The sequence below is a fragment of the Myotis myotis genome, unplaced genomic scaffold (assembly GCF_014108235.1).
Source record: "Myotis myotis isolate mMyoMyo1 unplaced genomic scaffold, mMyoMyo1.p scaffold_m19_p_6, whole genome shotgun sequence".
Classification (NCBI taxonomy): Eukaryota; Metazoa; Chordata; class Mammalia; order Chiroptera; family Vespertilionidae; genus Myotis; species Myotis myotis.
The window spans coordinates 60,607,570-60,679,658 of NW_023416368.1; the positions used below are offsets into that span (position 1 = coordinate 60,607,570).

General features: G+C 41.0%; 1 protein-coding gene across 1 annotated transcript; it reads right to left on the minus strand.

Annotated features, from left to right (window-relative positions):
- Positions 1-9,731: 9,731 nt before the first annotated feature.
- Positions 9,732-38,258, minus strand: SMIM31 (small integral membrane protein 31). The gene is made up of 3 exons (XM_036314015.1): positions 38,092-38,258; positions 10,765-10,921; positions 9,732-9,821 (listed from the first exon to the last, which is right to left on the minus strand). Exons 2-3 carry the CDS (start codon positions 10,909-10,911, stop codon positions 9,732-9,734), a joined length of 237 nt encoding a protein of 78 aa, XP_036169908.1. The 5' UTR covers positions 10,912-10,921; positions 38,092-38,258.
- Between the last annotated feature and the right edge of the window lie 33,831 nt (positions 38,259-72,089).

Sequence of the window (72,089 nt, forward strand, 5' to 3'; positions counted from 1 at the left end):
TATAAAGTATTAAAGTATATCACCAGTAGTGAGGCTAAGTATTATTTTATGAAGCTTCCATTTCAGTTGTGCACATGTAGGTAAGTGTGTGGGGGGGGATCTGGAAATGATTTGCAGCCAAAAAAATGTATAGAACCACCGAGTGAAGAGTTTTTGATGAGATTCTTTAGAAGTGAACATGTCTTTCTTTTTTCCATAGCAGAAATAGTTGTATTCAACTAGCAACTATATGCTTTTTATTATATACATATCAGATTATTATATATAGGGACTAGACTGTGTTTTGTGAAAGACAACCCCCCCCCCAAAGTAATAATGTTGATTATGTTCAGGTTTCTACAATGGGGAGAGCACTGCAGATCAGAGGTGAATCTCAGTGGGGTGGTTTTACCCGAGACTTCTGTAGGGAGAAGTAGAAAAGTTACAGGTGGGGTGCTGTACCGTTGGAATTATTTTGTGATCAAGGAAAATCTCAGTTATCTGTGCAGGAAAAGTTTATCTCTGTGTCTAGCTAGTTTCAGGAGGACTAATAGTTCTAATCTCAGCTAAATCACTTGTGAGACAAAGAACAGGGAGTTGGAGGGTCTGTGTCAATTCTTGTCAGCAGGTTCAAGAAGTGTCCCTGTCACAGGTAAACAAAGGAGTCACGGAGAGAATTAAGGAAGTCAGGAGAAAGAGTGGGCTCGAATCTTATCTATGCCAAATGGGGAAAGGTGATTCTTTCGCTAAGGCATTTCCCAGGACACATGAGTGAGGGGATTTAAAAAATAATCTAGCTGTCTTTCAGAAGTAGAAAGCTCAGGTCAACTACAATGTTGTCAGTTTTCTCTTCTGGGTTGACTTTAAAGAAAGCATAGAACCGAATTTCTGACCCACATGTTACAAGTGTTTATACTAAGAGTTTGCATCCAGCTAATTTCTTGGATAATAACTGATGGCAGTTCCATTTTTAGTTTTTTGAGGAAACTCCATACTGTTCTCCACAGTGGCTGCACCAGTCTGCATTCCCACCAGCAGTGCACGAGTGTTCCTTTTTCTCTACATCCTCTCCAGCACTTGTCATTTGTTGATTTGCTGATGACAGCCATTCTGACAGGTGTGAGATGGTACCTCATTGTCGTTTTGATTTGCATCTCTCGGATGATTAGTGGCTTTGAGCATGTTTTTATATGTCTTTTGGCCTTTCTGAATGTCCTCTTTTGAAAAGTATCTATTGAGGTCCTTTGCCCATTTTATTGGGTTGTTTGTCTTCCTTTTGTTAAGTTGTGTGAGTTCCCAGGTGGCTAACATTGTTGAGCATATAATTCTGTAACAGGTAACTTCTTTTTAATCTGAGAATAGTTGGTACTGGAAAAGATCATTTAAAGTGAATCTACTTTCAGAGCAAAATTTAATAGAAGACAGTGGGGAAAAAAAAGTTTTAATGGACCTTTATCTTGAAAAATAAAACTTAAAATGTAGTGATTATTTAGCAACATGCATTTTGTAAATATAAGCTAATTTTAGAATGATGAATGGATGAGATGATGATTTTTCTGACACACTTGTATCATAGCTCCATAAAATATTTTTCTCTTTATTTGTGATTTTCATAGCACAATTTTATATAGGATATCCTTTGCAAAAGTATTCAAGGCTTTATCAATTATCTGAAATGTCTTGCAATCCTTTGATATTCACCTTATTTTTTGAAGTGCCTGTGTTTCCTTCTCTTCTTCATTTTATAGGGGGGTCTAGTTCTATTCAATGTTTATTTGTCAGTGACCTTGCCTGAGCGATTCCAGCAGTCCTTCCCTTCCCTTACATCTGTTGTATGTGATGTCACCTGGTAGTTGATTTGTATTGAATGTATTGTATTGCTGAATATTTAAAACAAAGACATTGGCCCAGTGTGTGGATTACTTGAGTGCAAATTTCCTTGGTTCTGTCATCCATATTTTCCTTTACTTTATGATGACCCTTATTGTTCTATCTAAATTTCTAATTATGAAAACTTCAAAAGAGAAAACTCCAATAACAGCCATCCCTCTGCATTTTAAATGTTTTATTTCATGTAATAATCACTTCAACTCTATGAGGCAGAGGCTATTATTATCCCTTGTACACAAGTGAAAAACAGGAAGCTTTGAGAATTTGTGCAGTTTGCCCTAAGTCAGTTATTAAATGGCACAGCCAGGACGGGAACACAGGAATGTTTAATTACATAGTCTGTACTCAATGGTATGCTAGCCTTCTCCTCACCAAGCCCACCCATTTTAAAATTTTTCCTACCTTAATTTTTTTTCTTTGCCTGGATTTCCTTATCTATTTACTAGAAATTTACTGTTGTTTTTTTAATATAAAAATATTTTAAAATTACAGTTTACATTCAATATTATTTTGTATTAGTTTCAGGTATACAGCAGAAGGGTTAGATAACCTTATACTTGACAAAGTGTTCCCCCTGATATTTCCAGTATCCACTTGCACCATACATAGTTAGTACAATATTATTGACTACTAGAGGCCCGGTGCACAAAAATCTGTGCACGGGGGGGGGGGGGGGGGAGATCCCTCAGCCTGTCCTGTGCCCTCTCGCAGTCTGGGACCCCTCGGGGGATGACCACCTGCTGATTTGGGCCTGCTCCCCAGGAGATTGGGCCTAAGCTGGCAATCTGACATCCCTCTGGCAGCCCGGGAGCCCTTGGGGGATGTCTATTTGCCAGTGGAGAGCAGGCCTAAGCTGCAGTCAGACATCCTTAGCGCTGCTGAGGTGGCAGGAGAGGTTCCCACCACCACTGCTGTAGTGGCAGCCATCAGGCTGGCTTGTGGCTGAGCAGAGCTCCCCCTGTGCGAGCGCACTGACCACCATGGGGGAGCTCCTGCATTGAGCATCTGCCCCCTGGTGGTCAGTGTGTGTCATAGTGACCAGTCATTCCCAGTCATTCTGCTGTTAGGGTCAGTTTGCATATTACCCTTTTATTATATAAAAGGGTCTGGTGCATGCGTGGGGGCCGGCTGGTTTGCCCTTCAGGGTGGGGGTCCCCACTGGGATGCTACTGGGGTGCCTGGCCAGACTGGGTGAGGGGCTGATGGCTGTTTGCAGGCTGGCCACACCACCTTTAGGGTGGGGGGGTCCCCACTGGGATGCCTGGCCAATCTGGGTGAAGGGCTGAGGGCCATTTTCAGGCTGGCCAAGCGTCCCCAGCGACAGAAGCTCCCAGTCTATCCTTTCTTTTTTTTTCTTTTTTTTTTCTGGGATTTATTTACCTTCTATAATTGAAACTTTGTAGCCTGGAGTGGAGCTCAGAGCCGGCCAGGGCTTGGCTTCCTCCATAGCCAGGGGCAACCCAAGGCTTCAGCTCCTTGGCCACGGCTGGCTGAAAGCAGGTATCTGAGGTTTATTTACCTTCTATAATTGAAACTTTGTTGCTTTGAGTGTAGCTTAGAGTAGGCCATGGCAGGCGGGGAACCTTGGCTTCCTCCATCACTAGAGCAAGCAAGCCTCCTGCTCGTTCCAGCTCCATGGCTGTCGGCCGCCATCTCTGTTTTCAGTTAATTTGCATATCATGCTGATTAACCATACCATAGCGAAGGTATGGTCAATTATCATGTTTGTATATTATTAGGTAAGATATTCCCTATGCTCTACTTTACATCCTGGGACTATTTTGTAACTACCAATCTGTACTTCTTAGTCCCTTCACCTTTTTCACCTAGTCCCCCAACCGCCCTCCCCTATGGAAACTGTCAGTCTGTTCTCTGTATCTATGAGTCTGTTCCTGTTTGGAAATTGTTATATCTTGTTATAAGTTTTTAACCAATTTAAGTGCTTTCTAAAAATAAAGAGGTAAGAAGCAACTAAGATGGCGGCATAGGTAAACACCGGGAAATTGTCGCCTCACACAACAATTGAAAATTACCGCAAAGGACTGAGCAAACATCATCCAGAACAACAGGAAGACTGGCTGAGTGTAAATTCTACAACTAGAAGGAAAGAAAAGCACGCTGAGAGCCAGAGGCGCTGCGGAGGTGAAGTGCAGAGGTACGGCGGCTCGCGCGCGCGAGGAAAGGGGGTGGCACCTGAGGATGCGGCTGTCTTTTTGAATCACAAGCTCCTGACTGCTCTGAACTCCGGTTCCGGGAAGTCTCTGGGGACCCAGGGCTCATACGGGGAGAGGCTGGTCTGTCCGGCAGCGGGCGAACATGAGGGCGGCTTTCCCTCAGAGGTGCTTGCAGCCGTTACCAGGACACTGAGACGCGCGACTCCGGGCGGAGAATCGGCCATAGCTGCTTTCTCCGCCCTTTGACTCCCTGAGACCCCGCCCCACCCAGGCTGCGGCAGAGGCTTTTGCATGTGAATGTACCTAACTGCAGCCGAACCAGGCAGACCCTGAACTTCCAAGAGAAGGCCCAAGGCCCCGCAGCGGCTTGCATTGCTTCACAGCTGAGCCTCTTTGTGGCTCCTGCTGTGTGGCCTCAGGCAGAGGCTGAATTAGCACCTCCTTAGATCCAGGAGCCACTGTACCCAGTGGTCAGAGGGGGTCCATCCAGACTGCAACTCCTCAGATCCATAAGGGACACACTCAGGGAGCAGACTCAGTGAGCACCAAAGCCCCACTGAAGCAAGTCTTGCCCCAGAAGGGTGTCTTCAGCACAGAAGTTCTCCCACTTTAGACACAGCTGATTCTCACAGCCAATTGGCCTGGAGGTCAATTCCTCCCAGTGATTCTACAACAACCAAGGCACCAAGAGTGCACCAAGAGTGTCCACCCCAGGTAACTGGGGAGGCTGAGCTACTGGGCCCTACAGGACACCTGGCGCACAGGGCCACTCTATCAACACAGGGAAGCTGCCAAAATGCGGAGGCAAAGAAACAGGTCACAAATGGCAGAAATGGAGGAAAGCAAACGATTGGATATAGAGTTCAAGGCCACGTTTATAAGGTTTTTCAAGAATTTTATGGAAACCGCCGATAAATTTAATGAATCCCTCAATAAGTATAGTGAGACCATGGAGGACATGAAAAAGGACCAACTAGAAATTAAGCATACACTGACTGAAATAAAGAATAATTTACAGAGATCCAGCAGCAGACAAGAGGATCCCAAGAATCAAGTCAAAGATTTGAAATACAAAGAAACAAAAAATACCCAACCGAAAAAGAAAAAAGAAAAGAGATTCCAAAAATATGAAGATAGTGTAAGGAACCTCTGGGACAACTTCAAGCGTACCAACATCAGAATTATAGGGGTACCAGAAGGAGAGAGAGGGCAAGATATTGAAAACCTTTTTGAAGAAATAATGACAGAAAACTTCCCCTACCTGATGAAAGAAATGGACTTACAAGTCCAGGAAGCGCAGAGAACCCCAAACAAAAGGAATCCAAGGAGGACCACACCAAGACACATCATAATTAAAATGCCAAGAGCAAAAGATAAAGAGAGAATCTTAAAAGCAGCAAGAGAAAGACAGTCAGTTACCTACAAGGGAGTACCCATACGACTGTCAGCTGATTTCTCAACAGAAACCATGCAGGCCAGAAGAGACTGGCAAGAAATATTCAAAGTGATGAATAGCAAGAACCTACAACCAAGATTACTTTATCCAGCAAAGCTATCATTCAGAATAGAAGGTCAGATAAAGAGCTTCACGGATAAGAAAAAGCTAAAGGAGTTCATCACCACCAAACCAGCATTATATGAAATGCTGAAAGGTATTCTTTAAGAAGAGGAAGAAGAAAAAGGAACTCTTACCATTTGCCACAGCATGGATGGAACTAGAGAGCGGATAAATACCACATGATCTCACTCATTTGTGGAATATAATGAACAACATAAGCTGATGAACAAGGACTGATCCAGAGACGGAGAGGCATTGATTGGACTGTCGGGACTTGGAGGGAAGGTAGGGGAGGGTGGGGGTAAGGGGGAAAGATCAACCAAAGGACTTATATGCAAGCATATAGGCCTAATCAATGGACATGGACAACGGGGGGGTGAGGGCATGAGCGGGAGTGGGGGGGTGGGGGGTAGAGGGTAATGTGGGGACAAGGACACATATGTAATATCTTAATCAATAAAAAATATATTAAAAAAAATAAAGAGGTATATATGCTATTTTTTTCAAAGCAAGTATCTTTTTCAAGATAATGTAGAGAGAAAGTGTGCTTAAAATGATGAAAATAAATTGAATGTAGTGATTATTTAGTAACATGTAATTTGTAACATAAACAGATGCTGGAATCCTATAAACTAGAGTTCAATTTCCTGAATGATCACCTGAGGTTAAGGTTTAAAGCTTCAATGTCCTCACTTGTAAAATAGTGAGGTTATTATTACTGATCTCAGAGGGTTATTTTAAGATTAAACATAGTAATACATTTAAAATGCTCAGCATCTTGCCTTTTAATTGGAAGGCTCCTTATAAACATTCCCAATCGTTTTTGTGCTGGTAGGAGATGAGACAGGTAATCCAGTAAACAGTTATCTGGACTGAGAAAAAGCAGCTTCATTCTAAGTTCCACAGCTGTTATGTAACTTTCATTTTTTTCTCAATTTTTAAGTCATCAAGATGAGACAACCATTAATTTAATTTAATTTAATTTATTTTTATTGATTTATTTTATGGAAGAGGGAGAGAGAGGTAGAAACATCCACGATGAGAGAGAATCATGGATCAGCTGCCTCCTACAAGTCCCCCACTGGGGATTGAGCCCACAACCTGGGCATGTGCCCTTGACCGGAATCAAACCCGGGACCCTTCAGTCTGCAGGCTGACGCTCTAGCCACTGAGCCAAACCGGCTAGGGCTATCTTTTTTTTCAGGTTGAGTTAATTCTTAAAACTTCTTTGGAAAGGCATCATCTACATTAATTTTATCAAGTACAAATATTTTATTATTTTGAAGACAGACAAGGCAGCATTGAAGTAGGTACTTATGAATGTCAAAAGAAAACAATAATGATCCTGGATGATTATTGGGTGCTTGTGCGATGGTAGGACATGTTAGGGTGACTAGAAAATCCACAGGGATGCTTTTGATCATGGCGTTAGGGGAAGCTTCCTTGAACAGTCAAGAATTTCTTTTGGGCTACATGATTCTACAATGACTAAATTCTTATTTAGAAACACACTTACTAATAGCTATATTTTAAGTTTCAACTTTAAGTTTTAAAACATATTTTAAGGTCCTGAACAAAAGCAACATTGTTAAGTATGTCTGAAAGGTCAAAGGTAGATGGTCTATGTAAATTCAGTTAGAGGTCATATAGACAGACATCTCCTTCCAGTGGGAAAATTGTTAAGTTGACAGTCTTTTTGGTGTTGTTGTTTTTTGTTAATCCTCACTCAAGGATATTTTTCCTTTTATTTTAGAGAGAGTGGAAGGGAGGAGGGGAGAGACAGAGACAGAATAACACTGATGTGAGAGAGACACATCGATTGGTTGCAACCAAGGTATGTGCCCTTGATTGGAATCAAACCGGGGACCCTTTAGTCTGCAGGCCGATGCTCTATCCACTGAACCAAATCAGCTAGGGCAAATTGAGTCTTTGACAGTCTTTGAAAGTCTTCTCTGGAAACTCCTTATGGTAACAGGAATAAAAATGTGGGTTTTGGTCAATTTCTCAACAGATAAATTTTCCTGAAATATCTCAGGGTTTTGTCATAATTTACAGCCTCTTTTTTTGTTGTTGTTGTTAATTTTCACCTGAGGATATTTTTTCTATTGATTTTCAGAGAGAGAGTGGAAAGGGCGGTGGATGGGGGTGGGGGTGGGGGGGTGGGTAGCGGGGGGGGGGGGGAGGGAGAAACATCAATGTGAGAGAAACATTGATTGGTTGCCTCCCGAACTTGCAACCCAGGTATGTGCCCTTGGTCTGGGACCCTTCAGTATGCAGGCTAATGTTCTAGCCATTTAGCCCTAACCATTGAGCATGCTGTCCAGCAAACTTACAGCCTTTAAATATATATATATATATATATATATATATATATATATATATTGATTTCAGAAAGGAAGGAAGAGGGAGATAGAGATAGAGATCAAAACATCAATGATAAGAATCATTGGTTGGCTGCCTCCTGCATGACCCCTACTGGGGATAGAGCCCACACTCCAGGCTTGTGCTCTGACTGGGAATTGAACCATGACCTCCTGGTTTACAGGTCAGTGCTCAACCACTGAGCCATGCCTATCGGTCTACAGCCTCTTTTAATGAAGAAAGTTGTCTTAACTATTCCCTTGTAAAAAGGCATAGAGTAAGAGAATTGAAATGTCAATAACAAATTAGAAAGTAGATTTATAAACTATTAAGATTGCAGAAATCTTGCAACACTAAAATATTCTGACTTTTGAAAAATGACTATCAACTTTTCTAAATATCTAAAATATTTTCTTGAATGTAAGCTCACCCACTCCTGACATTTGTAGGACTCAAGGCAAGAGTAAAGTGGAGGCCCATGGCCCCTTTTCTTCCTGCCTCTGTCTCTGTCCTGCACCATGTAGAGCCTGTTTACAAGCACAAGGACATGCAGCCATATATCCAAGGTCCCTCCTCACTTGCTGCACACAGATGACCTTGGCCACCCTTGTGACTTGACTCATCTTCTGGAGCATGGTCAGCATTGTCATCACCTGCAAGCTTGTGAGAAAGGCAGAACTCAAGTCCCATTCAGACCTACTGAATAATAGTCTCTGGGCAATTTATATGCAAATTAGAGTTTCATAAAATCTCTAGGCAATTCATATGCACATTAGAGTTTGAGAACCTCTGCCCTAAAGTGAGCGGTTGCAGACAGAGGCCTCCTCATATCTCTTGACCGCTGAAGATATTGAGAAGACACTGGCCAATAAACAGTTCTGTTCAACTTCTTGTGCATTTCAAATGATAGCTGATTTATATATATATAATATTTTCTTTATGCTGTTTTCTTATTTGGAGCCCCTCCCACCCCACCTACCCTACTCTGTCAATGTCCAATTGCACAAGATGGCCATATCTTCTGGGAAGACCTCCTCAGTCTTCCCATTGTGACTCCATTGTTCTTATTAAAAACCTCTGGTAGACCATTTATTGAATTCTGGTTATTCAACTGAATCTCCCACTAGAGCCAGGGGTGGGCAAACTTTTTGACTCGAGGGACACAATGGGTTCTTAAACTGGACCGGAGGGCCGGAACAAAAGCATGGATAGAGTGTCTGTGTGAACTAATACATGTTAACACTGCTGCTGGTGAAGGAGCGGAGGGGAGAGCAAGAGAACCCTCTGCTCTTTCGGCTCCGCGGGCCGGATAGAACAGCCCAACGGGCTGGATCCGGCCCGCGGGCCGTAGTTTGCCCACGGCTGCTACTAGACTGTTGGTAGAAACTGATTTCCTGAGGTAGAAACTGATCCCTGTTCACCTTTTGATCTTCCATTACGTGTAGCTTCAGCCCATTGCATTTATAATGAACATGTCTGAAATTAAATCTGCATCTTTTAAGTTTATTTTTATTTTTTATCCTCTCCTGAGGATATGTTTATGGATTTTAGAGAGAGAGGAAAGAGGAGAAAGAGAAGCATCAATCAGTTGCCTCCTGTACGTGCCCTGATGGGGAATGGAACCTGCAACCTTTTGTTGTATGGGGCAATGCTCCAACCAACTGAGCCATCTGTCCAGGGCTTAAGTTTATTTTAGTGGCTCCTGCAATTCTCTGCTTGTGCTGAGAAAGTAAATTAAAGTAAGTCTGCTATTTTAATGAAGGTAGATTTTACTCCTGTCTTATCACATTTGGGAAAGTGTACACCTTTTGTATTCTCATGTAAAAATTACTATGGCTTTTTCTGTAACTGTTGTATATCTATAAGACAGAGAATAAAATTTTATCTCACAGAGAGCACTTCTATTAGAGCCAAAAATTGATGGAGGGGTATCACAATTGTAGAAAACACAATTTTATTTTTGTGATTTTCTACAAATATGTGTAATTTCCTTGGCATATACCATACTGTACACACATATAAATAATTTGGCCTCAAAAATGACCAGTTATCATCAATTTTGTATGTAGCTTGGTAGGCCCTAACCTACAGTGAAATACCTAGAACTACCATTTAAATTATCTACTCTTTTGCTAACAATTGTTATTATTGGCAATGAGCAAACATGGTGTTAAGTTTTTAAAATACTTCTATATATTTTTTAAATGTTTGGGTTTGACAAGAAATCTTTAGAAAAAAACTTTTAATTATTTTCCTCTCCATGTATAGTTCAATGAAAACACCCCCCCTCCATATGTACTAGAATGGAATTTGTTTCTTGTTAATTTGCATTTAGCCTATAAAAAATATCCTTTAAAAATTTTTAAGGCATTGGGCTTTTGGCACATATTATGTTTCTAATTAGGAACAGGGATGGGAGGATGGGGGAAAATAAAATTAGATAAACACACACATGTGTGGATATGTAGTTATGCATATATAAACATATGCATGTATTTATTACATATGCATAAAATGCATTATACATATAAGAATTAGATTCAGGTACAAAAGATCTGCCAAATTCTGGGATTAGAAGTCATGTGAATGATTTTTTTTTCATTTCCAAACCTTTCTAAATAAGTTGTGGTAAAATAAGTGCCATAGTAGATGTTTCAGGCTATTTAATAAGCAAACATTTTCTCTCTCCACATGTACACACATATCACCCTAAAACAAACTCATTCTCACATACGGAACGAATTCAATCCATGCAAACGACACAAAAAGATGACTGGGAGGAGAAAGGAAATAGAGACTAACCATGAAGAGCTCTCTCTTTTTACCTTCATTCCTCTCGTCCGGATTAGTGTAGATGGAAGCCGCAGTAAATAATGAAAAGATAACAAAGGCCAATAAAATGAATGCCATTTCCAGGTTGGTGAATGGAAGCTCCATGGACCACCACATACTTCTTCACCTTCAATAGAAACCAAACACGGTTTAGCACACTCTAGCCAGAGAGAGCTTGTTCAGCAATTATTTATTTTAGAATCAAACACATATAAAATTTACTAAAACGTGTTAAAATACTTCTGTGCACCTGGAACAAATCACCCGGGACTGGTAAAAATGGGTTGTGCTCTCATTTCTTGAAATTTGGCACAACTATTGGTATAACTGAACTTTCACTTTTACTGTGTAGATTGGAAGAGAGCATGGAATTCTTCATGTTTACACGCATCTGTGAGTTTTTTTTGGACACAACACTGGGAGTAAAGATAGGGTATATTTCATTTTATGAAGGAAGAAGTAGTAATGTTGATATCTGACATGTCTATACTCACGTTCAGAATAAAATCTCTTTGGTTCATATGCCTGATGTTACCTGGCATCTGCTAGTCAAGTGAGATGTGTGCAATTGAAGCATTTTTTTTTTTTTTAGTGTAAAAACCATAGGCCTCAAAGCAGCTGTATTAAACCTAACCCAAATAAAAATAAATGTGTTCATAATTTAACCATGGAAACTTCCAGTTTCAGACCGAGAAAGTGGAGCTCATGTATTTTGGAAAGAAAACAGTAGCTCCATTGGAGGAAATTATAGCGTCATCCAGTTGGAAGTCAGCCCTCTTTCTGTCTTTCAGTGTTTACTACACAGATGCCAAATATCTAAGCCGCTGCAGACACCTGTGGGGATGCTATAATTTTAAGAATTCCTAGAGAAAGAGATTTCACATCCTTTCATTGCAACTCATCTTCTTATTTTAGGGAAGTCATTTATTGGGGTCTTTCACGTAAGGGTTCAGGTTTAGAAATAGTGAGCATATAGTACAAAAAATTCCGTATACCATCTCTCCATCCCCCCCATTTCACCTGTTATTAACAGCTTGCATTAGTGTGGTACATTAGTTACAATTAATGAACCAATATTGATACATTATTATTATTAACTGAAATCTATAATTTACATTAAGGTTCACTCTGTGTTATATAGTTCTATGGGTTTTGACAAATGCATGTCGACCACCATTACAGTATCATACAGAATAGTTTATCTTGTGCTTCCTGTATTATTCATTCCTCTCCTCTCTCTTCCTCAGCCCCTGGAAATCTCTTTACTGTCTCTAGTTTTGCCTTTTCCAATTGTCATATAGTTGAAATCACACAGAATGTAGACTTTTCAGATTGTTTTCTTTCACTTAACAATAAGCATTTAAGGCACTCCATTTCTTTTTATGGCTTCATAACTCATTTCCTTTATTTTTATTTATTTATTTATTTATTTTACCACAGAATAACATTCCATCATATGGATGTACTACAGTTTGTTTATCCATTCACCCATTGAAAGACAGCTTGGTTGCTACCAGCATTTGGTGATTATGAATAAAGCTGCTATAAACATTCTAGTGCAGGTTTTGTGTGCACATGATTTTTAAAAAATATATATTTTTATTGATTCTAGGGAGGAAGAGAGGGAGAGTAGAGATAGGAACATAAATAATGACAGAGAACCATTGATTGGCTGCCTCCTGCACACCCCATACTGGGGATTGAACCATGACCTCCTGGTTCATAGGTCAGCGCTCAACCACTGAGCCACACTGGCCAGGCTGTGTGCACATGATTTTTCAATCTAGGATCATGTTTGATGGATCATATGGTAATACTGTGTTTGGCTTTATAGGAAACTGCCAACCCGTCTTTCAAAGTAGTTGTACTATTTTGCATTTCTACTAGCAATGAATGAGCATTCCTATTGCTCTGCATCATTGCATCAACTTGGTACTGTCAATTTTTGGATTTTAGTCATTCTAATAGGTGTGTAGTATGTTTCCATTTGCAATTCCTTAATAATATATGATGTTGAACATCTTTTCATATACTTATTTGACACTACATATCTTCTTTGTCTTTGATGCAGATCTTTTGCCCATTTTAAAATTAGGTTGTTTGTTTTCTTATTGCTGAATTTTAAGAGTTCTTTGTATATTTTGGATTCAAGTGCCGCGCCATAAAATGTTTCCCAAACAGTTCTTAACAGTGTCTTTTGCAGAGTAGTTTTTAATTCTAATAAAGCCCAACTCTTTTTTGGATCATGCTTAATTGTATTAAAAAAACCTCATTGCTAAACCCAAGATCATGTAGGTTTTCTTCTGTTGTCTTTTAAGTTTTAGAGTTTTGCATTTTATAGATCTACAATTCATTTTGAGTTAATTTTTGTCAAAGGTATAAGTCTGTTTAGTTTCTCCTCTTCTCTCCCTTCTCTTCCTCCCTTCCCCCCTCCTCCTCTTCTTTTCTCTTGCTCCTCCTCCCCCTTCTTCTTCAAATATGGATATCCAGTTGCTCAAGTACCATTTGTTGAAAAGATTATCCTTTCTCTATTGTAACCTCTTTGCTCCCTTGCTAAAGATTAATGACTATCTCGGTGTGTCTATCTCTGGGCTCTCTATTCTGATATTTCTAGAAACTTATTTGTGGAGACTGTTTTATGACAATTTAAGCACTGTCCTGTTGTTCTCAAATCTGCTTATATATTAATTATTTTAAGATAGGAGACGAGCTATCTCAACAAACTGAAGACAGCTCTTACTCTTGTGTTATCAGTCTTCACCCGGAGAGCCTCTGTGCATGTCCTCTGCCATGATGGGTAAAACCAGCCCTCAGCTCCTCCCACCCTCCCACTCCCACCCCCGTTCTCTCCCCCCCCCCCCCCGCCCCCGCCCCCAGTTCAATACTGAGCCAAATAGTGATGCTAGTTTAGGAAGGAAAGAAGGCTTCAGGGGGAAATATGAACCTTCAGTTTGGCACTAAAGAAACCCCAGATTTTGTTAGACAAGAGAGGCAAAGTAAATCTAAAGAGAAAAGATGAATTGAGTCAACACATGCTCTTTGAGTGTGGCATTATGCTAAATTGTTTGTGGTGAAGTGAGGTGATGGGAGGAGAGGGAAGCAGGAGCAGGACAGAGGTGACATGTAATGAGCACTTAAAACGGACCAGGCACTATTTCAGGAGCTGCACAGCTTCATCTCCTTGAATCCTCCTAATCACTCTGTATGGAAGATACTATTATTATTTTTTTTAATATATTTTATTGATTTTTTACAGAGAGGAAGGGAGAGAGAGATAGAGAATTAGAAACATCAATGAGAGAGAAATATCGATCAGCTGCCTCCTGCACATCTCCTACTGGGGATGTGCCTGCAACCCAGGTACATGCCCTTGACCTTCCGGGTCAAGGGACCTTTCGGTCTGCAGGCCGACGCTCTAGCCACTGAGCCAAACCGGTTTCGGCGGAAGATACTGTTATTATCTCCATTTCAGAAATGAGGGCACTGAGCACAGAAATATAAAGTAACTTATCTTAAACTATAAGATAGTATATGGCAGAGATAGAATATCACCCCGGGCAGCCTGGTTCCAGAATCCTCTCCCTTAATCCATATACTCTACTTGCATTCATCCAAACAACTAAGCAAGCAAACCAAAAACTCACCTTCATAGTTAGAATCCGGTTTGGCAAAGCATTTTGTGGATTAACTGGAAAGGAGTTTTTATGGTAGGTACCGTGATAAGATAATATCAGCTAAGCAAACACAATTGACAGATTTCAGTGCCAAGGTGAGAGCTTAGACTTTTTTCAAATGGTATTCAAAGGTGACTGTAAGGTCTTTGATAGAACAATGACATGATGGAGCAGTATTCTGAGAATATTAATTGCATTTCTATGTAATTAAAAAAAGAATGATAATCAGAAAAAAACTCAAAATAAGATTTTCAGCTCTGTATTAGGTTCCACAATAGTAATAGAGTGGGAAGGATGAAGCTAAGAGCCACCTTGAAGGAAGGGCAGGAGGATCTTGGGAGTTTGCTGGTTATATGGGGTTCAGAGGTCAACCCAACACTAGTAAAAATGTAGTACAAGGAGGAAGAAGGGAGATGAAGGTCACTAGAAAAATCCACAGAATCTTGTGTGAATTGGCAGTAGAGAATATTAATTCCTCAAACTTTCTCATGGTTAGTAGGGATGCATACACTCATACATTCTGCACTCCTCCAATATTTGCAATTCGATTGCTCATGCTTTTGCTTTTCCAGAGAATATGAAGACTACTAAGTCAGTTAAAACAGCTCAGAGAACAACAACAAAAATAATTCTCATTGTTAATATTCTTTTTTCTCATGAAAAAAGTATAGCAAAGCAAAATAAAAACAGAAAAGAAATGGTGCCATCTAGTGGTGACTTAGTGCTATGGGTGGGAGAAAGAAATTATTTACTCAAGCTTTTTAATGATGTTTCATTATATGTATATTAGAGGCCCGGTGCATGAAATTCATGCACGGTGCGGTCTCTAGACCTGGTTGGTGACTGAAGCACGAGTGTCTGATGTGGAAGGGCAGGTCCCAGCTGACCTCTGGGCCCTGGGCAGCACCTGGGCCCCTGGGGCCCCCATGTGCCTCCCTCCGCCTGAGTCACGGTGTCCGAGTCCCCACATGGAGATATGGTGAACGTGGCCAGAGTGGTGCAGCGTGGGCCTCTGGGATGCCCAGCAGCACTGCACGGAAGCCAGGTGGGCAGCACACTCTCTCCTGACCAGCCTTGCAGACTGGCTCCTGTGCCAACCCATGGGGAGCCTGACCACCCCTGTGGTCCTGGCTGCTGCAGCCTGGCTAACCCAGCAGAGGCCATGGGGGTGCAGGGCGGGCTCCTCATGGGTGCCCAGCACCTGAGTGTGGGGGGCTTCCCTGGAATGCGAGCCCTGGCATCCCTGGGGAGGGTAGCAGAGGGAGTGAGAGCAAGCTTGGCGGACACCCTGCATTTTCACCACACCTCCATCCCTGTCACTCTCACCCCCAGGTAGCCGGCAAGAGGTCGCAGCATGTTGCCGACACCTGCCATGTTCCGTGCCGCCCCCTGGTGGTCAGTGCACATCTTAGCGAGTGGTCAAACTCCTGGTCTCCTGGTCAAACGACCATCTGAGGGGATGATTTACATATTAGGCTTTTATTATATAGGATTAGAGGCCTGGTGCATGGATTCGTGCACCAACAGGGTCCCTCGGCCTGGCCTGCACCCTCTCGCAATCCGGGACCCCTTGGGGCATGTCAGAGGGCCAGTTTCGGCCCTATCCCCACAGGCCAGGCTGAGGGACCCCACCTGTGCATGAATCCATGCACTGGGCCTCTAGTGTGCATATAAGATCTTTGGTTAATCTCTTCCAGCCCTCCCCCACTTCCCTCTGAGATTCATTAGTCTGGTCCATGTTTCCATGCCTGTGCGTTGAGCATCTGCCCCCCTGGTGGTCAGTGCATGTCATAAGTACTGGTCGAATGGTCAAACATCAGATGGTCACTTAGGCTTTTATATATATAGATGGTATCTTGTATGGTATCACACACCTATGCCAAATAGTTTCCCATATTCTTCAGTTTTGTTCCATTCAAGAATATTCAATGACTTTAAGGTAACTGTTTCTAGAAGAAAGCATTCAGTAATGTTTTCTGTACATATAGATCATATGCAGTGAGCTATTTCTATCTTAACATCTTTATGCTGTTATTCTATGCATAAAAAAGACAGAAACTGAAAGCTAGGTAAAAAGATGTAGTACAATAATATACATTTGCCAGATATCTATAGCTATTCAGTGTGAAATCTAATTATCTCCTTGTTTAGTGCTCAGGGTTCAGAGCCCTTAACCAGGAACTCTCTACCATCCTGCCCTGAATTCCAGAAAAGGCAGTTCCATGGTCATCTTCTGGGTCTTAAAACCAGTCAAGAGTTTATTGTTACCTTTAGATGATCTTACCCGCACTCCCTTTACTCTTGAGTATTCTATGGGAGCATCTGGAAAACAATTGGTTGTACAGCCTGCATTTCTTCCTGGATTGCATATCTATACTCTGATTGTTGGGGGCAGAAATAGAATAGTGAGGACTAGCTATAAGTATAAGAAATATTAATCATGACCCTAACCGGTTTGGCTCAGTGGATAGAGCATCGGCCTGCGGACTGAAGGGTCACAGGTTCGATTCCGGTCAAGGGCATGTACCTGGGTTGCAGGCACATCCCCAGTGGGGAGTGTGCAGGAGGCAGCCGATCGATGTTTCTCTCTCATCGATGTTTCTGACTCTCTATCCTTCTCCCTTCCTCTCTGTAAAAAAACAATAAAATATATTTACATTTTTGTTTTTTAAATAGAAATATTAATCATGTTTCGTTACCTGTGATTGTTTTGTTCTGGTTAGAGAAAGCACATTCTAACCTGGCTGAGAGCTGTATGCCCCGGGACATAGGAGTTAATCTAGGAATGCAGTCAGTCCACTCTCCTTTTCCAAGAACTGTCTATAATCACGGAAAGATTAACAACCTCCTTGCTGACACAATCTAGTCCCAGAGGCACTGACCCTTTGCCCACCCTTTGTGACCCCCAACCCCTATTTCCTGTAATCTGGTTCAGGAGGCCCCAACCTCTGCAAACCCCCCCATCCCACATTGCCTGTAACCTGTAACCACTACACCTTGCCTACTTTCCCATGCCTGTAATTCTTACTTTCCCATGAATCTTTGTTCTTCTACCCAATATAAGCAGCTGGCTCATGGGCAGGGAAGAGCAGAGTTTTGTGGATGACCTGTTGCTCTGCCGTACTGCCGGCATTATTGGAATAAATGCTCGTGTGTAATTCAACACTGTCTCTGATTAATTGGCTCAAGTAGTGGCAGGCAGCCTGGACCCATCGGTTGTCCAGGTTCATAGTCTGGTGACCCGGATGGGACCACATGCACGTTAGTCTTCTGAGGTCCATACTGGGGATCACGCTTGCTGCCTGGACTGGAGGTTCCTGGGGCTGAGGCTTGGACTCTTTTATTTGCAGCACTGTCAGTCCTTTCCTGTTTTGAGTCCCAGCTGCAGCCCCAGCAATTCCATTGTCTCACCCAAGACCCAAGTTGAATCTTGTATTCTGTAACTATGTAACGAGGGGCATCTGTTGTCTGTTGCCCTCCCAACCCCCGATCTGGTGTGCACCTGATCAGCTCCTGGTTGCAAGAGGCCTCTCACAATCCTTGCCTGGTCTCCACACTCAAGCCTGATCAGTTTAGGGTTGAGACAGAGCCCCGCATGGTGCAGGACTTCTGTCTGGCATTCTGTCTGGCTGTGCACGGTAAGCCACAAATAGTTGTCTGTCTGTTGTGCACACTTGTAAATATTGTATATGAGAGAGTCTCTCTTGATGGCTGTTTTGTGTCTCTTTGTTGTTTGGATTAATTTGTTTACAGATGGGGGGCATGTACCACTTTACAGATGGGGCATATACTTGTGTCAGGCTGAGCCCGTGGCAGGGATTTTTGGAACTTCCCAGCAGCTGCTGAGAGCTCTTAATATTGGGGATGCTCCCTGCTCTGTCTCTCAAGGCATCAGCTGACCGAAATGCTTAGGAAGTGAGAGTTCTTGCCTGTCTGTAATGTAACTTTGGTTACAGATGTTCTTTGCTTGCTTTCTTATCTTTTGGGGACTTAGTTGGCTCTTTGCCGTTTTATGAAAACAGGGAATCCTCTGTCTCTGAGGTTGGGCTTTGTGCCATTCAGACCCAAGGTCATTTGTTGTGCTGGGTTAGTGTGAGATAAGATTCTAAGGCTAATGTCCCAGAGTACTCATTTTGGGAGTACTCATCTGTTTACTTTAGGGGTTGTTTTTGTTTGTGTTTTGAAATAGGATAAGATCTCTCTCTTCTTAAAAAAATATATTTTATTGATTTTTTTACAGAGAGGAAGGGAGAGGGATAGACAGTTAGAAACATTGATGAGAGAGAAACATCGATCAGCTGCCTCCTGCACACCCCCCACTGGGGATGTGCCCGAACCCGGGACCCGTCAGTCCGAAGGCCAACGCTCTAGCCACTGAGCCAAACTGGTCAGGGCAGTAAGGTCTCTTCTTAATGCAAGATTTCATGTTGTTACAGCTATTCAGAAAGAAAAATATGGGAAATAAACCTCCTCCCCCTCCTCCAAGGCCTGGGAGTTGGTGCATTCCTAGGAATAAGCTGTGGGGTGAGGCCTGATATTGCCCTTCCCCCGCCCCCCACGCCTTTCCTCCAGCCCCTAAAAGTGGTCAGGACCATGTTATCCCTGTTCCAAATTTGCCAAGAAAATGCATTGGGAAACAAGAATTGGCTTTAAAATCTCATAAAGCTGTTAAGATTTAATAGATAGATAGATCTAAAATGAAGGATTTTTGATAAAGCTTTCCAGTAATACTTATGTATACCTAAACATAGTCCCAAAGTCTTTGGTAATGTAGGTAACTTAAAACTTTGGCATCTTGCTGAGTTAAAAAATACAAATTATTTAATATCTAGATATTTTGAAATAACAGAATACTGAAATCTGATTTTGCTTACTTTTGGTTTCTTATTACAGAGAATCTAGAGGTGGACTTGAATCTTTTAATGAATATGTCTTTTATTTTATTTGAAATTTATCATAAAAATATGAATGCATTGCTAACCTGAGGAATGTAAATTACTTGTCACGTAAAAATTAATGATGATTTCCTCTTTCATCGATGTTTCTATCTCTCTATCCCTCTCCCTTCTTCTCTCTCTAAAAATCAATAAAATATATTTTTAAAAAAGAACTCTATATCTGGATTTATAGAAATACTGGCAAGGAAAATCAGGAGAAACAAAAAATGGTTATAGGACTGAATGAACTGAAAATAATTATATAGTTTTTGTAACTTTTGTTGAAAGTATTGCTGATTTTTAATCTTTTTTGTTTTTCAGACATAATGAAACTTGTTTCTTTTCCTTTTTTTTTTAAATATATTTTTATTGATTACAGAGAGGAAGGGGGAGGTAGAGACAGATAGAAACTTCAATGCTGAGAATCACTGATTGGCTGCCTCCTGCACGCCCCACCCTGAGGATTGAGCCCACAACCCGGGCATGTGCCCTGACTGGGAATTGAACCATGACCTCCTGGTTCATAGGTCGATGCTCAACTACTGAGCCATGACAGCCAGGCTTGTTTCTTTTCTTAAAGTAATTTGCAAATTATATACTTTTCTCCCTGACTCATCCCTCTAGAACTTAGTAATACTTAATGAGTGAGGCATGGCAATATGTTTCTTTGTATGAATTCCATAAGAACAGTTTTCAATCGTGGTTTTATTAACCAAGACTTTGGCTGGAATGTCATGTTCGAGAGAGACATGCCTGGACCCTGGATATCACCAAAAAGCTTTAAGGAATAAAAACTGACTTTGAAGGCAATACGAGCACCTTGGAGAAATAGCCTGCCTGGGACCTTGCTTGGTCAGTGGCTCATTGCAGTCTTTCCAGGTAAGGGACAAAGGTTGCTTTCCCGAGAAATGGCAAGGAAGGAGCCTCAAGACATTTTGGGAACCCCAGGAATTTGAAATGACCAGGTACTGCAGGCAGATTTGATGGCAGCCAAATGACTCAGCTTCTTTGCTCTGAGGGGCTCATTAAAGCCCAATCATGGGATTATAGCAAAGCAGACTTAAAATATTTATATATTTTTATTGATTTCAGAGAGGAAGGGAGAGGGAGAGAGAGGTTGAAACACCATGATGAGAGACAATCATTGATCAGCTGCCTCCTGCACACCTCCTACTGGGGATTGAGCCCACAATCCAGGCATGTGCCCTTGAATGAATCGAACTCAGGACCCTTCAGCCTGCAGGCCAACACTCTTCCCACTGGGCTAAACTGCCTAGGGCAAAACAGATTTTTTAAAAAATCTTAGCCTGGCCAGGATGGCTCAGTGGTTGAGCATCAACCTCTGAACCAAGAGGTCACGGTTTGATTCCCCCAGCCTGCATTGCTTGTAACCATTATACCTTGCCTACTTTCCCATGCCTGTAATTCTTACTTTCCTGTGTAATCTTTGTCTTTCTGCCCAGTATAAGCAGCTAGCTTATGGGGAGGGGAGAGCAGAGTTTTGTGGATGACCTGCTGCTCTCCCGTACTGTTGGCATTGGAATAAATGCTCATATGTGATTCAACCCTGTCTCCGTTTAATTGGCTCAACTAGTGACCGGCAGCCTGGACCCCTTGGTTGTTCAGTTTCCTGATCTCTGGACACTTTTGCCCATCTCAGTTTACTAGACATTTAAAGGAATCACATGTTCCCTGTAGTTTAGCCCAGGGTAGGACTACCCATAATTATTATTTAGTAGCAGACTGTAGATAACTCATATTCATTTTTACATAATAAAAATAAATCTTACCCCTTTTATTATATTGTATATCACATCTAAGCTTATCTAAACTTATTTAAGTTGCAGTCATTTACTGATAACTGAAGGCATGGCCAACTTGATTTGTCATTATTATTTAGATAGTCCCCAGAAACCGATTAAACTCTTATTATCTTCTCCATTTGGAGAGTAAAGTGAGTCATTAGACTAATCTTACCCAACCATCCTGCACTCCTGCAGTCCTTCAAAATGATCTTTATAAATTGTGGGGAGCTGATATAGGGTTAAGCCTCGGACTGACCTGCTGGCAAAGTCACAAACAAGTCCCAGCTTAGAGGGCACAGTCCTCTTAGCATAATTAGGCTTGACCTTATGAGGCTCTCTAGATCTTATCTGGGAAGCTAATGGGCTGAGGGAAGTGGCCAAAACAAGTGAAACTCACAGGACTGTGTAACTATGGAAACCACTACCTTGTTTACCTCTCACTATAAAATAAAGGCTCAGCTTGCCTTTGGATCTTTTTCTGTGGCCTCAGCCAGGCACAGGAAGATCCACGGAGACTAAGGAAAGCTAGAGAGTTCTGAAGCTGTCTCTGTGTAAAACATTCTTCCCCGACTCCGTCCACAACTTTGGGAACCCCTGGACCACTGGGGCTGGACCCCAGCATTTGGCGCCTGAACAGGATTCCCCTAGGTAAACCCCTCCCCCCCACATTGAGAACTCCCACACTTGGGACGGATAGGACTCCACCAAGGTGCTGAAGACCCCCCTATAGAGGATAAGTAGGGTAAGAAGGTGGATAGTACAGAACTTAGATTGAGAAGCTGTGCCATACTGAGTCTAAAGTAAAAAGACTCTGTATTGATCTTTTAACATATGCTTGCTAGCAGAGGAGTTAAGGTTACTCCCAGTCAGACAGAATGTTTTATACAAGAAGTATGTCCATGCTTTTCTGAGGAAGGAAAGGTGCTGGAAAGGTAAATGTAGAGGCATGGGAGAAGGTAGGCCCAAGGAGCCTTATCCTTAACCCCACTGCAGCCTTTCCACCCCAGGAAAGTGCAGGATTGGCAAGCTCTCCCTGGGGTGATAGATCAGGACTCAGGTAATAGCAGAAAGCGCCAATCCTACTCTTAAAATGGATACAAGAGAGCATTTGGGGTTTTTCCTTTTAATGCCTGCTTTGGATTGAGTAAGTGGATTTTACTTAGTTTTAACACATCAAAGTTAGCTCTTGACACAAAAGGAAGAACTAACAGTTTAGCTTGAAGTTGGGGTTTTGTTTTGAGGTGCTGAGGCTCGGGGGTGGAGCCAATTCACGGTAGAAATGTGAAGCTGCGGCTTTTCGGTTGAAGTGGGAAGTTGTGAATACAGAGGAGTATGTATGTTTATATATGGTCATAATTCCATCAATGTAAACCTTTTCTATAAAAACAAAAAAGGGGGAGAAGAATGTTATATGTTAAATTTTTAAAAAAAATACAATGCAGAGGGTTGTACAGCAGCCAAAAGGCATCGGGCCTCCTGTGCAATAGCCCCTGCCGACTCAGCCTGGTAGAAGGATACACAAACCAGACAAGAGTTTTACCAGATCTAGTAATGATGTGGGGAAGAGGTTGTGTTTTGTATCTTTCCAGAAGGAGCAGCCTCTGCCTCCTTCCTGGGGACCGCCACCCCTGGGAGGCCGAGTTAGCACACCTGACCAGTGCCTGTCTGCAGCAGATGTGGAGCCCTGAGCTGGAACCACTTGTCCATTGGAAGGATCACATGTGCCTCCTATTTGTCTGTCCTTATGTCCCAGCTTTGCCCCACATCTCCTTCCTTTTTCTTTTTTTCTTAATCTGACTACTTGTTTCCTGGTTCTTTGGCCTTTCTCCTTCTCTCCTGAACACAGTCTTTTCTAGAATCTCCCAGGAAGGGCACCTCCCTTTTCTGCCGTGACTGGGAGTGTCTGGTATATGCCCCATATGTGGAGTTGTCTTGTGCCAAGAGCCTAACATCCTGGGCTGAGAAAGCCCTGTCCCAAGACTCTCCTTTTTCCTATATTGGCCCCTCTTGCCCTTGTGTCAAGAGGGACCCTCTTCTCACAATCCATTTGCCCACAGCTGTTGCCTGAGTTCTCTGTTCTTGCTGAGGTCATGGTGGCTGGTACCATGGATCTGTCTCTTGCCCAATGGTGTGAGCTGGGCCCTCCCTGGAGAAGAAACCTGGGTTCCCCAAGATATGTGACCAGAGCCAGGGCCCCACCAGCAGGCGAGGGGAACCCAGGGCAGGTGCTGGGCGTGGAGGCCACAGGGGCATAGGCTAACAAGGAGATAGAACTGAACCTAACATCACCCTGCTTGGCCCCGGAGGATGGCTGGTTAGCCAAAGACGGGTAAGATTCCTCAGGGAGGAACGACCTAAGACAGGCACAGTCACAGAGGGGCCAGCAGGAAAGAACTTGGGGTCAACAGAAGTGGGGTACAGATCCTCACCCCCCCAACTATGCAGGGGCTTGAACACTCGTCCCTTCTGAGGGAGATCTCCTGCCCCCATGGCTGCTTCTCGCTTCCCATGCCTAGCTCAGTTCGGGACCCAGGTAAAGACAGAGACTGGCTGACAGCAGCTGCCCTCTCACTACAACAGGACTTGTTTCCCATTTCCACCTTGGACCACAGGGAAAGGGGCAGCTGAAGGAAAGGGCTGTGTCAGGATGCTGCCTTCTTCCCTTTCTTCTTCCTCTTTTTTTCTAAACACTTCCATGCCTTGTAGTTCTTTTGCTTTCTCTTCTTTTTCTCTACTACCCTTCATCTCCGCCTCCTCCTCCTCCTCCTCCCCAGTATCATCCATATCAGCTGACCCAGAGGGCACAGCTTACTCATCCCCGGACACCGACACCACCATCACACGCGGCCCTGATGGACTCTTTGATTCAGCCGTACAATGCGCTGACACTTCAGGAAGCCCGTCGCCAGTGACGCCACCCGCTAGCCAGATCAACAAGGACAACCAAACCACCGACTTGGGGTCAGCTGAAGAAGTTAACAACTGAGGCCCAGCAGACGGTAGAAAAGCAAGAAGTGGAAGCTACTCTCCCAGTCAGGTCGGAGGACTCTGAGTGAATCGGCAAAAGAAACTTTCATTTGGTAGAAAAATGTTACTGTGGTTTGATTTCTCACTTATTGCTGTTTTGCATTGCCATTGTTTTATTATTCTTACTAGTTTTAAAAATGTTATGTTTAAGTTTTAAAATGTTTTGGGTTTTGCATTGGCATTGTTTTGTTATTGTTTTAATAGCCAGAGTTTTGTTCTTGATGCTTAAGTTTGATGCTTAAGTTTTACTGTCATTATGGTAGCTTAAAAACTCCCATTATAGTAGCTTAAAAAATAAAAGAAGGGTGAGATGTGGGGAGCTGATATAGGGTTAAGCCTCGGACTGACCTGTTGGCAAAGTCACAAACAATTCCCAGCTTAGAGGGCACAGTCCTCTTAGCATAATTAGGCTTGACCTTATGAGGCTCTCTAGATCTTATCTGGGAAGCAAATGGGCTGAGGGAAGTGCAGGAAGTGGCCAAAACAAGTGAAACTCACAAGGACTGTGTAACTATGGAAACCACTACCTTGTTTACCTCTCACTATAAAATAAAGGCTCAGCTTGCCTTTGGATCTTTCTCTGTGGCCTCAGCCAGGCACAGGAAGATCCACGGAGACTAAGGAAAGTTAGAGAGTTCTGAACACTGTCTCTGTGTAAAACATTCTTCGCCGACTCCGTCCACACCTTTGGGAACCCCTGGACCGCTGGGGCTGGACCCCGGCAATAAATGTAAGTCAGATCATGTTACTCATCTGCTTACCTCAAAAATGGCTTCCCTTGCAATAAATCCCTAACTCCCACCTGCTCCAAATCCTCTCTGGTGATGCTCCTGTGATGCTCTCTAGGCTCCAGCACAGTGACCTTGTTTGTGTCCCTGGTCCTACCTACCTAGCTCATGCGGGCTGGGCCTGGATCTCCCTCTGCATTTTCCTTTATCTAGTCTCTGTGCATCCTTCCCTCTTCCGTTCAACAACCACTTTTCTGTAGAGGTCTTTCTTTCTTTATTCTTCTTTCTTTCTTTCTTCTTTCTTTCTTTCTTTCTTTCTTTCTTTCTTTCTTCTTTCTTTCTTCCTTCCTTCCTTCCTTCCTTCCTTCCTTCCTTCCTTCCTTCCTTCCTTCCTTCTTCTTTCTTTTTTCTTCAAATTTTATATATTGCATGTAAGTGGGCTAAAAATAAAGGCCAACATATAATTTCTGAAGGTTGAATTCAAGGGTAATTGATATGACAAATATCACACCTAAGCTTTCCATCCTGGGAAACGGCTGAGGTTTTTGGGGTCCATGGCCTGTTGTATGAGCAAATTCACTTGTCCACCCACTCTGAGCGCAGTTCCTTCCTCCACTCCTTTTAGTTTCTCCTTCAGTCTCATCAAGGCACGTTCAGCTACTTTGTTGAAACTCTGGTCAATTTCACTGAGGTTTGGTTTGCATTCTTGGTCATCTGCACTGGGAGTGGAGTGAAGCTCAGTTTCATCTCCCAGCCTCTGCTGTAAATATAAAGCTTTCAGAGGATTCATGGTCCAGGCAGAGGATCATACAAGAGGACTTTGTAGAGGCCTTTTCTTGAGCTCCAGTCTAGGTTTCGAGCACTCTTCATTACCCTGTTTTATTTTCATCGCCGTTCTTATCCATTGCATTGTTTATTGTTGTTGATTTTTCTCTTCCCATGAAATAAAGCTCTGTGAAAGAAGGCCCCTCTATTGTTTACCTCTGGATCTGCAGAGTTATAAGAAATGACTGGTAGGCAGTCATTTTTCCATAGATACTCATGGAACGAATGTAAGTGAATGAATGAGCAGGCGAAAGCAGCGCATAAACAAGCAAGTTGACCCAGAGATCCAAATTTCATAGCTGTGGACAGAAAATCTGGGTGGAAGGTATATTCAGAAATCTTAGTAATATCAAGCGCTCTAGGGAGAGCAACTAAGATGGCGGCATAGGTAAACACCGGGAAATTATTACCTCACACAACAATTGAAAATTACCCCAAAGGACTGAGCAAACATCATCCAGAACAACAGGAAGGCTGGCTGAGTGTAAATTCCACAACTAGAAGGAAAGAAAAGCACGCTGAGAGCCAGAGGCGCTGCGGAGGTGAAGTGCAGAGGTACGGTGGCGCACGCGCGCGCGAGGAAAGGGGGTGGCGCCTGAGGACGCGGCTGTCTTTTTGAATCACAAACTCCCGATGGCTCTGAACTCCGGTTCCGGGAAGTCTCTGGGGACCCAGGTCTCATACGGGGAGAAGCTGGTCTGTCCGGCAGCGAGCGAACTTGAGGGCGGCTTTCCCTCAGAGGTGCTTGCAGCCGTTACCGGAACACTGAGACGCACGACTCCGGGCGGAGAATCGGCCATGGCCGCTTTCTCCGCCCTCTGACTCCCTGAGACCCCGCCCCACCCAGGCTGCGGCAGAGGCTTTTGCATGTGAATGTACCTAACTGCAGCCGAACCAGGCAGACCTGGAACTTCCAAGAGAAGGCCCAAGGCCCCGCAGCGGCTTGCATTGCTTCACAGCTGAGCCTCTTCGTGGCTCCTGCTGTGTGGCCTCAGGCAGAGGCTGAATTAGCACCTCCTTAGATCCAGGAGCCACTGTACCCAGTGGTCAGAGGGGGTCCATCCAGACTGCAACTCCTCAGATCCATAAGGGACGCACTCAGGGAGCAGACTCAGTGAGCACCAAAGCCCCACTGAAGCAAGTCTTGCCCCAGAAGGGTGTCTTCAGCACAGAAGTTCTCCCACTTTAGACACAGCTGATTCTCTCAGCCAATTGGCCTGGAGGTCAATTCCTCCCAGTGATTCTACAACAACCAAGGCACCAAGAGTGTCCACCCCAGGTAACTGGGGAGGCTGAGCTACTGGGCCCTACAGGACACCTGGCGCACAGGGCCACTCTGTCAACACAGGGAAGCTGCCAAAATGCGGAGACAAAGAAACAGGTCACAAATGGCAGAAATGGAGGAAAGCAAACGATTGGATATAGAGTTTAAGGCCACGGTTATAAGGTTTTTCAAGAATTTTATGGAAACCGCCGATAAATTTAATGAATCCCTCAATAAGTATAGTGAGACCATGGAGGACATGAAAAAGGACCAACTAGAAATTAAGCATACACTGACTGAAATAAAGAATAATTTACAGAGATCCAGCAGCAGAAAAGAGGATCCCAAGAATCAAGTCAAAGATTTGAAATACAAAGAAACAAAAAATACCCAACCGAAAAAGAAAAAAGAAAAGAGATTCCAAAAATATGAAGATAGTGTAAGGAACCTCTGGGACAACTTCAAGCGTACCAACATCAGAATTATAGGGGTACCAGAAGGAGAGAGAGGGCAAGATATTGAAAACCTTTTTGAAGAAATAATGACAGAAAACTTCCCCTACCTGATGAAAGAAATGGACTTACAAGTCCAGGAAGCGCAGAGAACCCCAAACAAAAGGAATCCAAGGAGGACCACACCAAGACACATCATAATTAAAATGCCAAGAGCAAAAGATAAAGAGAGAATCTTAAAAGCAGCAAGAGAAAGACAGTCAGTTACCTACAAGGGAGTACCCATACGACTGTCAGCTGATTTCTCAACAGAAACCATGCAGGCCAGAAGAGACTGGCAAGAAATATTCAAAGTGATGAATAGCAAGAACCTGCAACCAAGATTACTTTATCCAGCAAAGCTATCATTCAGAATAGAAGGTCAGATAAAGAGCTTCACGGATAAGAAAAAGCTAAAGGAGTTCATCACCACCAAACCAGCATTATATGAAATGCTGAAAGGTATTCTTTAAGAAGAGGAAGAAGAAAAAGGAACTCTTACCATTTGCCACAGCAGGGATGGAACTTGAGAGCGGATAAATACCACAGGATCTCACTCATTTGTGGAATATAATGAACAACATAAGCTGATGAACAAGGACTGATCCAGAGACGGAGAGGCATTGATTGGACTGTCGGGACTTGGAGGGAAGGTAGGGGAGGGTGGGGGTAAGGGGGAAAGATCAACCAAAGGACTTATATGCAAGCATATAGGCCTAACCAATGGACATGGACAACGGGGGGGTGAGGGCATGAGCGGGGGTGGGGGGGTGGGGGGTAGAGGGTAACGTGGGGACAAGGACACATATGTAATATCTTAATCAATAAAAAATATATTAAAAAAAAAATATCAAGCGCTCTATTACTTGAGCAAATCCTACCCAGAGGACATGAAGTACACTTTGAAAATTGTCTTAAGGCTTCAATAAACTAGGCAGCCTGCTGGGGATTGATGGTTTTGTTTGCTGCTCTTATTGCCCAAATGGGGGAGATGTGTTTCTTCTCATTTGTTGCTTTATTTTTCTCTCTGGTGGCTACTTGCCATGCTCACAGCTCTTACTGTGTCCCATCCATTTATTTCATGGATGCTGGAATAAACCCTTGAGTGCTGTTATGATTGCTTGGGGACTGTGTGGGATATGTGCCTTGGTTTTAAATCTCCTTCCCAGTGCCAATGCTGTGAGTATGCACCGAGGGGAGGGTGGAAAGGACCGGGTTAAATGATTGCCTTAATCCAAAGAAAAATCTGCCCGAATCAATACAGAGGGCTCATTAACACTAAGTAAAATTTTTGGGAACAAAGAAATTTTTTAGTATTGTGTTTTTTTAAAAAATTTATATATACATATTTTTTGATTTCAGAAAGGAAGGGAGAAGGAGAGAGAGATAGAAACATCAATGATGAGAGAGAATCACTGATTGGCTGCCTCCTGCACGCCCCTTACTGGGATCGAGCTGGCAACCCGGGCATGTGCCCTGACCGGGAATCAAACTGTGACCCCCTGGTTCATAGGTTGATACTCAACCACTGATCCACGCCAGCTGGGCTTTTTAGTATTTTGAATTCTTACAGCCAAGTTGATCAGAAAGTTAGAGACTGAAAATAATTCTATGAGACCCCGGAGTTCCTCCGCTTGTTTTCGGAGGCCTTAGGAGAAAGTCTAGAAGCTATATCATTTACAGATACAGTGGGGCCTTGACTTACAAGTTTAATTCATTCTGAGACCGAGCTCGTTAAGGAACTCGTTAAGGAGCTCGTTAACTCAAATTACTCTGTCAACTCAATGCAAAAAATTGGCCAAGAGACAGCTGGTATCTCAAAAAACTCGTTAGTCGGGACACTCGTAAGTCAAGGCCCCACTGTATTTGCATGGTCTCACTTAAAAGCACAGGGCTGGCCACTAGGCCAATACACATGCCATTCCTCTGGCCTGCTGGATGTGTCTGCCTGCTCTTTTCTGAGACAACATATCTCTGTCTCCTTTAAAAAAAATTTGAACAGGACTTAGCAGCTGAATGAAATGATAACCTCATCTGAGTAGTTTGAAACCAGTCTCACCTTTTTCTCTTGTGTTTGAAGGAGTGTAGAGGGTTATACATACGTTCCTGTCACGGTGTAATTATCACCTACAAAACAAGGCCTTGAACTGTAATCCTTCACATATTTTAAAAGGACGTTCTGTCTAAATGTGTTCCTGAATTATCTTTTCACTTTGTAGACTTGTTATGGATTGTATGCTTGTGTCCCGCCAGAATTCATGTATTGAAATCCTAACCCGAAATGTATTTGCAGGTGGAGCCTTTGAGAGGTGATTAGGTCATGAGGGTGGAGACCCTGCAGAGCTCTCTTAGCCCTTCTGCCGGGTGAGAACAGGGTGAGAGGATGGCTATCTAAGAAACAGGAAGCAGGACCTCACTGGACATCAAATCTGCCAGCATCTTGATCTTGGACTGCCCAGTCTCTAGAACTGTGAGTGATGAACATTTTTTTAAGCCACCCAGTCCGTGGTATTTTTATTGTAACAGCCCAAAGGGACTAAAACAGTCGTGGAGGCAGAAACTTGGTTTTCTTGGTTGCACTTGCTAAATATTCATGCCTCCAGATAAATATTCATCCTCTAAGCAAAACAATCAGAATCCCTATGTGACGGCAAAAGAATAGATCTCCAGTCTTTTTAACTCAGGGCCATCTGAGCTCTATTTTTGCCCAAGTCGAGCATGAATACAGGTATCTTTAGAGATTCCTCTTTGCTTGTTCAAAGTGTTTCACTCTTGTAGGCAATACAGATCATGTAAATCCACTCACAACTGAGTGGCTCCCTGCTTTTCAACTGATAGAATTTAGATAAGTTGCGCACTACATATAAGCAAATGTTTCATATCTTGTTTTATGGCAGTATTGTGGGCTCTGATTAGGTGCTGTTAAATATTTTGGTTAAATTAGACATTAATTTAGTCATTTTAGTTGCATTAAATTTTGTTAAAATAGAAGAAGCTTTTATTTAAGAAACTTTTATTATACCTATACTGCATCCACCCCCTTGAATTCCAGATTGATGTTTGGTATATCTTCAGGCTTTGGGCTCCCTAAAACTTTGCAGGGGCGATCCTGGTTTTGCCCATGCTTCTTGTTATTTTAAGACAGACATATGTATAGTCACCTCCCAAACATAAGCTTCACATGACATAGTTTCTATTTAAAGTGAAGTATGGTTTCCCATTTTGTGATCACTAGGCTGTGCAGAAAGTGTGCTTTGTGACTGTTGAGGGTGGGAGAGATGGGGTGGCTCTCCACATGTTCCCCTCCTTCTTGTTGAGCTTGGCCAAGCTTGCCAGGCCCCTGGAAGTGGGAAGCAATGCAAGCATTAGATACTTCATTAAACTGAGTCTTTTGTCCAGGGTGGAGGTTACCTGTTGCTTGTCAGGCATAGCTGTGATGATGGGCCACAGGACTGCTGAATAAAGAGTCTTACTGACCCCATTCTTTGCAACTACAGACTCTATTGTATGCTTGAGTAATTGATGTTGGCTTCTTTATTGTGAGTTAATACTGTGATTTCTAGATGGCTAGGTTCCCAAGGGCAGAAATTGTACCTATCTGTGCAACTACATTTTATTTATTTTTTTAAAAATATATTTTATTGATTTTTAACAGAGAGGAAGGGAGAGAGATAGAGAGTTAGAAACATCGATGAGAGAGAAACATCGATCAGCTGCCTCCTGCACATCTCCCACTGGGGATATGCTCGCAACCCAGGTACATGCCCTTGACCGGAATCGAACCTGGGACCTTTCAGTCCGCAGGCCGACGCTCTATCCACTGAACCAAACCAGTTTCGGCTGTGCAACTACATTTTAAAAATTACAAGAAAAGCCCTGCTAAGGTTCAAGAACAGTTTACAAACAGATTTTTTTTGTGGTAACAATGGTGGCTTAATAATAGACACAGAATGGTTATGTGAAGAATAGAAGTCAATTCAAGAAAACTATTCAATTTGTTATATGGAATTCTTAAGATGAAATTTTTAGTTTACTTTTTTGTGTTCATAATAATCACAGGAATATTTCTCTGATGAAGTTATACCCTGACCTGGGGCTCAATCACTAGTAAATCCTATGATTTTTTTTTTTTTTTTTTTTAATGAAGAGTTGGGCCTTGGCTAGTTTGGCTCAGTGGATAGAATGTTCAGGCCTATAGACTGAAGGGTCTTGGGTTCAATTCTGGTCAAGGGCACATGCCTGGATTGCGGGCTTGATCCCCAGTAGGGGGCGTGCTGGAGGCAGCTGATCAATGATTCTCTCTCATCATTGATGTTTCATTCTTTCTCTCCCTCTCCCTTCCTCTCTGAAATCAATAAAAATATATTAAACAAAATAAAATGAAGAGTTGGTGCTCAAATACTATAAATGAAAATATGATAGGTCTCAAAATGGGCAGAAAAATAACCAGGGCACTTTCATGCTTTGGCTTAGAATAGTAATAAAAACTCATCATAGATGGGCAAATGAGTTTTGAAAAAATGTAACAGTATTTCTGAGCTACAAGGAACTTTAGAGATTTCATTGGACAATGATCTCATGCATCTTTGAATTTTTTATACCTTTTCTCAAATTTATGTTCAAAAGTGAATCCTTGCTTTATTTCATCTCTTTCCTTCTGGCTGCTTAGTACAAAATCCTTGGTCATACTCAACCCTTCTCTTTCTTTCTCACTTTATATGCTCTGTCATCAAGAAATCCTGTTGGCTTTATCTTCAAAATATATTCAGAATCCCACCCTGAGATTGCAGCTACCCTGATTTGAGGTACTCTTAGCTCTTACAAGACTTAATGAAATAGCCTCCTAAATGATCTCTCAGCTTCTTCCTTGATTTTCTTAAGTCTAATCTTACAAAAGTATGGAAACAATTTGTTATACTCTATCACCTATCTGCTCAAAATTCTATCATAACTCCCCACTCCACTCTGAGTAAAAGCTACCATCTTTAAATGATCTGCTTCCTGTTGCATTGCAAAACCTCTCTCCTCCTGTTTCCCTCTCACTCCATTCCAGGTGCCAGGTGCGCTGGCCGCCTGGCTATTGCTCTGTCATTCCAGGCATGCTTCCATTTTGGGCCTTTGTACTGACTGTTCTCTTTGCCTGAAAAGCTCTTCCTTTACATAGCTGAATGCTTCCCTCCTTCAAGTCTTTGCTAAAGTGTGTTACCTTCTCAATATGGTAGACTCCTACCGCCCTATTTATATTTGAACCTCACCAATCTCCTTTTGCAAAGCATTTACCACCTTCTATTTATTTATTTATTATTATTATTTTTGGTTTAGTATAATAATAGAATTTAAACATCACAAGGGCAAGGATATTTGCTTGTTTCATTTACTGAGCCTAGAACAGTGCCTGAAGTAGTACCTGGCACATGGTAGTTGCTTAATTAATATTTATCAATATCAAATTGATGAATGAATAAATGGAGGTCTGATGGGTTTGATATAGATTTGGCTGTTGAAATGATTCCTCATCAGTGGGATATCTTTGATTAAATGATTATAAAAATGCATTTGATAGACAGTATTGTAGAATGGAAAGAGCTTTACCTTTAGAGTCATAGTTGATTCTAGTCCCTACCACTTATATAGTTTCTGCATTTTTATGTAAGAATAATATTTGCCTCTCAGGGTTGTTGTGATGATTAAATGAATTAATATATAAAATACGTGTAATATAGAAATTGGCCAACCCAAACCAGGGATTGAGCCTGCAACCTAGGCATGTGCCCTGACCGGGAATTGAACCATGACCTCCTGGTTCGTAGGTTGAAGCTCAACCACTGAGCCATGCTGGCCGGGCTATTTTATCAAACCTTTAAGGAACAAAATAACGCCAATCTTACATAAAATATTTCAGAAAATAGAGACAGAGGAAATAATTTCCAAATGTTTTATGAGGCCTGCATTCCTTGTAATACACAAAACTGACAGACATTAAAAAACAGCAACAAAAGAAAATTGCATTACATTCCTAATGAATATCAACACAAAAATTCTGCCCTAACCGGTTTGGCTCAGTGGATAGAGCATCGGCCTGCGGACTGAAGGGTCCCAGGTTCGATTCCGGTCAAGGACATGTACCTTGGTTGCGGGCACATACCCAGTAGGGAGTGTGCAGGAGGCAGCTGATCGATGTTTCTCTCTCATCGATGTTTCTAACTCTCTATCTCTCTCCCTTCCTCTCTGTAAGAAGTCAATAAAATATATTAAAAAAAAATTCTAACAAAATAATAGCAAATAAATTCCAGTGGTATGCATCAAAGGATAATATAATGACTAAGTAGTGTTTATTCCAAGTTATCCTAACGTTGGTTTAACACAGTGATGGCGAACCTATGACATGCGTGTCAGAGGTGACACGCGAACTCAATTTTTGGTTGATTTTTCTTTGTTAAATGGCATTTAAATATATAAAATAAATATAAAAAATATAAGTCTTTGTTTTACTATGGTTGAAAATATCAAAAAATTTCTATATGTGACACGGCACCAAAGTTAAGTTAGGGTTTTTCAAAATGCTGACATGCCGAGCTCAAAAAGTTCGCCATCACTGGTTTAACACTTGATAGTTAATCAATGTAATTTCCTATATTAACAAAATAAAAAAAGAAAAACTATGTAATTATTTAAACATGCATATGAAAAAGCATTTGACAAAATTGACCACCATTCGTACAAAACAAACAAACAAACAAACAAATAAATAAATAAATAAATACCTCCTGCAAAAAAGCATAAAAAACTGGTGGTTTCTAACCAGTGCAAAAAGGTCAGAAATAAAAATGAAAAAACCCTAAGATCATAATAAAAGAAGTAAAACTATAATTGCAAATGGCATCATAGTTTAGGTAGAAAAATCCTAAGGATTCTATAAGTCAATTATTAGAATTTGTCAAGATCTCAGAATACCAGATCAATATATAAAAATCAATTGTATTTCTATTAATTAAAAAATTATAAAATGAAATATAAAAATTCCATTTAAAACAGAATTTAAAACCATAGGAACAAGTGAACAAAAGCTGTACAAGAGTCCTATGTTTAAAACTACAAAACACTTTCAAGAGAAATCAAATAAGATCTAAATAAATTCATAGATGGACTATGTTTATGTATCAGAAGACTCAATAGTGTTAAGCTTATTCCTAAATGAATCTATAAATTCAAGGTAATCATAGTTACGATCTTACTGCTCTTTTTTTTTAGAAATTGACAAGCTAATTCTAAATTGTCTATGGAAATGCAAAGGAGGTAGCACAACCAAACACCTGAAAAAGAAGAGAAAAGTAGGAGGACTCACAGTATCTGACTTTATTTATTTATTTTTAAATTATTATTTTTTAATTTTTTCTTTATTTTATTTTTCTTCATCACTATTTATCCTCCCTATACCCTCTTCCACTCCCAACCCCAACCCCACCCACAGTCACCACACTGTTTTCCATGTCTGTGAGCTCTTTCTCTCTTTTCTTTTCTCAGATGTTCCACTCCCTTCAATCTCTTCTTCCCCACCAGAGCTGTCTGCCTGCTCTCTATCTATGAGTCTGTCTGTATTTTGCTTATTAGTTCAGTTTGCTTACTAAATACCACAGGTGAGTGAAATCATATGGTCCATAGTACTTGACTTTAAGACTTACTATAAACCTACAGTAATCAAAATAGAATGACATTTACATAAAAAGAGACAAATAGATTAATGGAACTGAATAAAGAGTCCAAAATTAAGATCCTTCCTTTATGGTCATTTAATTTTCTATAAAATCTTCAAAGAAATTCAGTGGAGAAAGAAAAAAAATGTAATGCTGGTTGTTCTAGATAGCAATATGCAAAGAAAGGGAAGGGCGGGGGGAAGGAAAAACCTCTACTTCACACCATAAGAAAAAATAAATTCAACATGGTCTTTGAACTGAAGGTAAAAACTAACATGATAAGGCTTCTGGAAAAAAACCATAGGAGGGTATCTTTGTACCTTGGGGATAAAAAAATATATATTTTAGATAGCACACAAATTAATAACCATAAAAATAGGCAATTAGATTCATCAAAATTGAAAACTAGTGCTCATCAAACTATACATTTAAAAAATTAAAATAATTTTTTTATTGATTTTAGAGAGAGAAACATCGATTTGTTGTTACACTTATTTCTATATTATTGGTTGATTCTTGCATATGCCCTGACCAGAGATTGAACCTGCAACCTTGGCATATGGGGACCATGTTCTAACCAACTGAGCTACCTGAACAGGGCTCAAGCTATACTTTTTAAAAAAATGGGCAAGCAACGAAGTGGGAGAAAATATTTGTGAAATATTTTCCTTTGACAAAGGACTTGTAGCTGCAATATATACTTATAAGAACTCCTTCAAGTCAATAATAAAAAGATAAACAATCCAATTTTTAAAAAAGTGGGCAAATATTTGAATAGACATTTAACAAAGAACAACATATAAATGACCAATAAGCACATGGGAAAGTGTTCAGCAATATTAGTCATCAGATAAATGCATATAAAACCGCAATGAGATAGCATTACTCAACCACCAGAAAGGCAAAAATTTAAAGGGCTTACAACCACAACATTGGCAAAGATGTGGAGGAACTGAAATTCTCATACAGTGTTGGTGAGGGTGATGAAATGATATAATCACTTTTGAAAAGGCTCTGTCAGCGTCGAAATAGAACTATACTGCATTATGACCCAGCAATTCTACTCCTAGGTATTTATACAAGAGGCTGGAAACATGTTCAGAGAAAGATTTGTATAAGAATGTTCATAGCAGGCCCTAACCGGTTTGGCTCAGTGGATAGAGCATCGGCCTGCGGACTAAAGGGCCCCAGATTCGATTCTGGTCAAGGGCATGTACCTTGGTTGTGGGCACATCCCCAGTGAGAGGTGTGCAGGAGGCAGCTGATCAATGTTTCTATCTCTCTATCCCTCTCCCTTCCTCTCTGTAAAAAATCAGTAAAATATATTTTTAAAAAAATGTTCATAGCAGGTTTATTCATATTAGCCAAAAACCTAATAAAGCTCAGGTGTCCATCAATAAAAGAATGGATAAACTGTGGTATATTCATACAATGTAATAGTATTGAAATACTACTCACCAATAAAAAAAGAATGAGTTATTGATACACACAAAAACATGAATGGCCATCGTGCAGGTATGAAAGAGAAGAAGGGGTTTGCCTCTGGGAGTGGGAGCAGGGACTGACTGGGCAGGGGAATGAGGAAACATTCCAGATCTGGAATAATGATGTTGTATATCATGACAGGGGCTTGGATTACACAGATGTATGTATTTATCAAAACTCATCAGATGGTACAGTAAAGATTGTGCATTTCATTGAACATGAAATTTACCTCAAGGAAATGTTAAACAAGTATTAAACTCTAGTTAGTGACATGCATCCGTAAATGTTAGGTAAAGTAGACTGAGGTCTGCAACTTAAAAACACATCCGAAAAGTAAAGAAGATGAATAGGTGGATGGGTAGATGAATGAATATCGGATAGCATGTGAAGAAGCCAGTGTAGCAAAATGATAATTATAGAATCACATGGGAGGTATCTGAGTGTTCATGGTATAATTATTTTAATTTTTATTTATGTTTTAAAATTTTCATAATAAAGTGTTGGGAACGAAAGTCTTTGTTGCTACAGTTCTAGGTAAAATGACTCTTGGTCAGGCTTCTATATTTAAAAAAACAGCATTTTGTGTATGTGCTTATAAAGGTTAATTATAATATTGCATCCCAGAGAATTTTTATTTTTAATTGTTGATAATGTAATTACTGCTCTGTCTCAACAGAGCGGTGCCCCATGAGATTGTGTGAATTTTCTGTACCTTGTTACAAGATACAATAGGCTACCCAGTAGCATCAGTTTGCTCCAGTGTGAATTTTTGAGGCATATCCCATAACATTGTACCTCAGATTGCCTAGTTGAATATCTAGAACAAAATAATGTTGGTCACAGGTTTATATCACCAGAGGGATGTTAAAAAGGGCTTTAGAAATATTCAGGAGGAAATGTCATCATTTATCTGTTGTTAGTCTTAAGTTAAAAATAAATAATTATTTAACTATGTCCCTCAGAAATATTTCCCTTGAATTTATTTCTTGCTTTTACCAAATTTGGTGCCATATTTTCAACAATAAGAGGGTATGAGTAAGGTCTTGTGATTTAATTTAATTTGCTTAATGCTACCTTGGAATTAAATGAAAATATATCTTCTCACTTGGAAAAAAAAAAGCACAAAGAAAGGAGTCACAGAAAGGAGAAGAAAAATCTGAGGGAGTGATTTACAAAGTAGAGGTTTCCTGGCCTTCCCCCTCTTCTCGCCATATTTCTCTTGCATTAAAAAATATCCCGGGAAATTTTTTGTAAGTGAAATTTCATATCTATGGCAATGAAATACACACTATCAGTCCATCTGAATTAATAAAAACCAAGTTTAACTTAGTGGCAAAGAAGATGTGAAGATTTCATACAAAACTTACCGAGCACTCCTGTCCCTGAGAGTGGCTAGGAAGAAACCCATGAGCCCGATGCAAACAGCCTTTAGTGTCTGGGGTCAGGACAGGACAGCCCGCCTTGGTTAATAAGCATTTCACTGCGCCCTCCCAGGCTGTGGAAGCGTAGGCACCTCCTGATGCCACTTCATTAGTCAAGGTTTATCCAAGAAGAGTGTGTACCTCTGAAGAATCAAGAAGGAAACAGGAAGCAGTGTGAGTGAAGTTCAGTTATTTACTTTTTCTATCACACACCCTTTTGTAAATACCTCTAATATATACAGCTCTGAGCAAGCAAAGACTGTCCCTGGGTTAGTACACACTTGAGATCCAACAGGTGGTTGGTTTATAGGAGTGACGTATCTGAACACAGGTCAATTTCTATAGCATTCTTTTAACAGTGAGCCAGGTTGAACTAACGAGAGTTTGGTAAACAATTAACTTTCCAACCATTGTTTATCTTGGAACTTTATAGCTAGTTGTCAGGTTGTCTGAGTTTTAATTGCTGTATTTTAAGTTGGCCCTTTTGTTTTTTATTTCACCAGGAGATCTCATTCCTTTGCTTTCTCTTTTTCATTATATTTTTTATCTTAAAAGCATTAATTAATTGAAGAACTAAGGAGTAAGAGCAACACTTCTGGGAAAGACTTTAGCAGTATATACATGTTTCTAAACCGAGGCTTTTGAATGGAAGGAGTTATAAGGGGTCACTAAATTCACGTCTACCACACAGAATTTACAAGTTGAAAAATCTTGCTCATATGTGCTCTCCAGGAAGTGCACAAAGATGCTGTGGTAAATTATTGACAAATAAGCATTTGGGTCCTGGACGGGTAGCTCAGTTAGTTAGAGCGCCAAGGTTGCAGGCTTGATCTCCAGTCAGGGCGCATACATGAAGCAACCAATGAATGCATAAATAAGTAAAACAACAAATTGCGCTCTCTCTCTCTCTTTCTCTCTCTCTCTCTCTCTCTCTCTCTCTCTCTCTCTCTCTCTCTCTCCCCCCCGCCCCCCCGCCATCCCAGATGTGTTGATTACAGTACCAAGTGCTGGCTGTGTAAATGGTATATTGTCTCTGAAAAAAAAAAATATTAAGAGAAACATTTTAGATTTGAAGAGAGGAAACCAAGAGAGCATCAAATTTTGATCCTGGGTGAGAGATACAGGGAAGTCTACTGCAGTGCTATTCAGTAAAAATATGAGAGGCACATATGTAATTTAAATTTTCTAATAGCCACATATAAGAAAGCAAAATAAAATGGTAAAAATTAAATTTAATATTATGTGTTACTTTATCCATTATGTGCAAAATATCATTTCAATCTATAAGTCCATTGTGTATTTCACAGTGAACTCGGACTAGCCATGTTTCAAATGCTCAATAGTCACACGTGGCTGGTAGCTATTGTACTGGACAACATAGACTGAATTTAAGAGATAATAGCATATTTAAAAAATAGTTTAAGGAATCAACAGGGCATCTATGGGAAACTATGAAGCTAATTTTGGAGAGTAGAAAAAAAATGCAAGTAAGTGCCAAGCACCGTATTCCAAAGCGTGTTTTCAGAACATCAGGTGCTCAAAATGCTTATTTTCCATTTTTATTTATTGATGAGAGAGAGAGAGAGAGAGAGAGAGAGAGAGAGAGAGAGAGAGAGAGAAACATCAATGAGAGACAGTCATCAATGGGCTGCCTCCTGCACCCCCTCTGCATGCCAGGGCATGTGCCCTGACCGGGAATTGAACCCATGACCTCTGGGAGCATAGGACGATGCTCAACCACTTGAGCCACACCAGCTGGGTGGAGTCACATTTTTATATATATTATTATTTAATGGGGCAATAGATTTTTCATTAAAAATTTCCTCTTCCATTTGATGCCTGTTTACTTCTTTTTCTTCATTCTTCTTTCCTATCTTCTTCCCCCTTTTACCTCTCTGCCCATACAAGGGCTCATATTTGGTAACCAGCATCACTGCTGCTCCTGTGTTACTGGTGGCTTTCATCCCAAACTGAAGGAAGGTGGTACATCATTTTAGTTATGGTGTCGGTTGACTTGGAGGTAGGGTTTAAAAGACTGGCATGTGTGGGCTAGTCAGGATATTAAGTGAAAAATCATGTCCCATCTCATTTAGCCTTAAGTTAAAAAGTTGAAGTTTAAAAAATGCACGCACAGCCCTAGCTGATTTGGCTCAGTGGATAGAGCATTGGCCTGCGGACTGAAGGATCTCAGGTTTGATTCCAGTCATGGGCACATGCCTGGGTTGTGGGCTCGATCCCCAGTGTGGGGCATACAGGAGGCAGCTGATCAATGATTCTCTCTCATCATTGATGTTTCTATCTCTTTCTCCCTCTCCCTTCCTCTCTGAAATCAATAACAATATATTTTTAAAAATGCACACACACACACACACAGACAGCATATTATTATGTAGATTTTTAAAAGTGCCCTAGTTTATGCAGATTTTAAAATTTAGAATGTAGAAAGTGTATGAGCTCTCCCCAAACATCAGAAATACCACACTGTCTGAAAGAGCAAGAGAGGTTGAGATAGGAATACTTGAAGTCTCATTGCTCATGTTCCACAGGATTCTAATGCCAACCTCACTAGTACCTCAGCGACAGAAATCCCCAGCAAATTGGGAGCAGAAGGGATCTTCTTCAATCTGATAATGGGCACGTATAAAAGCCCAGAGCTAACATTACACTGAAAGGTGAAATGTTGAATGCTTTTCTCCTAAGGCAATTCAGCCAAATCTTTTCAACCTTATGCTGAGGTTGTAGCCAGTCTGATAGGTATGCCCTTCATAACACTTTCAAATAGATGTTACTTTTCTTCTTTTGCTTGAGGGATACACTACTTCTGACGCGTTCCATCACTGTAGAGTTCTGTTAGAAAAGGTCAACTTATATGAAATCAAATTGTGTTTCCTTGAAACTTCTACCAACAGAACTTATTTTCATGCTTTTATGTACATAGATCATTTGCAATTGGGATATTTGAGGACGGTTACACCATTCCATGAGAGACTTCAGTTTGGCAGCTCTTTTATAGGCTTTTGCTTTATATTAGGAACATAAATCCTCTGAAAATCCTGGTTGTTTTTATTTAAATCATTTGTAGTTTGTCAAGTGTTCATCTAGGAAATGTGGTGTCCAGAGTGTATACAACATCTACAGGGGTTCTGCTCTGGACACAATAGGCCAGGAATGTTGCCTCTTTATTCTAAATAATTCCCCCCGTTAAAGAAAAGTTTTGTTCTTACTATGAACCCATATGTTCATTCTATTTTAAACCTGCTGCAGATAAACCAGACCTTTCTATACCTAGCTAGTAAAGATGTTTTGTTTTTAAAAATAAGTGTAGGTCCTTACATTTCTTTTCGCTAAATTCCATGTTGTTAGTTCTCATACAATGTAATTCTGTCATATAATGTATATACTGTCTCTCACAGCTTTGTGTCTTTCACAAATTTGATAAGCATATTTTTTTCTCTATCCAAGTTATGGGTCAAACTGTTGAAAAGCATGGGCTGGAAATGGCACTTGAAATCTGCGATATGATTTAAATCTAGTGATCAGTATTCTTTGGTTATATTGTTCGACCAACTAATAGTCCTCATATGGACATTACCATCCACTTAAACTTCTCTCCTGAATTACAGAGCATTATGAGACACTGTCAAGGACTTGCTGATGGCTAGTTAAGCTATTTTGTTGGTTAGTCTAATCAGCGGTTCTCAACCTGTGGGTTGCGACCCTTTGGGGGTCGAACGACCCTTTCACAGGGGTAGCCTAAGACCATCGGAAAACACATATATAATTACATATTGTTTTTGTGAGTAATCACGATGCTTTAATTATGTTCAATTTGTAACAATGAAAATACATCTTGCATATCAGATATTTACATTATGATTCTTAACAATAGCAAAATCACAGTTATGAAGTAGCAACGAAAATAATTTTGTGGTTGGAGGTCACCACATGAGGAGCTGTATTAAAGGGTCGTGGCATTAGGAAGGTTGAGAACCACTGGTCTAGATTAACTTCAGGAAGTAAGGTTGGTTCAGGACCAATTGTTCTTCCTTAATGCGCTGTGGTCTTAGTGATCCCAGCTTTCCATTCTAGGGGTTTATACATTTCTTTTTAATTGTGAGCTCGCTTCTGGATAGGATCCTTCTTGCCCCTGATGAGGGAACTTGGAAATCTCGGGCCTTTTAAACTGTGGTGGGGATGTACCATGGGGAGAAAAATTATGCTTATTTTTGGAGTATTATTTCTGTAGTTTGGTTTTTCTCAGTGTGTTTAAGTCAGATTCTGGACTTAGACCCTATAGAGATTAGTTGGTTCTGTGTCCCTCTGAGTTTCAAGGAAGATTCTACTTCAACATATGGTACAGATAAGAGGTAAAAAACAGAAGAGGGCTTGTAACCTTAGGATTTGTAAGTGACAAAGAGCACATTTTCCTTAGATATGAACTTTGTTTTTAATTTACATTTCATATTAAGGCTTAAAATTCAAAAGGTCCAAAAGGGTTCATAGAGAAAGTTCTTGCTCTCATTCCTATTTTCAGCTATTTACTGATCCTTACTAAAGACAACCAACTTCACCGTGTGTGTGTGTGTGATCTCAGAGATATTTTATGCATATGCATTCAGATATTTAAAAAGACTTTGCTTTATTTTTAGTACAAATGGTACATTACATATTTTTCTGTATTTTGATTTTTCTATTTAATATATCTTGAAAGTTATTCTAAGAATATGAAATCTTTAAATAAATTGTGAGGGCATATTCTTTTAAATGTCATGTTAAAAATAAGTTCTTTCCATGCTATAGTTGCTTGTTTTTATTGTAATATTAAATATTATTAAATATTACATTATTTTAAAGTTAAAATATTTAGAAGTTAACATAGACCACTAGATGGTGCTGTCATCACAGAGAAATGAAATACAGTATAAACGTATTTTAAAAATAATTTCCACACCATAAGGAACAAACTGAACTACTACAGAACTATATACAGTAAAAAAGATTAACTGGGAAATTTATATGCTTATATGCATAGCTCATGGACACAGACAACAGTGTGGTGAAGGCCTGGGAGGGGTGAGTGAGGGTATGGGGGGTCAATGGGGAAAAAAGGGGTGGGACATCTGTAATACTTTCAGCAATAAAGATAAATTAAAAAAAGTATAAACTAAGCTTCTAGGTACTGTTCCCCAAAGACAGTCACAGATAACATAGAGATTTTTCTCTCGTTCCAATTATTTTATCTATATCTATTTCTACATCTACATATATATCTATATCTATGTGTATATATATTCTTTCTTTTTTTAAACATTAGTCATGTACACTGGACCACACTGTATATCTAAACTGTGATTTGTCTTCTTCTTTTTAAAAAAATAAATTTTATTGATTTTTTACAGAGAGGAAGGGAGAGGGATAGAAACATCGATGAGAGAGAAACATCTATCAGCTGCCTCCTGCACACCCCCTACCAGGGATGTGCCCTTGACCGGAATCGAACCAGGGACCTTTCAGTCCACAGGCCGATGCTCTATCCACTGAGCCAAACCGGCTATGGCTATATATATTCTTTTATAAAAAAATCTCATACTGCACATTGCTGTTTTGGAAGTTGCTTTTTAAAAACCTAATAATATGTAATGGAGTTCTTACATGTCAGTATATATAGATTAATTTTGTTCTTCAACAAAATTAGTAGGGTGGTTTTAAATGATCAGAACATTATAAAATATTATAATTATTTATATTTTATTATCTTTGTGTAAATATTGTAATTATTTAATGTTATATTTATTTGTTGTATTTAATTCCACCTCTAACAACAGACACTTAGCTTGCATCTGAATTTTGTTTATACAAGGAATGCTGCACAAACTCACCTTGGACATTTACCCTGGTGCAATGGCTGTAAAAGTCTATATTGACATTTTCTCTCAGAATTTTAAAGGCATAGTCTCCTATGAATGAAAGCTTCTAGCAATGCAATTCTTATTCCTGATTCCATTTAAACCCTTTGAATCTGATCTGTTCTCTCTGTGCCTATCTCCCTACCACCCTTTCTTGAAAGAGTATTTCTTCTGTATACTTTTTAAAAATATATATTTTATTGATTTTTTTACAGAGAGGAAGGGAAAGGGATAGAGAGTTAGAAACATTGATGAGAGAGAAGCATCGATTAGCTGCCTCCTGCACCCCCCCCCACTGGGGATGTGCCTGCAACCAAGGTACATGCCCTTGACCGGAATCGAACCTGGGACCCTTCAGTGCCTAGGCCAATGCTCTATCCAGTGAGCCAAACCGGCTAGGGCTCTTCTGTACACTTTTTCTAATTGTTGACACTATTAAGATGTCCTCCACTTACCCTCCCCACCCCCCTTTGCTCACCTCTACCCAGTATCCTCTCAGCCCCCATCCCTCTGGCCTTCACCACATGTTGTCTGTGTCCATGGGGTATGCATATATGTTCTTTGGCTAATCTCTTCATCTTCCTTCATTCAGTACCCCTCCCCCACCCCAACACACACACACTCCCTTCCCTCTGACAGCTGTCAGTCTGTTCCATATGACAATTCTCTTTTTGCAAACATTGTTTTGAGCCCTCAGTGAGCCCTATCAGTCTGGAAACTTATGCTTATTCATTCTTGAATATGTTCTTGTATTAGTTTTTTTTGAAAATGTCTTCCCCTCTATTTTCTCTTTCAAGAATTCCTATTGTTCAGACAATCTGATTCTCCATTTTTGAAAAAAAAATTTTATCCTCTATTTTTTATGTTTGTGTCTTTGTTCTACTCCTGCTCAACTTTATTTTCCGTTTCTATTGGAAACGTCAAATTTTTAATCTACTAAAGGTTTCCCCCTGTTACTAGGGTCACCAACTGTCTGGTTAGTCTGGGACTGAGGGGGTTCCTGGGAAAAGGGACTTTCACTGCTAAAGCTGGGGCAGCCCTGGACTAACCAGGATGGCTGGTCACCATAACTGTGGATGCTCTATTTTGGTAATAGCTTTTCCTTTTTTTCTCAGCTGCAATATTGCTCACCCAAGCCCCTGAGAATGTTAATTATTGATTTTTTAAAAATATATTTTATTGATTTTTTACAGAGAGGAAGAGAGAGAGATAGAGAGTTAGAAACATCGATGAGAGAGAAACATCGATCAGCTGCCTCCTGCACATCTCCTACTGGGGATGTGCCAGCAACCCTGGTACATGCCCTTGACCGGAATCGAACCTGGGACCTTTCAGTCTGCAGGCTGACGCTCTATCCACTGAGCCAAACCGGTTTCGGCTAATTATTGATTTTTAAAAGGTCTTTGCTTTTGCCCTAGCAGGCTTGGCTTAGTGGATACAGCATCAGCCTGCGGACTGAGGGGTCCCAGGTTCGATCCCGGCCAAGGGCATATGCCTGGGTTGCAGGCTCCATCCCCAGTGGGGGGTGTGCAGGAGGCAGCTGATCGATGATTCTCTCTCATCATTGATGTTTCTATCTCTCTCTCCTCCCTTCCTCTCTGAAATCAATAAAGAAATATATATATTAAAAAAAAAAGGTCTTTGCTTTTCACAGGATCATGTGTGGTTTCTACTTTCTTTGAGTTCCTTTGGTTGATTTATTTTAGTCTCTCCTTTATATTGGAGATTTTCCACACATGGCTTGTGATTTGTATCTGGTTAAACATAGTGAAGAGTATTGGGGGAGTTTTAGCAGAGTGGTGAGGTTCAGCAGCTGCTGGGCTTTGCTGCAGGAGGGTTGGGCAGGGACCTAGGTATCGCGTCGTGAGATTACAGAATGTCAGCCTACAGCTCTTTCTTCTTGGGCTGGCCAGTTTCCTCAAAACAGAAACCCTCCATGTTCTTGCTTGGCAGTCATCATTCTGAGGGAGCAGGGGCGAGGGGAGAAAGGGACTGAGTGGCGATGCGTAAGCAAGCTTCCTCTCACTCCCTGTTTTCAGAACGAGGCTTGATGTCTCTGGGACTGGGTGGTCCATGGTTCCAACGTTTCAAGAATGTGAACCTCCGGTTTTCTGCTGTTGCTGGGACAGGTCCTTTCCTAGCTGTGTTGAAAGAAGAACCATTTCTGAGAGTCAAACTGCTCTTTATTAGTGATTTTTTTCTTCTATCTTATTTTAGTGACTTTCTGTTAATTCATCAAATTTTAGTTTCAAATACTTTAGAGTTTCCAGTCTTTTTCCAAAGTCCTTAGAATGTCTTGCAAGGTGTCATAGTTACTTCCTGACTTTATCTCTTAATGCCTCTCCTTAACCCCCTGACCACACTAGTCCCCAAGACACTAGCCCCAGTCCCAATTCAGCACATTTACATTTGAGGTCCCATCATCCACCAGATACCCAAATGATCAGCTCCCTCAAGTCCTTTAGTGTGTGCTCAGATAACACCTTCCAGCTACCAAATCCTACAGTGCACTCACACCCTCAGTATTAACCTACCTCTGTTCTGAATTTTTTCTACAGCCCTCAACCCCATATGGGATTGGTATATATTATTAGTATATATTCTAATAGTGAGATTACATTATCAGAATGTAATCTCATTATTAGAAGATAAAGCTGCATTAGGATAGTCATATTTGCCTCCTTATTTTGCACTATTTCTCCAGTGAACAGGAATGCTTGGCAAATGGAATGATTTGCATTTCTTACCTGCCCTGTATTTTCACTTTTGGTAGCATTTGGTACTTCAGCTCTTGGGTCTTTTCAGGGCAGAACAAATAGTCCCGATTCTTGTCAGTTGCCCAACCTCTCCTGTCCCTTCTCATTGGCACTTAAGTGCTTTATGTTTCGGTTCTAACTCAGGTGTCACTCTCCTGACTGCTTCCAAGATTCTAAAACTTTGTGATCGCTTGTCTGCTATCTCATTTCACATTCTCTTCGTCTTTACAAATCTATGCCTTAAAAAAATTCCTCTACTGTAATTTTAATGTGAGTTTGGGAAAGAATGGAGAAAATCATATGTGTTCAGTTCATGAAATTTAAGCAGAAGTCCTAAGGCATCTATTTACATATTTTGGCTGTTTGTTTTTATTTCTTTGAAGTGCTTGCTTAAACATTTTTTCTCAATTTTCCTTAATGTTGCTCTTCTTTTGCTGTTTGGTGGTGATTTCCTTTGTATATTAAGAAAATGAGCTTTCTGGCATTTGTGCTGTAAAGATTTTGCTCAGAAAGTTCAGTTATGGATTTTGTATGTCTATGTGGTCATTATTTCATGACATTTTGTTTTATCAAATTTTTCCTATATTATCAATTGGTTTCATTCTTTGATTCCATTTCTAGATTCTCTAATATGTTTGATTGATTTGCTACAAAGTAATTCAGACACACAGGGAGCATACTCAATATACCAACCTACTCAGTGTTGGTTGTAAGAGACACAAATGTAAAAATATTCTAATTATTCTTTGTTGTAGTATTTCATTTGGTCATTAAAAACATTCCTATTTCTGTTGCTTTTATTTAATCTAAATGCAAATTCACTGATTTAGTTTTTTAAAATTTAGCTTTATTGTTGAAAGTATTACAAACATCCCCCCTTTTCCTCACTGATGCCCTCCACCCCACATCTGCCTTTCCATTGATTCTTTTGTTAATTTCCTAAAGCATTTTCCCTGGACAGTTCTAGTGTGTGGAAGTTTGGAACTTGGAGTCTGCTGGAAGCCCATTCATTTATTCTCCTTTTCCTTAGTAACAGAATGGTGCTTTTAAATTGTACACATTGCAGTACAGAATAAAAGACATTTTTAGCTGCCCCTGCAGCTCCGTGGGGCCATGTGTCTATGCTGTAGCCAATAAGATGAGAGTTATGCTTAGGAGTCATGAGAAGACACCCGAAAGGGTGCAGACTCGGTTGGGAGGTGTCCTTTTTGCCCCTCTTCCCCTTTCCTCCTTACAGCTGCAGGGTTGTGACAGCTGGAGCTCCCAAACTTCCAGAGCCATCTTGGACATGAAGGCAGGAGGCTGGATGGTGAGCCAGAAAGATAGGAACCTGGTCCCTACTAATACCACAGATCTGCCGTAACAGCCTCTATCCATCATCCGATTTCTCTTACGTGAGTGAGAAGCAAACTTTTATTTTCTTTAAAAGACTATTTTGGTTTATTAGGTGCACATGCACCTAATCTTAATGATCACAACAAAGAACCAGGATCTAGTTGGGAGAGGAACATCCTGCCCTCCTCCTCTTCCACCTGCTGAACTTGTCCTCATCCTTCACATCTGTGCCGGGAGCCGGTCCATCCTTGCTGTTTCAAGGGACCTGGCATATATGGCATACTGTTCTTAATATGTTTGCTCACCTTCTTGGCACTATGTGTTTTAACCAAGGTCACCTCTCTGAGAAAGGTTGTTTCCCCAGGTAGGGATTTTCCCCTGAAGTTAGGGAGGGAATAAAACCTCTTAACTAAGTGCCAGGTGGGTAATTAATCACTTTAACTACGAACAATCATGCTTAAGCTACATAATCTTTACTCCCTGGAATGGAGATAAGAAACGCCCTAACCTTTGGAATAGAGATTGATAGGATTGGAATCAACTGGTATAAATACAGATGTAACAAGACAACACACACAGAACCTAGACACAGAACCTACACAGAACCTAGAGACAGAAGAACTTCACTGGAGAGAACATGGCAAAAGATCCTGGACAGAAACTGGCCACAGAACCTAGAGACAGAACCTAGCGAGAGAACCTGCCTGAAGAACCTAGAGACAGAACCTGGCTACAGAACCTGGATAGAACATGGCAAGAGAACCTGACTAGAACCTGGTGACTGAACCTGGCTGGAGAACCTGGACAGAACCTGGCTACAGAACCTGGCTGGAGAACCTGGAGAACCTGGCTGGAGAACCTAGCAAGAGAACATGGACACAGAACCTGGCTGGAGATCCTAACCAGAATTCGCTGGAGATCCTGAACAGAACTTGGCTAGAGATCCTGGCTAGGCTGTTGATCAACTGAACGCTATGTCTGTGTCATTCCTTCTTCGCCGATTCCGTCCACACCTTTGGGGACCCCTGGACCTGCTGGGGTTGGACCTCGGCACATCTGAGCTCCAGTGTTTCTGGTTTTCTCACCTGGATCCAGTGGTTCCAAGGCACCTTCTACACACCGGTCAGCAGATGTGCCGGGATTCTTTGTTTACTGACTATGGACGATGCAACTTTTTGAGGACAGAAGTAGTATCGATTCATAGTTGCTTTATAGTTACTTAGATTTATAGTTACTTTATAATGTGACTATAGATTTATAGTTACTTTATAATGCTTAAATATTAAATATAATGCTTAAAATTTTAATTGACACAGCAAATAATAATATGTGTATGTAAAGCCCATTGCCTTGCATTTAGTGGCCATGTAATAAGTATTAGTTCCTATTCTCTTCTCTAAAAAGTAACAGAATGATAATTTATATATATGTATTTATAAAACTCAAATGAAACACAAATAAAAATATAATTTTAAAAACCTCTATTTCCTAACAACAAATTTCCAATAGTCACAAATAAAAAAACCAAAACAAACTATGATAAAGGTCAAAATCTGGATGTATTGCTGGATCAGTTAAGAGGATCATGGTTAATGACTTCCATGTATAAGAATTTCTTCAATATATTAAATAAAGAGCAGCAGAATTCATCCTGCGAATATCCTCCTCCTATAACCACATTAATTACATCATCCGTTTGTGAGGTGCATTGGCAGAACATCCCCGCAAGAGGGCACCCTAGCAACTCCAATCACTTCAGCGACAGTCGTTCTTTCTTTGCAGTGTTAGTTGTTCATCTCTTAGTAAGTTGCAAAAACTTCCAGTCTTTGAGGAACAAGCTTTTCAGAAAAATATATCAAATGATTAGCTATCAATTCAGCATCAAGGTATACCAAAAGGAAGCCAAAAAATTATGTCTCTGAAAAGACAGTTCAATATGAAAACACTTCTTTTTCCAACATGTTTTTTTTAAAATCAAACACGAATGAAAAGTCTCTGTTTTGCCAGTGAGTTCAACTATCATTGCAATATTAATAAACCAGAAGAAAGCTGATGAAAGTTTGGTTTGAACATGAGACAAATTCAACATAGGATTTTTTTTGTTTTCTTCAGAAAAGATAACTATAAAGTTTGTAAAATGTTATCTATGGCTTTATAAAACATACTAGAGGCCCATTGCACAAAGAGATTCGTGCAATAGGCCTTCCCTTCCCCTGGCTGCCGGCACCAGTTTTCCTCTGGCACCCGGGCGGGACCCAGGCCTTCACTCCGGACGGAGCCTTCTGTCTTCGGGGCTCTGGACAGAGCCTTCTGTCTTCGCGGCTCCGGACAGAGACTTCAGTTTTCACTCTGCCGCTTCACCCCACGTATGCAAATTAACCACCATCTTTGTTGGGTTAATTTGCATACTCTCCTGATTGGCTGGTGAGCATAGCAGAGGGATGGTTAATTTACATGTTTGTCTATTATTAGGTAAGTTTACTTATTAATTTCCACAGTCCTATGAAGTATATTATTCAGCCCTCATTTTTAGGAAAGTTAATTAACTTGTCCAAAGACTGACAGCAAATTTGTGGCTGAATGAGCACCCGAGCCCAAGCAGAATAAGATTCTGTGTTGTTGTTTTTTTAATAAAGCTATTTTATTATTTATCCTCACATAAGGTGTGCTCAATCGAAGGAGGCCTTAGAGCAGCGGTGCTCAACCTGTGGGTCGCGACCCCTTTGGGGGTTGAATGACCCTTTCACAGGGGTCGCCTAAGGCCATCGGAAAACACGTATATAATTACATATTGTTTTTGTGATTAATCACTTTGCTTTAATTATGTTCAATTTGTAACAATGAAAATACATCCTGCATATCAGATATTTACATTACGATTCATAACAGTAGCAAAATTACAGTTATGAAGTAGCAACAAAGATAATTTTATGGTTGGGGGGTCACCACCACAACATGAGGAACTGTATTAAAGGGTCACAGCATTAGGAAGGTTGAGAACCACTGTCTTAGAGTTTCATAAACGGTCTTTGCCACATTTCTTGATAATGACATTTCTTGGAAGTTCACAAGGCCTAGAATTGCTAAAATCAGCATGACCTAATATTAGCTCACTATTAGTGCTTTCCTGCGTCTTTCTCAAGTAACAGTCTATTCTGCACTCATCAATATCATCAGTAAAGAATATCAATACACATAATTTTATTATAGTAAATTACTTACCACCAGTTTAATGAAAATGTAAAAACAGTTTGCTGTGGCACCCAAGCTATAAAGACGAATGAAGAATAGAATTGGAACCCCAGACCACTGCAGCCTCATAAGAGTGGACCATCTGCTGCTGAATTTCTGGGCAATGAATCTCCAAGCCAGATCTCATGACAGTAACTCAAATGATCTCTTGAAACTATGTCAGGGGGTCACAACTTCAAGTGTCTTTATTTTTATTTATTTTATTTTTTAGTTTTTAATATATTTTATTGATTTTTTACAGAGAGGAAGGGAGAGGGATAGAGAGTAGAAACATTGATGAGAGAGAAACATGGATCAGCTGCCTCCTGCACATCTCCTACTGGGGATGTGCCCACAACCAAGGTACATGCCCTTGACCGGAATCGAACCTGGGACCTTTCAGTCCACAGGCCGACGCTCTATCCACTGAGCCAAACCGGTTTCGGCAACTTCAAGTGTCTTTAGGTGCTAGGCTAGACAGATAATACAATATGAGAGAAGTGTAAGATTTTTTTCCCCATGAAATACTCAGTCCTCTTAAGTAGCTTTCATTTTCCAACAGAGATGGTGATGGAGATTTCACTTTTCACTTAGCTCTTCACTAAGAAGAACAAACACACCTCATGACAGTAGTACCTGAAAATCTTAGCGGGAGACCACATAGCATAAGGCTTTCATGGTGAACTGGAAAGAACATTACCATCCAAGGGGAAAGTCAGGGAATGTGGATTTATCCTCACTAGATTTTCAACTGTTTGTTTAAAAGTTAAAAACTTTGGATTTTCTGTGCATTTTAAAAAGTTTTCAGCTAACAAAAATTTTTAAAATGTTGAGCTGTTTCAACAAGTGTGTGGGCAGGTTTTGGCCTGTGGGCCACAAGTTGTAAACACTCAACTGTGCTTGCATTGCTAGGAGAGGCTTCTCTCCTGGCTCCTGACCTGAGTAATCAATTATCTACCAGATTTTTCTATTGGGATGTTCACAGTTTTCATAAGTTTTACACACACACACACCACCACCACCACCACCACCACCACCACCACCACCACAGTCTTCCCTGTAAAACCCACTCTTCTGCTGTTACTGCATCTGATCAATAGCACTGCCATCTAACACTAGTTGCTCCAGCTTTAGACCCTTCTACTCTGCCACCCTCACCTGAGCCATAGCCACATCTTAATTCTTCCACCTAAAACTCTGTCAAATTACTTCCATATTGTTACCCCGTAAGCCAGTGATGGCGAATCTTTTGAGCTCGGCATGTCAGCATTTTGAAAAACCCTAACTTAACTCTGGTGCTGTGTCACATATAGAATTTTTTTGACATTTGCAACCATAGTAAAACAAAGACATATTTTTGATATTTATTTTATATATTTAAATGCCATTTAACAAAGAAAAATCAACCAAAAAAATGAGTTTACGTGTCACCTCTGACACGCGTGTCATAGGTTCGCCATCACTGCCCTAAGCTGTGCTTTTAGCTCTGACATAGACTAGGACCAATAGCTTCCTAATGTTCTTCCAGCATTCCACTCTGCCTTTCCTTACTCTGCCACCAGTATCATCTTTTCAAATGGAATCTGATCATATAATTTATATATATATATATATATATATATATATATATATATATATATATATATATATTGATTTCAGAGAGGAAGGGAGAGGGAGAGAGGTAGAAACATCAATGATGAGAGAGAATCATTGGTCGGCTGCCTCCTACCCGCCCCACACTGAGGATTGAGCCCACAATCAGGAAAACGTGCCCTGACCTGGAATTGAATCGTGACCACCTGGTTCATAGGTTGACGTTCAACCACTGAGCCACGCCTGCCGGGCTGATCATGTAATTTTCTAGCGTAATACCTAGTAGTGACTTTGACTGATACTGGGATAGAGTCAAAAATGTAACCTGGTTTGAATGATTGAATGGGAGATCTGACCCCCATTCAATCATTCACTTGACAAATACAGGGTGTCCCAAGAAAATGTATATATACTTTAACAGCTAATAGCTCAATTTTGAAAATGAAATTAATTTTAATAAACACTGCCTTTATAATTATTCAAAATGTGCGTGTATACTTTTTTCGGAACACCCTATATTTATTGAGTGCCTACCAGACACATTGTAAGCTCTAATATGCAGCAAACAGGCCAACATCTCTGCCTTTAGTGTTACTTTCTGCAAGTGACTTGGAGAGCTGGTTTGTGGTGGGGGATCCAGGCCAGGCTGAGGAAGGGTCATGTTACAGAAGGTGGAGAAGGAGGTCACAACAAGGAGCGGGAAGATAACTCACATTTTGGGGTTCCCTGGTAGATAACGTCAAGCCATTCAAAGTAGCTGTCTCATGTCTGTGAGACCAGAGCCACCAACTGTCCTCCTGGCCTGCAGTTCTCTCTCTTTCTCTCTCTCTCTTTTAAATAAATAAATTTTTATTGATATCAGAGAGGAAGGGAGAGGGAGAGAGAGATAGAAACATCAATGATGAAAGAGAATCATTGATCGGCTGCCTCCTGCATGCCCCACACTGAGGATGGAGCCCACAATCTGACCGTGAATCAAATCATGACTTTCTGGTTCATAGGTTGATGCTCAACCACCGAGCCACGCCTGCCCGTTTGTAGACATGCAGCTGTTCTTTCTGAGCTGTAGCACAGCACCAACTCAAATATTCCTCCCGACAGAAGCCTCTCACATGACGCACAGGACAGTTCCTGCGCATGCTCTGTGCTGGGTGGTGTTCTATTGGTCTGACTGGTTGGAGGACTCAGCAGAGAAAGAATGAGAAAAAAGTTAATTTGCTCTTCAAGGGTTCTGGGAGCAGAGGCTTTGGCAGGTTTTAAAAACAAAATTTACAGCTTTAATAAAACTGATAAAGTCTTTCTCACTCTTATTTGTTGAAAGATGATTTGATATTCACTGGAGATAAAGTCGATATAGTGAGCGTTTCCCCAGGGCTCCTTTCGGAGACTGAAATGGTGTCGTCTGAAATGAAGTCGAGCATCATCTTTGGATTAGGATCTGGGTGGGTTGGAGGAGATAAGAGGCAGGTCAAGGGTCCAAACATGAAGTAAACAAATATAAAATAGAGTTTGAGTCAGGTGGCCTTACTTTTTTTTTTTTTTTAAGCCATTGTGCATCTGAAAATCTGGAGGAAAGGAGGGAGGGCTCAGAGGGGCCTTAGCTGGCTCACTTCCCTAACTCACAGGCTGCATTGAGCCCTGTGATATCTGACCCCGATTCTCATAGGGCCGTGTGCTCATTTACTTAAACCAGGATATAAAACAATGTGCAATTTCATCTTCCTTATTTGTCTCTCTCTCTCCCAGATCCGTTGAGAAGCAAATTTGCACGTAATGACAGATCGCAGGCATCTAGCCCCAAATGGAGAGTCTGGTTGTGATCCATCATTATGACATTTCAGCTTCAGCAAACATGGCTGCTTCCAGGGGGACACAATCCATGAGAGAAATTGGAGGGAGCAGATTTTTGGAGCCATACATCACTAAGAGAAGGGATTGGGGGGGGGGGGTAGTTGCTGATGAGATACATCCTCCATCAGTTAGGAGCAGCATGACTTCACCGCAAGCTCAATCAAAATTCTTTTACATTGTATTTTTTTTCTTTTAGAATGAATATCCAAAGATCATACATCTTTGTCACCTGGGAGCTACATGGAGACTCTTAAATCAGATAAAATCCAAATTAGTGGCTGTTTCACCAAGATAGCCGAATCCTCCTTGGAAGATAAATCAGAGAAAGGGAACATAGAGGCTTTAATTTGATTGGTTGGCTATGAAATCAAACGGAGCTTCATTTTATTTTTTTATTTTTCGTGTTGCTCTGGATTTTTATCAGGGGTCAGATTATCATGAGTCAAATTTGAAGAGAGACCATGCAAAGAAGATCAGTTGTCATATACCTTAGTTACATTTTCAGATAGTCAGGGTGGAACGATAACAAAGTTTTACTATTTAAGAGAAAGTGAAGGGTTTCAAGAATCAGGCCATCTGTAAAGTGTTTATTTGAATAGTTTAAAAATAAATACATACACATCAGGGAATTAAGGCTGATGGTTCAAAATTAGAAAGAAAACAGATGCATCAAAGATATGAGAGTAGCAACTAATTATAGAGAGCACTTAAAATAAGATATTTACTCTAGCTGGGACCAGAATAGCTAAGTTAGATGAGCCTATGGATATGTAATTACTTGGGTCTCTGATATTCAACATCCCAGTCTAGGTTCAATCACCCAAGTCTTGAGCTTGAGCTGCAGATAATCACTGATCCCTTTATACTTGCCACAGAGTTAGGAGAGTCAGTCAAATGTGAATCCCAATACTAGTGGGATTTCCCCCTGCCCTAAGTCAAAGAGCTAATGAGAGATGTTCTCATTAGAGTACTTACTGGTGTTCATGAAAGACCACTGAGCCACACAATGTGGGGGATGTTCACTACATTTCTTTAAGACACGATGTGCTGATTGATTAGTGGTTCTTTCCAATAGCTCCGGAAAGCAGGTCAGTACAACTTCTCATTTTGCTAAAATAAAAAATGAGGCAAAGACAGCATAAGACATTGATTTCATGCTGTAAATGAAGGCCACATTCACATGGAAGGTGTAACTTTTTCTGACTTTAGGTGAATAACACATGAAAAGGGTTGTTCTGTTAGAATAGAAACTCAATTTGAACCAACTGGAGTTAAAAGAGAAGGATGCCAGGGTCTCTTGTGACTCTAACAGCAGGGAATCTATCTGCGTGGTCTTTGGAGGGCGGCCATGCTCTATAGCTCTACAGAGACCAGGAGGCATCCTTGGTGTATCTGTTTTTACTCTTCTTTTGCTGTTATACATCACTTTTTTTCTATTTTCTAGTCCAAATGGTGGTTTAAAATCTATTCACAAAGACCCAAGGCAAGGAGATATGCCTACGAAAATCCAGGAATATGAGAGAGGAGCCTGTAGGCCAATGGACAAGAGTAACCATGATGGAGGAGGTTGATGCAAATTTATAAAAAGAACTTAAAACAACAAAACTAAACAAAAAATTATGAAAGTAAGAGATGGGTAAGGGAGGTGATTGCTTGCCAAATTTGGACACTGAAATGTATGTGAATCCTTTTTCTTTGTTAATGTCTTACGGGTCTGTTCACTTTCACTGGAAGCCTTTAAGAAGGATTTTGTGTCCCAGGGGAAAACCAGGCTTCCTCTCTGGTGAGGGTGCAGAGTGGCTGAGCTCTGGCGGGGTAGTGTTCATAATTCTGTGATAGAGCAATTTGCAGAGATGTGGTGTAGGGCTTGCATAAGCATACAAATAAAGATGAACCTCTTTTTTCCCCTTATTGCCCCCCTCCACCCCGTTCCCACCCTGCCCCAGGTCTTCACCACCCTATTTTCTGGGTCCATAGATAACGCATATTTGCACATAAGATCTTTGCTTAATCTCTTCCCGCCCCCCATCCCTCTTCCCTCTGAGAATTGTCAGTTTGTTCCGTTTCCATGCCTCTGATTCTATTGTATTCACAAGTTTATTCTGTTCATTAGATTTCTTATTCGTTTATTTTGATTTTTAGATCAAATTGTTGATAGGTATGTATTTATTGCCATTTTATTGTTCATATTTTTGATCTTTTTCTTTTTCTTCTTCTTCCTCTTAAAGAATACTGTTCAACATTTCATATAATACTGGTTTGGTGGTGATGAACAAACACAGGGAAGCAGCTTTTTCTTGTCTGTGAAGCTCTTTATCTGATCTTCAATTCTAAATGATAGGGACAGCTGACTCTCACAGCCAGTTGGCCTGGAGGTCAAATCCCCCCAGTATTAACTACAACAATCAAGGCTTAACTACAACAAGACTGTGCACAAAGACCATTAGGGGGTGCACCAAGAAAGCATAAAAAAGAATGTGGAGACAAAGAAACAGGACAAAATTGTCAATGGAAGATATAGAGTTCAGAACCACACTTTTAAGGTCTCTCAAGAACTGTCTAGAAGCTGCCGATAAACTTAGTAAGGCCCTTGAAAAGACTGGTGAGACCGCCGATAAATGTAGTGAGATCCTCAAGAAATCTAATGAGACCCTCGATGTTGTGATAAAGAACCAACTAGAAATTAAGCATACACTGACTGAAATAAAGAATATTATACAGACACCCAACAGCAGACCAGAGGAGCGCAAGAATCAAGTCAAAGATTCGAAATGCGAAGAAGCAAAAAACACCCAACCAGAAAAGCAAAATGAAAAAAGAATCTGAAAATATGAAGATAGTGTAAGGAGCCTCTGGGACAGCTTCAAGCGTACCAACATCAGAATTATATGGGTGCCAGAAGATGAGAGAGAGCAAGATATTGAAAACCTATTTGAAGAAATAATGACAGAAAACTTCCCCCACCTGGTGAAAGAAATAGACTTACAGGTCCAGGAAGCACAGAGAACCCCAAACAAAAGGAATCCAAAGAGGACCACACCAAGACACATCATAATTAAAATGCCAAGAGCAAAAGACAAAGAGAGAATCTTAAAAGCAGCAAGAGAAAAACAATCAGTTACCTACAAGGGAATACCCATACGACTATCAGCGGATTTCTCAACAGAAACTTTGCAGGCCAGAAGGGAATGGCAAGAAATATTCAAAGTGATGAATACCAAGAACCTACAACCAAGATTACTTTACCCAGCAAAGCTGTCATTCGGAATTGAAGGTCAGATAAAGAGCTTCACAGATAAGGAAAAGCTAAAGGAGTTCATCACCACCAAACCAGTATTATATGAAATGCTGAAAGGTATCCTTTAAGAAGAGGAGGAAGAAGAAAAAGGTAAAGATACAAATTATGAACAACAAATATGCATCTATCAACAAGTGAATCTAAGAATCAAGTGAATAAATAATCTGATGAACAGAAAAAAAAAATTCTAAATGATAGCTCTTCTGGGTAGAGTAATCTTAGTTGTAGGTTCTTGCTATTTATAAGTTTGAATATTTCTTGCTACTCCCTTCTGGCCTGCATAGTTTCTGCTGAGAAATCAGCTGACAGTCATATGGGCATTCCCTTGTAGATAACTAACTGCTTTTCTCTTGCTGCTTTTAAGATTCTCTCTTTGTCTTTAGCCCTTGGCATTTTAATTATGATGTGTCTTGGTGTGGCCCTTGGTGAGTTCCTCTTGTTTGGGACTCTCTGTGCTTCCTGGACTTGTAAGTCTGTTTCTTTCATCAGGTAGGGGAAGTTTTCTGTCATTATTTCATCAAATAGATTTTCAATATCTTGCTCTTGCTCTCTTCTTCTGGCACCCCAATAATGCAAATGTTAGTATGCTTGAAGTTTGCCCAGAGGCTTCTTATACTATCTTCATATTTTTAGATTATTTTTTCTTTTGCTCTTCTGGTTGGGTGTTTTTTGCTTCCTCATATGTCAAATTGTTGATTTGATTCTCAGAATCCTCCACTTTACTGTTGAATCCCTGTGTATTATTCTTTATTTCAGTCAATGTATGCTTAATTTCTGACTGGTCCTTTTCCATTTTTTTGGAGGTTTCCAGAAGCTTCTTGAGTAACCTTATAAGTGTGGTTTTGAATTCTATATCCAGTAGTTTGCTTTCTTCCATTTCTTTCCTTTGTGACATGTTTCATTGTCTCTGCATTTTGGCTGCTTCCCTGTGTTTGTTTCTATGTATTGGGTAGAGCTGCTATGTCTCCTTGAGTTGGTAGAGTGGCCTTATGTAGTAGGTGTTCTATAGGGCCCAGTGGCTCAGCCTCCCCCGTCACCTGAGCTGGGAGCTCTAGGTGCACCCCTTTGTGAGCTGTGAGCACAGTCCTACTGTAGTTGAGACTTGATTGCTGTTGGTGTCACTGGGAGGAATTGACCTCCAGGCCAATTGGCTGTGAGGACCAGCTGCCACTATAGCGGGAAGGCTGCTGTGCAGGAGACGCCCTTATGGAGCAGGACTTGCTTCAGTGGGGCTTTGGTGCTCACTGAGTCTTCCCCTGGAGTGTGTTGCTTATGTATGTGTAGAGTTGTAATCTGGTATGGTCTGACACTGACCACTGGGTACACTGGCTCTTGGGTTTCCAGGGAGGTGCAAAGTTAGCCACTGCCCAGAGCCACCCAACCGGATCTATAGAGAGATCTGCAGATTCTTCCTCTTTGTATCAGGTTTGAAAGTGCCCAGATGAGGTCCAGCTATGAAGCAAGGCAGGCTGGTGCTGGTGCCAGGTGTTGGGCCTTTTTTATTGATAGGTTTAGGACTCCCTGACCCAGCTGCAGCTTGTTTGAGAAATTTTACCCTGAGCAAGGAAAGGCCATTCATATGCAAAAGCTTCTGCATGCAGCTTGGGGAATCAGCAGGGTGGAGCAAACAGAAATGGCTGCCAGTCAGCCCTGCGACTGGGAAGGTCCTAGCACAGGGAGTATGATCCCTGAGAGCACCTCCATCTGGGAGAGAGCTGCCCCCAAGTTCCTGCCGATGCCAGAGAATCCAGTTCCTCTACATATGTGTCTGTGTTCCCCAGAGCCTCGCCCTGGTGCTAGAGCTCAGAGGAAGCAGACCTTGTAAGTTCAGTTCATGGTGCTGGCCTTTTAAGAGGAACAGCTGGGTCTCCAGCTGCCTCTGTCTCACTCAGCCCCAATCTGCACTGGTTTTCACAGCCTGTAGTTCTTACTGCCCTAGGGGCTTCTTTTTCAAGCTCTGAGACCCTGGGCTGGGGATCTGGTGTGGGGCTGGGACCTCTTGCTCCTCCAGGAGGCCTCCACAGAGACAATCTCCCTCCTGATTTAAAAAGCCACACATGTGGGCGCCGGACCAGCCCGTTCTACACCTCTGTACCTCCTACAGTCTTAGTGTGCTTTCTTCTTTACTTCTCTAGTTGTAGGACATCCATTCAGCCAGCTTTCCAGTGGTTCTGGATGATGATTGTTTTGTATTTTAGTTGTAATTTTGATGTGCTTGCGGGAGGTGGCGAGTACAGGTGTTTACCTATGCCGCCATCTTCAAATCTCTCAATTTATTATTAAAAGCAAAAAGTGACCACTTTAACATTTTATACCCTTTCATAATTCATAAACATGATAGACATCCCTAACTAGTTTGACATTTTTCAATTTTAATAGGGTATCGTGTGTTGAACACAAGACTCTTTCATTTTGCCATATTATTCTTTAATTTCAACTGATTCTTTCATCCAGAAGACATTGTTGAGTGATCCATGTCACGTTGTGTGTGATACTCCGAACTAGTCACCACAGACTAGGAGCTGTTGACAGTGTCCAGAACTATTCTGTTTCATCCATATTATCGCATGTAATCTATACAACACCTCTAGGCACATACACATCATTATTTCCCCTTCTCAGGCTCAGAGAAATTAAGCAATTAGCTCTGGGATGGAGGATCGTGAATGTCGAACTTAACTGTCAGACAATGGGGGCCTACTAGAGGAGTAGAAATTTTGCAGCAAAGGAAAACTATCATGACGATGCTTTATATGGAAATTATTTGGCAGGCATGTGAGCGATGGTTTAGTGGGGGAGACATAGGAGGTGGGAGTTAGGGTGTTAGGAACAAGGTGAGACTAGCACCAGCCTCACAGTTGCCTAGTTGTACAGTGATTTGGGTTTAAAACAATATGATTTCAGGAGACAGGGAGAAGATAACAAAGATACACCTTAATACGTTCCCTGTTTCTCGGCTTCCTGCCGTACCACAAGCACACTTACTTTTTCTGTTTTCTTTCCCTGTGAGAGTTTCCCGGGGCAACAACACAGTCTTCTTTTGTCTTTGATATCTGAGTGCTCATCAGGCTCTGCTCTGCTATTCACGGCCTGAAAGGTAAACCATATGGGACAAATGAAAGCAGGATCCTCAGTCTGTACTCTCTTTGATGGGAGATCTTGGACAGCTGCTTCAGTGGCTTTTGTGATGTTTGACGTACTCTGGATAATTAAACATAAGCAATGCCTTTGGAAGCTTTGGGTGATGTTGATTAGTTTTGCATAACAGGAAGCGGTATACGCTCTGCCTTCATATTAGAGGATTACCCTCTTGAGGAGGGCTTTGATGCCCTTATATCTGTCTGTGTTTCACACTGAGATTTGTATTGCTTGTCTTCTTGCTTGTAATTCTTGTCGTGTGAGATTTTTTTCTTTTCTTTTTTTTTTTAGTGGACTTTGGGTCACCTCTTTTAAAAATGAGTTGTCCTGAAAACACTATACTAAGTGAAACGTCAGACACAAAAGAACAAATAGTGTATGATTCCACTTGTATAGATCCTAGAATAAACAAATTCATAGAGGCAGAAGGCAGCTCAGTGGTTATCAGGGGCTGAGGGAGGTCAAGGGGGGATGGGGATTATTGTGTAATGGACATAAAGTCTCAGATTGGAAAGCTGGAAAAGTTCTGGAGATGGATGGTGGTGATGATCACACAGTAATGTCAATTTACTTTATGCCACTGAACTGTACATTTAAAAATGTTAACTTTTAGGTTATGTATATTTTATAATAACAAAATAAGAGGAGTCATCCTAACTTACCCTACTACCCCTCCTTTGGGCCTGATTTGTTGATGGATTAGTTTCGGGGATCCTACTAATAATTCTGGATTTCTTGAAATTATTTTTTAAAGGGGAAATCTTAAACATGGATCAGACCCCCATCACTCCCTTCCATCCAGGTAAATAATTGGCTCTCTTTGCCTAGAGCAGCATGTACAAAACATATTCTCATAAAAATTAGATCTAAAGGGTGTTAATAAATATCATGGGAAAAATAAATAATTGAGAGAATTATAGAACTTGAGAGACTGTGAGTTAGAAATACTAAAATGGCCCTAGCTGGTTTGGCTTAGTGGGTAGAGCATCAGCCTGTGGGCTGAAGGGTCCCAGGTTTGATTCTGGTCAAGGGCACATGCCCAGGTTGCGGTCTTGATCCCCAGTAGGGGGTGTGCAGGAGGCAGCCAATCAATGATTCTCTCTCATCATTGATATTTCCATCTCTCTCCCTTCCTCTCTGAAATCAATAAAAATATATTTTAAAAAATACTAAAATGTTCTTTACTGTCAGACTTTACAGAAATTTTAGTGTACTAGAGTGCATGAAGAATACTCAACAGGGGAACACAGCATGCATATTTCCCCCAAATTTCTGATCATGCAGCTATTTAATAACAGAAAGCCTCTAAGGACTAGGATTTCTTGGAAAACAGTTTGGGGGACACAGGATGCCTTGGAAATATTTCAGGCTCAGCTCTAGACCAATATTATTATTCAATAATGTGAATACCACAATAGAGCAAGTCACATGCCTTTTTTGGTTTCCTAAAAGCTATGTTTACACTATGCTGTAGTCTATTAAGTGTGCAATAGCATTAAGAAAATACTAGTCACAGATTCTGTTTGCTAGGAGATAGGAAGGCAACATATGCAGAACTGAAATAATTTTAGAAAAGTTATAAAATAAAGTAGCTGGTAAAAATGGTGGAATAGAAATGTCTTAAAAATGTATATACCTTAATTTAAAAATACGTTATTGCTAAAATATACTAACCATCGTCTGAGCCTTCAGCTGGTTGTAATCTTTCTGCTGGTGGGCTCTTAACTTCAAATTGTGAAAAATGCATTATCTGCAAAGCACAATAAAGTGAAATGCAATAAATGAGGTATGCCTGTAGAGGCCTACACAATAAAATACAACTATTTACTATGACTTTCAACATCTCCCATGATGACTTCAACTAAACTTTCAACTCTGTCTCACATTTTTTCTCACTGACATAATATATAGCCATATTATATTTGTCTTTATTTTCCAAAGTGATTTTAAAAATATGTTTTTATTGTTTTTTTTTTTTTTTTTGAAAGAGAGGAAAGGAGAAGGATAGAGAGATAGAAACATCAATGAGAGAAGAACATCATTGACTGGCTGCCTGCTGCACATTTGCTACTGGAGATCAAGCCCGCAACCCAGGCATGTGCCTTGACTGGGAATTGAACCAGCAACCTCTTGGTTCCTGGGTGGACGCTCAACTGCTGAGCCATGCTGGCCAGGCACTTTTCTTTATTTTTTAAACATATTTTGCACTCTCAACCCCCATGCACTTGCTCAGGCTCCGTCTAGTATGCCCTGCTCTCAGTTTATCCTCCCAAGACACTTCATGTCATTCATGTAGTTTTTCCTGGTCTTTCAAGTGTAAAGGAATTGCTTTCTTCTGTAATCACTATAGCAAATGTCTTACTTTTTTTTATATAGCATCTGTGCATATGTTAGCTAATTACATAAGCAATTATGGCATTCTACCTTGTTTTATTGTTCACAAGTCTCTCCTGTCTACTAAGTGTTATGTTTCATGACTGCAAGGTAAGACTCTGTCTTATTCATCTTTACATTTCCCACAGTCTGTTGTTATTCACATCAAATAGGTGCTCAATATGTATACTGTATATTGCAAACTTGAATTTAATTACTCAGCAGCACCCATGATGTATAGAGCTCTGAATAACTAGGTTTAATTGATAGGATTTAAAAAAATATTAGTCACAGTTTCTGTTTGCTAGGAGATAGGAAAGCAACATATGCAGAACTGAAACAATTTTAGAAAATTTATAAAATAAAATAGCTGGTAAAAATGGTGGAATAGAAATGGAATAAACGAATGCTGAGGCAATGAACAGTTAAAGCCTAACCTAAGCTGCCTGGGTTTAGGAATAGCATTTGAGCTGAGATTGAAAAGAAGTGATGGACAGAGCTTAGTGCAGGGGAATGGCATGCTTTTTTACTTTGCTGCCATCCTACTTTATATGACCTTTATCTTTATCAGCATCATCAAGTCACCATTCCTATCACTATTTCATTATCAAAGAGGTTTCCATGGATGGTGCTGTCTGTTGACTTTTACTCATCTACTAGGGTAAGCAGGGCTTCCATAGTTCAGTAATATTATATCTGTAGAGGTTCTGAACTCCAGGATCTCATGGGAGATGTTATTTTCTTCTTCAATCTTGGGGGCATAAATAACAAAGAGGAAGTGAAGGAGATATTTTTGTTCTAGCAAGTTGTAGTATATCCACCACATGACCATTCTGATGTAAATTACTGTTTCATGAGTCATTAGCTTGACCTCAACTTTAATGCCAGGTTGACAGCATATTCTTGTGGCAAAAAGACTCTTAGGTAGTTCTTTTTTTTTTTTTTTGATTAATTAAATCTTTATTGTTCAGATTATTACAGTTGTTCCTCCCCCCCCCCATAACTCCCCTTCACCCAGTTCCCACCCCACCCTTCTCCCTCACTCCCCACCCACTGTCCTCATCCATGGATGCACGATTTTTGTCCAGTCTCTTCCCGCATCCCCCTCACCCCTTTCCCCCCCAAGAATAGTCAGTCCACTCCCTTTCTATGCCCCTGATTCTATTATAATCACCAGTTCATTCTGTTCATCAGATTATTCACTTGATTTTCAGATTCACATGTTGATAGATGTATATTTGTTGTTCATAATTTGTATCTTTACCTTTTTCTTCTTCCTCCTCTTTTAAAGGATACCTTTCAGCATTTCATATAATCCTGGTTTGGTGGTGATGAACTCCTTTAGCTTTTCCTTATCTGTGAAGCTCTTTATCTGACCTTCAATTCTGAATGATAGCTTTGCTGGATAAAGTAATCTTGGTTGTAGGTTCTTGGCATTCATCACTTTGAATATTTCTTGCCACTCCCTTCTGGCCTGCAAAGTTTCTGTTGAGAAATCAGCTGACAGTCGTATGGGTATTCCCTTGTAGGTACCTGACTTTCTTTCTCTTGCTGCTTTTAAGATTCTCTCTTTGTCTTTTGCTCTTGGCATTTTAATTATGATGTGTCTTGGTGTGGTCCTCTTTGGATTCCTTTTGTTTGGAGTTCTCTGTGCTTCCTGGACTTGTAAGTCTATTTCTTTCACCAGGTAGGGGAAGTTTTCTGTCATTATTTCTTCAAATAGGTTTTCAATATCTTGTTCTCTCTCTTCTTCTGGTACCCCTATAATTTGGATGTTGGTATGCTAGAAGCTGTCCCAGAGGCTCCTTACACTATCTTCGTATTTTTGGATTCTTTTTTCATTTTGCTTTTCCGGTTGGGTGTTTTTTGCTTCTTCGTATTTCAAATCGTTGACTTGATTCTTGCGATCCTCTAGTCTGCTGTTGGGATTCTGTATAATATCCTCTATTTCAGTCAGTGTATGCTTAATTTCTACTTGGTCCTTTATCACAACCTAGGGTCTCATTAGATTTCTTGTAGGTCTCATTAAGTTTATTGGCAGTTTCTAGAAAATTCTTGAAAAACCTTAAAAGTGTAGTTTTGAACTCTATATCCAGTAGTTTGCTTTCCTCCATTTCTGTCATTTGTGTCCTTTTTCTTTGTCTCCGCATTTTTTAGGCTTCCCTGTGTCGATAAAGTGGTTTTCTGTGCTAAGTGTCCTCTAGGGCCCAGTGGTTCAGCCTCCCCAATTACCTGAGGAGGACACTCTTGGTGCACCCCCTTGTGGTCTTTGTGCACAGTCTTGTTGTAGTTAAGCCTTGATTGTTGTAGGTATCACTGGGAGGAATTGACCTCCAGGCCAATTGGCGATGAGAATCAGCTGTGTCTGCAGTGGGAGAACTTCTGTGCTGGAGACACCCCTTCGGGGCAAAACTGGCTTCAATGGGGCTTTGGTGCTCACTGAGTCTGCCCCCTGAGTGTGTCCTTTATGGTTCTACGGAGCTGCAAACTGGATGGTCCCACTCTGACCTCTGGGTACACTGGCTTCTGGATCTCTAGGGAGATGCTAATCTAGTCTCTGCCTTAGGCTATCCAGCAAAAGCCTCTCTGCAGGGCTTGGGCAAGGCGGGTCCCACGGGATCAACAGGGCAGGGCTAGCAGTTATGGCTGCTCTCAGAGGCTCTGCTTCTCAGTGTCTTGGCAGTCGCTGCAAGCCCCTCTGAGAGAAAGCTGCTCTCAAGTTCCGACCAATGCCAGACAGTCCCGCTTCTCCCGTATGAGTCTGGGTCCCCAGAGACTCACCTGGAATTGGAGCTCAGAGCCTGAGACTCCCTCCCGATTGAAAACGACAACCGCGCCCTCAGCCGCCATCCCGCTCAGTGCCTCTGTACCTTAGTATTTGACTTCCGCACTGCGCCTCCTCTGAGTCTCGGTATGCTTTTCTCTTTCCTTCTAGTTGTAGAATTTCCACCTAGCCAGCCTTTCTGTGGTTCTGGATGATGTCCATTCCGTCATTTAGTTGTATTTTTTTTTTAATTAAATCTTTATTGTTCAGATTATTACATTTGTTCCTCTTTTTTCCCCCCATAACTCCCCTCCTCCCTGTTCCCGCCCCACCCTCTGCCCTCACTCCCCACCCACTGTCCTCATCCATAGGTGCACAATTTTTGTCCAGTCTCTTCCTGCATCTCCCACACCCCTTTCCCCCCCAAGAATAGTCAGTCCATTCCCTTTCTATGTCCCTGATTCTATTATAATCACCAGTTCATTCTGTTCATCAGATTATTTATTCACTTGATTCTTAGATTCACTTGTTGATAGATGCATATTTGTTGTTCATAATTTGTATCTTTACCTTTTTCTTCCTCTTCCTCTTCCTCTTCTTAAAGGATACCTTTCAGCATTTCATATAATCCTGGTTTGGTGGTGATGAACTCCTTTAGCTTTTCTTTATCTGTGAAGCTCTTTTTTTTTTTTTAATATATTTTATTGATTTTTTACAGAGAGGAAGGGAGAGAGATAGAGAGTTAGAAATATCGATGAGAGAGAAACATCGATCAGCTGCCTCCTGCACATCTCCCACTGGGGATGTGCCCGCAACCCTGGTACATGCCCTTGACCGGAATCGAACCGGGACCTTTCAGTCCGCAGGCCGACGCTCTATCCACTGAGCCAAACCGGTTTTGGCTGTGAAGCTCTTTATCTGACCTTCAGTTCTGAATGATAGCTTTGCTGGATAAAGTAATCTTGGTTGTAGGTTCTTGGCATTCATCACTTTGAATATTTCTTGCCACTCCCTTCTGGCCTGCAAAGTTTCTGTTGAGAAATCAGCTGACAGTCGTATGGGTATTCCCTTGTAGGTAACTGAGTTTCTTTCTCTTGCTGCTTTTAAGATTCTCTCTTTGTCTTTTGCTCTTGGCATTTTAATTATGATGTGTCTTGGTGTGGTCCTCTTTGGATTCCTTTTGTTTGGGGTTCTCCACGCTTCTTGGACCTGTAAGTCCATTTCTTTCACCAGGTGGGGGAAGTTTCCTGTCATTATTTCTTCAAATAGGTTTTCAATATCTTGCTCTCTCTCATCTTCTGGCACCCCTATAATTCTGATGTTGGTACGCTTGAAGCTGTCCCAGAGGCTCCTTACACTATCCTCGCATTTTTGGATTCTTTTTTCATTCCGCCCCTCCGGTTGGGTGTTTTTTGCTTCCTCGCATTTCAAATCATTGACTTGATTCTTGCGCTCCTCTGGTCTGCTGTCGGAGTCTGTATAATATTCGTTATTTCAGTTCATGTATGCTTAATTTCTAGTTGGTTCCCCATCATAACATCGAGGGTCTCATTAGTTTTCTTGTAGATCTCATTAAGTTTATCGGCGGCTTCTAAACAGTTCTTGAGAGACCTTAAAAGTGTGGTTCTGAACTCTATATCTTCCATTGACAATTTTGTCCTGTTTCTTTGTCTCCGCATTTTGTTATGCTTTCTTGGTGAACCCCCTAGTGGTCTTTGTGCGCAGTCTTGTAGTTAAGCCTTGATTGTTGTAGCTAATACCAGGGAGGGTTTGACCTCCAGGCCAAGTGGCTGTGAGAATCAGCTGTGTCAGCAGTGAGAGAACTTCTGTCCTCTAGGGAGGTGCTAATCTAGCCTTTGCCTGAGGCTATCCGGCAAATGCCTCTGTGCAGGGCTTGGGCGGGGCAGGTCGCACAGGATCAACAGGGTGGGCCGGAGAGAGCAGTTATGGCGGCTCTCAGTCCTGTCCCCAGGGGCTCTGCCTCTCTGAGACCCAGCAACCGCTGCAAACCTCGGAGAGAAAGCTGCACTCGCTCTGACCGAAGCCAGACAGTCCCGCTTCTCCCGTTTGAGTCTGGGTCCCTAGAGACTCGCCCGTATCTGGAGCTCAGAGTCTGCAACTCCCTCCCGCTTGAAAACGCCAACTGCGCCCTCCGCCACCAGCCCGCTCCGCACACTCCGCACCTCAGAATTTGACTTCAGCACTGTGCCTCCTCTGAGTGTCCGTATGCGTTTCTCTTTCCTCCTAGTTGTAGGACTTCCACTCAGCCAGCGTTCCTGTGGTTCTGGGTGATGTCCGTTCCGTCTTTTAGTTTCACTTTTGAAGTAGTTGTTCAAGGCAGCAAACTCCGGCGTTAACCTATGTCGCCATCTTGGTTCTCTCTAGTTGTATTTTTTAAGTGGTTGTTCAAGGTAGCAAACTCCGGTGTTTACCTGTGCCGCCATCTTGGTTTCTCACTCAAAGTGTCGGTAGTTCTATCTTAACGTTACTTACTCAAGTAGTTCTGACTTTTAAGACGCCATGAGTGTTTCACGTCTTGCTTTCTGGAGACCTACTGAAGGGGGCGCTACCTAAATTACTACTTGCCCTCCCTAATCACTTGGCAATTACTTAGTCTTCACAGGGAGCATGGACATTTCTGCCATTGCTGGCAAATGGGAAGGATGGGTAGTGATGTTCAAGATGCCACAATAGCAGGAACAGATGACTTCGGCAGCTTCAGTGGTGAAAATTCAAAAAGAAAAATTGTTGAAAAAAAATTAAGATGCAGTTGTTGAACTGCATCACAGAAATAATGAGGTCATTTAGGCCAGGTAAAAAAAAATGGTGCCTAGAGAAATTATTGCATTTAAAGGATTGGCCATCCCATTCTACAAATCTGCAGCCTGCCTTCTCCGAACTGGGTATGCAGCTCACTTACCAGGTGGAAGGCCAGCTGTGCCTGCTCTGTGGGCATTCAGCAGCAGAGAAGGCCAGCTCCCCTTAACACATGCAAACCATTAACACCTCCTTTCACTGGAACACTTCTTTTGAATAAGATACTGAGCTATTTTGTTTATCCAAACAGCTCATGGGAAGGTGCCTCATATTCAGTACAGTAATCCCCAATAGCAATAACAGAATAGTATGTTATGCATTATGACATATAACAGCACTCCATTATAAACGTGGATGCTCTTATTTTCATCAAGGCAATTTCTTGCATTGGAATTTAGATCTTACTTGAATTTGGTTTGTAAAACGGAGTTCCCATTGTCATTTGATACAGGGATGAGGGATGGGAGAAACACTGGCAGAAATGTTAAGAATAAACAAGGCGCAGTGGTGGTGGTGTATGTGCTAAGGGGAGTGGAAGGAGGGATATGACATTGAGGCCTGTCCCATGTGGATACCATCCTGTTCTTTCAATAGCCTACTACAAACTCCAAAGGTGAGTAATTTGTCTAAGGGAACACTGCCAGCAAGTTTATTGCTAGGATTCACTCTGAATATACAGCTAGGATCCAAACCCAGGGAGTCTAACGCTGACATGAAGTATAGAGAGATCCAGGAGCCGAAGTTCTAGGAGCTGTCATCAGTGTGGCCTGACTGAAACATGCTTACCTCCGAACCGGCTGCCAGCTGCCAAGAAGAGACACTTTCTCTTAGTCATGATCGTATAAAAAATGAAAAAAAGTCCTTATTTATTTATTCATTTATAGTCATTTTTTTTCCTTTTTATTGAATGTATTGGGGTGACACTGGTTAACAAAATCATACAGGTTTCAGGTGCACAATTCTACAGCACATCATCTGTATACTGTACTGAGTCTTCACCTCCTCTAGTCAAGTCTCTGTCCATCACTATTTATCCCTAACCCCCCACCCTTCTACACCCCGCCCCCAATCTTTATTTTATTTGTATTTGGAATAGCTGTTTCTATAGATGCTGGTGATAATAAACTCATGCCTTATTCATACTCTAACTCTGGAAATTATCATCTGCTTTCTATCCTTTGCTCTTCTCTGAGGCTCATTTTTCATTTGTAAAATTAGAATGAAACCTACCTTACAGGGTTACAAGGATTACATTAGATAACATGTCAAATGTCAAAGCACTTGGCACAGAGGCTGACACATTCCAGACCCAGAAAATGTTAGTTATCTTCTCAGGAAAAAAAAAAAAAAAAGAGTGAAAATATTTCAAGGGTATTTTCATGTATTAACCATGTGAAAAAGGTCAGGTACCAGAACAAAATGTATCTCATTTCTATTTAATGGCCATACCTCTTCATTTGCCTTGGGGATTTATCCAAAGACACTTTTTTTTTTTCCTGATATTTTGCTTCTGTTGAGGTCCTGAGAAGGGGGTTTCGATGATTGCACAGATGGGGTGAAATAGGAGGCAGGGGAGCCCATCTGCTGACCCTTCATGAACCTCACACCAGATGAGCCAGAGCCTGTGCATGCCACCAAGCCCCACCCGCAGTCTGAGTCTCTGTGTCCAAGATGCCAGAGCCACCAGGCCCCATGCAGACCAGTGCCTGTCTTTGAGGAGATTGTACTCTGAGTTAGAGACCCACTCCCAAACCCACATATGTGATTCCTTAAAGATTAATGTGCTTTCAGACTGATTGTTGCCAGAGGGGAAGGGGGATGGGGACTGAGTGAAAAAGGTGAAGGGATTAAGCACAAATTTGGTAGTCATAGAATAGTCACTGGGATGTAAATTACAGTTTAGGGCAGTGGTTCTCAACCTTCCTAATGCCATGACCCTTTAATACAGTTCCTCAAGTTGTGGTGACCCCCAACCATAAAATTATTTTTGTTGCTACTTCATAACTGTAATTTTGCTACTGTTATGAATCGTAATGTAAATATCTGATATGCAGGATGTATTTTCATTGTTACAAATTGAACATAATTAAAGCATAGTGATTAATCACAAAAAAAGTAATTATATATGTGCTTTCTGATGGTCTTAGGCGACTCCTGTGAAAGGGTTGTTTGACCCCCAAAGGGGTCGCGACCCACAGGTTGAGAACCGCTGGCTTAGGGACTGTAGTCAATGATACTGCAATAACTATGTACGGTGCCAGGTAGGTACTGAATTATCAGGAGGAACACTTTGTAAAGTATATGCTTGTCTGACCACTGTACTGTACACCTGAAGCTAATACAAAGTAAAATGGAATGTAAACTGTAATTAAAAAAAAATCATGTGCCTTTATACCATCTTTCTGTTTAAGAGTCCCCGGCATTATCATTAGGGACTTTTATTCTCATGTTGTCTTTGGTTTTCAGAATTGAGGTGACTAACAGGGGGAAAAACCATTATTCAACATTAAACAGGGAATTAAGCAAAGCTCTTACTCTTTCTGCAGGGTAGCAGAGACTTCAGGAGGAAGTTTGATGCTCTCCATTAGGGCATCTCAGGGGACCATTGTGTGTATTTTTGTTTTTCTTTCTTCTTATTGAGGATAATCACTTTTCATTACCTGCTGCTTCATTCAACATTTCTACAATGCAAGGCCCGTGTCAATCTTATTAAACACAACAGCTACACTCATTAGAACACATTTCTTATTTAGTCTTGCTGAGTTCTTCACAACTGTCATATTATGGATAAGGCAGTAGGAATAATTTTGTTTTAATGCCTAAACCTGTGGTCCCGTCATTTTTGTTGTTGTGAAGGTAATACACTGCTGTTAAATCCCAAT

Bases quoted from the DNA above. Each gene is read 5' to 3' on its own strand.
- SMIM31 (XM_036314015.1), bottom strand. From the start codon at position 10,911: ATGTGGTGGTCCATGGAGCTTCCATTCACCAACCTGGAAATGGCATTC. The intron at 9,822-10,764 runs GTTAGTCTCTAT...TCTGTCTTATAG, and splicing joins AAAAGAGAGAGCTCTTCATG to ATATACAACAGTTACAGAAA.